The sequence below is a fragment of the Erinaceus europaeus genome, chromosome 23, assembly GCF_950295315.1.
Source record: "Erinaceus europaeus chromosome 23, mEriEur2.1, whole genome shotgun sequence".
Classification (NCBI taxonomy): domain Eukaryota; kingdom Metazoa; phylum Chordata; class Mammalia; order Eulipotyphla; family Erinaceidae; genus Erinaceus; species Erinaceus europaeus.
Genome location: NC_080184.1, coordinates 4,959,113 through 5,031,201, shown reverse-complemented (window position 1 = coordinate 5,031,201; position 72,089 = coordinate 4,959,113). Strand labels below are relative to the sequence as shown.

At 40.9% G+C, this 72,089-nt stretch overlaps 2 protein-coding genes across 2 annotated transcripts in view; both read right to left on the bottom strand.

The window, feature by feature from the left end:
• The window catches only part of LOC103123661 (vomeronasal type-2 receptor 116-like), a 30,634-nt gene extending 4,427 nt beyond the window's left edge, over nucleotides 1-26,207 (bottom strand). Inside the window, exons 1-6 of the mRNA XM_060182437.1 lie at nucleotides 25,990-26,207; nucleotides 20,653-20,944; nucleotides 15,121-15,921; nucleotides 9,549-9,776; nucleotides 3,695-3,815; nucleotides 1-365 (exon numbers count right to left, since the gene is read on the bottom strand). The exon at nucleotides 1-365 is cut by the window's left edge and continues 514 nt beyond it. Of these exons, the coding sequence (XP_060038420.1) occupies nucleotides 1-365; nucleotides 3,695-3,815; nucleotides 9,549-9,776; nucleotides 15,121-15,921; nucleotides 20,653-20,944; nucleotides 25,990-26,207 (2,025 nt within the window). The remainder of the gene's footprint in view (nucleotides 366-3,694; nucleotides 3,816-9,548; nucleotides 9,777-15,120; nucleotides 15,922-20,652; nucleotides 20,945-25,989) is intronic.
• Nucleotides 26,208-31,271: 5,064 nt separating this feature from the next.
• Nucleotides 31,272-65,530, bottom strand: LOC103128129 (vomeronasal type-2 receptor 116-like). The gene is made up of 7 exons (XM_060182436.1): nucleotides 65,313-65,530; nucleotides 59,953-60,244; nucleotides 55,862-56,024; nucleotides 55,218-55,642; nucleotides 49,660-49,887; nucleotides 43,930-44,050; nucleotides 31,272-32,194 (listed from the first exon to the last, which is right to left on the bottom strand). The coding sequence occupies exons 1-7, from the start codon at nucleotides 65,528-65,530 to the stop codon at nucleotides 31,272-31,274; spliced, it is 2,370 nt and encodes a 789-aa protein (XP_060038419.1).
• Between the last annotated feature and the right edge of the window lie 6,559 nt (nucleotides 65,531-72,089).

Here is a 72,089-nt window from a genome sequence, read left to right as displayed (position 1 = left end):
GGTTTTTGCCAACACAGTGGAAAGAGCCACAGTGAACACAAGTCCAAATGTGATTTGCTGGAGGATGCAGGTGACTGGGTGTGGATGTCCAATGAAGAGAAAGGAGCAGAGGAAGCAGAGGAGCAGGGAGATGAGCAGGATGTAGCTGAGAGTCCTGTTATTGGCCTTGACTATGGGGGTGTCTTGGTGCTTCACAAAGACCCACAGAACCCCAGCTGTGAGCATAGAGAAGCACAAAGCTGTGCAGGCCAGAGCCATGCCCAAGGAATCTTCAAAGGACAAGTAGGTCACCAGTTTGGGGAGACAGCGGGTTCTTTCTTGGTTTGAATATTCTTGATCTGAGCACTTGGTGCACTCCTGTACATCTGGAGAAATAATAAAAGTCTCACTGATGTTACAGAGCATTTTTTCTAAACCCTCCTGCACTGCTTGTGGAAATGCAAACTGGTCCAAGCTGTGTTGAGAGCTGTCTGGAGAACTCCCCAAAGGCTAGAAATGGACATACTCTATAATGGGCAATCTCTCTCCTTGGCCTTTGTCTTAAGAAGGCAAACACATGATCCAAAGAGATCTATGTATGTCTATGTTCATAGCAGAACATTTTGCAATAGCCCAAACTTGGAGGCAACCTAGATGTCCAACAGTTGATGTGTGGGTAGGAATGTTATGTATATAAACACAATATTCTACTACTCATCTGTTAAGAGTGATGAAGTCATCTTCTTCACCTGAACTTACATGTATCTTGTAGGAATCCCTTTAAATGAGATAAATCCATAATATAAACATGAATATGGATTTATCTCATGGCCAGGACTAAAGAAAAAAAAATCAGAGAAAACACAACATAAAATTTGGACTGTTGGTGCTTTAGAAAAGAGAGTAGAGAGAATGTTTCAGGGATGGGGGCGGTGGGTAGAGGGTTTCAGATCCTGGTACACAATGGACCTAATTGATGGAGTGTGAGAGTGAGAGTGTTTTGCAGACACCTATCTTTGTGAGTTTAGGAAGTGTACCCATAGTGGCCGGGTGGCGGCGCACCTGGTTGAGCACATGTATTACAATGCACAAGGACCTGGGTTCGAGCCCTCAGTCCCCACCTGCAGGGGTAAAGCTTTAGAAGTGCTGAAGCAGGGCTCCAGGTGTCTCTCTGTCTCTCTCCCTCTATCACCCCCTACCCTCTTGATTTCTGGCTGTCTCTATCCAATAAATAAAGAAATAAAAAAAAAGTGCACCCATGTGTCAACAACTATGGTATAAACCATTAGCTTCTCAATAAAAAATAAAAAAATATATAGATTTAAGAAGTTTTACTTTTGTTATAGTTTTTTTTTCATTGTGTATAGCACTCTCATCTATATCACCTAAATTGTGATTTCCTGTTCCTGACCCAGGAATCACGTTTTCAAATGCCAAAAGTGTGACTGAGTCTATTCAAATACTATCTTCAGCTGCAAAGTGACTGACTGCAAAGTGGAAAGGACTGACTGGACTAAACTGAAGCTATTTTCCTTACATTGATCATTTATAGACCCATTGGCTATAATTGGATATGCACAAATAATACCTGGGGACAGTAAAAGGAGATCCCCAGGGGAAGTACATTGTGACAACAATTATGGCAGATTTAGCTCTAGGGAAAAATGTTTATTGATAAAGAAGGTCAAAACAGGGAAATGGTCAAAATACAGACATGTCTGGAAGTTGTGAGGAGCCTCACAAAGCATTAAGCCAGCTCCCCCTGGTCTACCCTGCATTGCTGATGCTATGGCCTATCTGCATAATCATTGTTTTGCCTGGGAGATTCCCACCCATTCCATTCCTTTGATCTGTCTTCTTTCTAACCTCTGGACCCTAGCAACAGTTGTTGGGGGGAGGGGGTTACAATTTCCAGCCCCTCTCACCTTTCTCCACCCCTTTCCTAGCCATGTATGGTATTGTCAGGCCACTTCCATTTCTGTCTTGGCTCTTCTGTGTCCTGACCTGAAGGAGGGTGGGCATGCAGACTCAGAGGCTGTTGCAGGCCATTGTGGTTGGCACCACGTGGCTTTAGCAGGTGTACTCCCGCCCAACTCTGGGGCATTCACATGAATAAAGATTTGAATTGCCTTGCCACCTCAATCTTGGTTCCTGGGTCATCTCTCTCTCCCACGACGCTAGCCTGACACAGATGGTCATTTCAAGGGAAAATTTAGACTACTCCAGACCCAGGAAACTTTCAAGGGTAGATATAGGCTACCCCAGACCCAGGAAACTTTCAGGAGGGAAGATTAGGATGCTCCAGACCTAGGGAACTTTTTAAAGAATACATACCTATAATAATAATGATGATGATGATGATGATGATGTTTAAGGTTATCCTGATGTTAATGAAAACTACTATACACGATATCTGTATCCTTGATGTTAATGAAAATATCTTACATGATGCCAACTATATCTGGGCAAAAAGTCTTTAAATAATAAACCTCTGCAGACAGAGAGCAGAAGTGCCTCTCTCCTGCACTTGGAACAGCTGATGTGCCTCTCACTTCATTCATTTCACTGACTCCCCCTTTTCTGAAGGGACCCTGAGTAACCTGCTGGGGCTGGCTCCTGGCAAAGCCCTTGGTGTCCACCTGCAGGGGGAAACTTAATGACTGGTGAAATATATATATATATATACATATATATATATATATATATGTATATATATATATATTCCCCTCCCCTCTTAATTTTCTCTCTGAACTAGAAAATGAACAAATATTTAGAAGAACAAACAGTGAGAAACACATGATAAAATGCTCCATGTCTCTGATTGTCAGAGAAATGCAAATAAAGACAACAATGATATACCACTTCACTCCTGTGAGAATGTCATACATCAGAAAAGGTAGCAGCAGCAAATGCTGGAGAGGGTGTGTGGTCAAAGGAACCCTCCTGCACTGCTGGTGGGAATGTCAATTGGTCCAACCTTTGTGGAAAATAGTCTGGAGAACTCTCAGAAGTCTAGAAATGGACCCACCCAATGATCCTGCAATTTCTCTCCTGGGGATATATCCTAAGGAAGCCAACACACCCATCCAAAAAGATCTGTGTACACATATGTTCTTGGCAGCACAATTTGTAATAGCCAAAACCTGGAAGCAACCCAGGTGTCCAACCACAGATGAGTGGCTGAGCAAGTTGTGGTATATATATACAATGGAATGTTACTCAGCTATAAAAAATGGTGACTTCACCGTTTTCAGCCAAACTTGGATGGACCTTGATAAATTCATGTGAATTGAAATCAGTCAGAAACAGAAGGATGAATATGGGATGTGCTCACTCTCAGGCAGAAGTTGAAAAACAAGATCAGAAAATAAAACACAAATAGAACCTGAACTGGAATTGACATGTTGCACCAAAGTAAAAGACTCTGGGGTGGGTGGGTGGGGAGAATACAGATCCATGAAGGATGACAGAGGACCTAGTGGGGGTTGTATTGTTATATGGAAAACTGGGAAATGTTATGCATGTACAAACTATTGTATTTACTGTCAAATGTAAAACATTCCCCAATAAAGAATTTTTTTTAAAAAAAGAACAAACAAATAAAAAAATTAATGGAGAACACTGATGAACTTGAATATAATGGTCAATGTCTAGCTTTCACTTTGAAATGAACTAATAAAGGTTATTGAGTACATAGGATTAGCCATACTCACACCTTTCTGCTGTGAAATCTCTCCCTTTGGACAGAAGACACATCTAAAGCAACAGATATTTGTTTCATTTGCAACTTTCTTGAATCCTGGACCACAGCTCTGGGTACAAACTGATTGTGGAGGCTGAAGTAGGAAAAAAAAAAAGAACTTTTGTCACCATTTTATACATTTCTGAAGCTATAATTTTTTCCCCACCATAGTACGGCAGAGCTTCTTTTTTGTATTGCAGTAAATCCCTAGCACTGCAAAAACGGTATCATCTGTTTTCCATCTACACCATGCCTCGTGAGCTTAATGTGCCTTAATGTGCAGCTTGGCGATACGAGAATCTGGCATGAAGCTCAGCCAGTCTATCTTGGCGTCACTCTCGATCGCACTCTGTCATTTCACAAACATCTCATAAAAACTGCAGCAAAGGTGGGCGCGAGGAATAACATCATTGCAAGACTGGCCAGCTCCTCATGGGGCGCGAGCGCTTCCACACTACGATCATCATCTCTGGCATTATGCTATTCCACTGCAGAATACTGTGCCCCAGGATGGTTCCGTAGCCCCCATGTCCACTTGGTCGATTCCAAATTATATTCCTCCATGAGGATAATTTCTGGAACCATCCGTTCCACCCCAGTTCCATGGCTGCCAATTCTTAGCAACATTGCCCCGCCAGATATTCGTCGGGATGCGGCATCATCTAAGTTCATTTCCCACGTCTACACTCGACCGGGCCTGCCAATATATGCGGATATCTTCGCCCACCCTGTCCAACGCTTGACGTCTCGTCACCCAATCTGGTCCCCTACGCCTACACTGAACTTCTCTGTTCCAGACTCTTGGAAACAGAGTTGGCAGTCAGCTGAGGTAAAGAACAAACACCTCATCACAGACCCCTGCAAGCGTCAACCTGGCTTTGACCTGGCATGTTATGATCGGTCCCTCCTCAATCGCTATCGAACAGGCCATGGCCAGTGAGCCGCTATGTTCCATCGCTGGGGAGCCAGAGACGACCCGAACTGCCCCTGCGGCTTACAGACAGACTATGACCCACATAGTCAACGACTGCCATCTCTCCAGATTCAAAGGAGGTCTCGAAACTTGACATCAGGCTCAACCTGACGCTGTTGACTGGCTACGGAAGAAGGGCAAGTGCTAGAAGAAGAATTGCAGTAAATGTAGTTATTTTGAGTGACATACAGCTCAGGATTGTGAATTATACTCACTTTGCTGCAAACCCCATTTCCAGAACATTTTCATCTTGTAAAAGTGAAATTCCTAGAAGCCAACCTAACGAACGTCAGGGAATATCTCATTGTAGTTTTGATTGGCAGTACTATGCTAATTAATGATACTGAACATATTTTGTAACTAAAATCATTTGCACGTCATTTTTAGAAAGAAAGGGGATGGGTGGTGGTGCACCTGGTTGAGTGCACATGTTATAATGAACAAGGATGCAGTTTCAAGCCCCCAGAAAGCTTTATGAGTGGTGAAGCAGTGTTACAGGTGTCTCTCTGTCTCTCCCTGTCTATCACTTCCTTCCCTCTTGATTTCTGGCCATCTCTATCCAATAAATAAAGATCACTTAAAAAGAATTTTTTAAAAAACGATAACAAAAAAGAAATAACTATTTGAAGTCTGACATATGAAGAAATGTATGATTTTTATTTTTTTTCCACTGAGGGATTTGTCATCTGGTCTTGACAATCAGCTTATTATTTGTATGACTTGCAAATGCTACCTGCCATTCTAGAAGCCACTTATACCCTCCCACCACCACCGTAATTTTCTTTGATGCACACACTTTATTTTCATTTTTATTAGGGGTTTAGTATTGATCTACAAAACTCTAAGATAACAGAGGTATAGTTGTACACTTTCCTTACCATCAGAGTTCTGTATCCTCATTCCCTAAATTGGAAACTTCACTAGTTCTTCCAAAATAGCAAATATGGGTTGAGTATTATTTCTAGAAATATATATATATATATATATATATATATATATATATATATATTCCCCCCATTTTTCTATGATCCTGTCTTCTCTTCCTTTCTAACTCACACCTCCTACCTCTGAGTATACTTTCTTTTTCTGTTTTCTCCCTCTGTTCTCTTTGGGTCCTGATGGAATTGAAGTTCACAGCCTTCTGGTGATCTTCCCCTAACATTTACCCCTCTGGGAATATGGAACAAATTTCTTTATAGGAATACAATAATTTTATTTTAGAATAATTATTTAAATGTGGGCCATAAAATAATTGAAGAAAAAGTAGGTATTCCAATGGTTGTAATACAATTAATGGCATTGAACAGTCTTTGTGGAAGAAGAATAAGAATTCAGATACTGGGGAGTTGGGAGGTAGCGTAGCAGGTTAAGCCTACATAGTGCAAAGCACAAGAACTGGTGTAAGGATCCGGGATTGAGCCGGATAATAATAATCCAAATAGCATGACAAACTTTAAAATATGTATTTATATTTTAAAGTTTGTCACATATTTTAAAAGTTTGTCACATGTTAAAATAACACATAATAAAAAAACACATGTTTGATTTTTTAAAAATTTTATTTATTTATTTTCCCTTTTGTTGCCGTTGTCTTTTTTTATTGTTGTTGTAGTTATTGTTGTTGCTATTGATGTTGTTGTTATTGGATAGGACAGAGAGAAAGGGAGAGAGGAGGGGAAGACAGAGAGGGGAGAGAAAGACAGACACCTGCAGACCTGCTTCACCACCTGTGAAGTGACTCCCCTGCAGGTGGGGAGCCGGGGGCTGGAACCGGGATCCTTACGCCGGTCCTTGCGCTTTGCGCCACCTGCGCTTAACCCTCTGCACTACCGCCCGACTCCCTATTTGTTTGATTTTATATACATATATATTTTAAAGTTTGCTTTATTTTAATTTTCGTATCGCCAGCTCAACATGTTAATATCATTCAGACACCTAGTTATCTGCTGTTATTGGTTTTTCCTCTATTTTATTAGCTGCTTGTGGACACTGAAGACTAAGTCATCCGAACATTTTGACTTGTATGTTGCACTGCAAAGTATCTGAATTCTTTTTTAAATATTTATTTATTTATTTATTCCCTTCTGTTGCCCTAGCTGGTTTTTATTGTTGTCGTCGTTGTTGGATAGGACAGAGAGAAATGGAGAGAGGAAGGGAAGACAGAGAGGGGGAGAGAAAGACGGACACCTGCAGACCTGCTTCACCACCTGGGAAGTGACTCCCCTGCAGGTAGGGAGCCAGGGGCTCAAACCCTGATCCTTACATTGGTCCTTTCACTTTGCGCTACGTATGCTTAACCCGCGATGCTACCGCCAGACTCCCCAGTATCTGAATTCTTATTCTTCTTCCACAAAGACTGTTCAGTCCAGTAAATTATATTGCGACCATCGGAATATCTACTTTTTCTTAGATTATTTTATGGCCCACATGTGAGTATAAAATTTACATTACACACAAGATGTATGTATTCCACCTTATGCATTTGTAACACTAAGTAAAAGTGTGTAATTTAGAAGTCTGGGGAATTCTCAGGAGGCTAAAAGTGGACCTACCTTATGACCCTTCAATTCCTCTCCTGGGGATGTATCCTAAGGAACCAAACACACTCACCCCAAAAGTTAGTTATACACCTATGTTCATAGCAGCATAATTTATAACAACCGAAACCTGGAAGCAATGCATGTGGCCAACAACGATGAGTGGCTGAGAAATCTGTGTGTGTGTGTGTGTTTCCTGCTTTACCCCTTGTGAAGTGACCCTTCTGCAGGTGGTGAGCCAGTGGCTCGAACTGGGATCCTTAAGAAGATCCTTGCGCTTTGCACCATGTGCGCTTAACCCGGTGCGATACCACCCAAACCTAAATCTGTGGTTTTTATACACAATGAAATATTATCCAGCTATTAAAAATGATAAATTGGGAGTTGGGCGGTAGCGCAGTGGGTTAAGCACAATTGAAGCCAAGTGCAAAACTGGTTAAGATCCCGGTTCGAGCCTCCAGTTCCCCACCTGCAGGGAGTAACTTCACCGGCGTTGAAACAGGTCTGCAGACTTCTCTCTGTCTCTTTTCCTCTCTATCCCCCTTTTCTCTCAATTTCTCTCCGTCTCTATCCAATAACAAATTTTAAAAAATTTAAAAAAGAAAAAGATTGGGAGCCAGGCGGTAGTGCAGCGGGTTAAGAGCACAGGGTGCAAAGCACAAGGACTGGCCAAAGGATCAGGTTAGAGCCCCAGGCTCCCCACCTTCAGGGCAGTAGCTTCACAGGCAGTGAAGCAGGTCTGCAGGTGTCTTTCTCTCCCCCTCTCTGTCTTCCCCTCCACTCTCCATTTCTCTCTGTCCTATCCAACAACTATGACTTCAGTGACAACAACAATAATAACTACAACAATATACGACAAGGGCAACTAAAGGGTATAAATAAACAAATAAATAATATATTTTTTTAAAAAGATGAATTCACCTTTTCAACCTCATCTTGGAAGGCAGTTGAAGAAATCATGTTAAGTGAGATAAGCCAGAAAGAGAAGGATGAATATGGAATATGATCTCACTCTTGAACAGTATTTGAGAAGTAAGAACAGAAAGGGAAACAATGTGAGGGGAGGGCCTAGTCTGGGGATGAGAGTGGTTTGTAGACAATTGAGGAATTGGCATTGGACCCTATATTTTCATTCCTGTATGTGGCTACAATCCTTTTTTTTTTTTTTTTGCAGGACTCTATTTATTTTGCAACCTATGCATCTAGGGCTCAGTTGCCCAAGCCTACAATGTAAAGTCAGGGTTAAAAGTTCCAGGTGCTGGCTAGAACATGCTCTGGGTCAAAGCCCAGATGATAGCCTTAACTTCTAGTTGTAATCTTGGCTCAAGACCTGTGTTTTGTTGGTTCAAAGCCCCTGTTACACTTGGTGCTTTCTACATTCAATACCTTTCACACCTTCACACTACACACTTAATATATGTTATGCAGGACACATCTCACTATAGATATTAAACTGATTATCTGAACATGATGAAAGCCTCCGCTAAATACAAACGCTACACCAATTTTTTTTTTTTCCTCCAGGGTTATCGCTGAGGCTCCCTACCTTCACTATGAATCCACTGCTCCTGGAGGCCATTTTACCTCCCATTTTCTGTTGCCCTTGTTGATATTGCTGTAGTTGGATAGGGCAGAGAGATATCGAGAGAGGAAGGGAAGACAGATATCGAGAGAGGAAGGGAAGAGGAAGGGGGAGAGAAAGACAGACACCTGCAGACCTACTTCACTGCTTGTGGGGAGCCCGGGGCTGGAACCTGGGATCCTTACGCGGGTCCTTGGGCTTGGCGCCATGTGCGCTTAACCCGCTGCATCACTGCCTGACCCCTGCTGGGTTCCCTGCTACACCAGTGTCAGTGTTGGCTCCTTTTGCTTTCTTCCAACTAGAGATCACACTTCCCGCAAGCCCCCTTCAGCCAATGAAAGTTGACATTTGACAATACGACAAAGCCAATATGTTACATTGTAAGTGTAATTTTAGTGATGGATCAGAAAGATTTTACACTTAAGCTAATGTGTGATCTTTATCTATTCAGCTATTTATATCTATATTTATTTACTTATTTATTTATTATTAGATAGAGGCAGAGAGACATTTGAGAGGGGAGGGGGTGATAAAGAGGGAGAGAAACAGAGAGACACCTGCAGCCCTGCTTTACCACTGGTGAATTCTTCCCCCTCTTTTAGTGGGGACCAGGGGCTTGAACCTATGTCCTTGCACACTGTACTGTGTGTGATTAACCAGGTGCGCTACTGCCTGGTCCCTCTAGTCAGATATCTATAGAATGTTCATAGCTGCTGATGAAATGTGTTCTCGTACCTCTTCCAATTCAACAGGCCAATTTATGATCTCTTCATGGATGTCCAAGTTTTGATTTTGACCACTGAAGACAAACTCTCCTACTTTAGTCAGAAAGTCATGAGCAGCAGCAGTAACTGGCAAAATGTTGAGGATATCATATTTTTTTGGAATGTTTCTTTTGTCATCCAAGGAGATGTGGTCTCCGATGCTGTTGGTGACTTGGAGCCTTCTCAGAAAAGGGTGAAGCTAGAGAGAAAAAAAGTGCAAGTGATGAGTGTGGTCAGTGACACCATCTCCCCCAGATAATGCCGTTTTCTCACCTGCAGATTAGCTGTTGGGCTGAGGAAAAATTTAGTAAAGTCATGGGTCCCTTGGAATAGACCTAAAATAGACCTACTAACTGTTTCCAAAATGGAGACACCAAATATCATTTGTTGTTAGGTTCCTGATTATTAAACAAGCTGTACGGCTTTTTCTCTTTTTCTTTTTTTATCACAGTGATTTTTCAGCTACCGAGTTGCAGATGCTACCATGACACCAACTTGACTTCCTTAGACAGATGACCTCACCAATGCGTCCTGGAACCCCACCTCTCCTGAGCTCTACCCCACTAGGGAAAGAGAGAGACAGGCTGGGAGTATGAATCCATCTGCCAACGTACATGTCCATTGCTGAAGCAATTACAGAAGCCAGACCTTCCACCTTCTGCACTCCATAAAGATCCTGAGTCCATACTCCCAGAGGGATAAAGAACAGGAAAGCTTTCAAATGAGGGGATGGGATGCGGAACTCTGGTGGTGGGGATTGTACCTCTCTTGTCTTATGGTCTTGTTGATCATTATTAAATTAAAAAAAAAGTTATAGGAGTCTCATACCCATCCACATACCCCCTACCAATTATACAGTTTTAGATTTTCTCCCTTCAACTCTTAGGGTCCCACTGAAAGTTGTTATTATCTGGCTATAAGATAAATCTAGTAACTAATGAATCAAGTCAAAGCACTTCCCAAAGTATTTCTTAGACATGGGCTGTTGTACACTGACCAATAGGCTATTTGTCAACTAGTCTTTATACAATAAATAGTCTAGACAACTAAGATTCAGATATTTTATGATCCATTCAATTAATTCTCAACATGTGTAATTCCAGAAGGCTGCATTCATATGCAAAAAATAATGGGGTCATAGTGTTGGAAGCTGGTGCAGTGCAATGGACCCTCAAGCATGAGGTTTAATCCTTGGCGTCAAATATACCAGAGTGATGTCTGATTTTGTTTCTCTTGTTCCTGCTATCTCTCTCAAAATAAAGACATAAAATATTAGTGATGGGAGTCTGGCTGTAGCACAAGGGGTTAAGAGCACATGGTGCAAAGTGCAAGGACAGACATAAGGATACTGGTTCCAGACTTCGGCTCCTCACCTGCAGAGGAGTGGCTTCATAGGCAGTGAAGCAGGTGTGCAGGTGTCTTACCTTTCTCTCTCCCTCTCTGTCTTCCCCTCCTCTCTCCATTTCTCTCTGTCCTATCCAACAACAACATTAATAATAACTACAACAATAAAACAACAAGGACAACAAAAGGGAATAAATAAATAAATATAAAAATTTAGAAAAAATATTAGTGACAAAAAAGATGTGATAAAATTATTTAAAACCAACATCAAAATATGTAAAGTACTTACCACACTGCCACAAGTTGTAAAAAATTAACCACCAAGTTGCAGACGCTACCATAACACCATCCTGACTTTCCTGGGAAGATAATCTCACCAATGTGTCCTGGAACCTCCCCTCCTCATAGCCCAACCCCACTAGGGAAAGATAAAAACAAGGCTGGGGGTATAAATTGACCTGTCAATATACCATGCCCAGCATAGAAACAATTACAGAAGCCAGAACTCCCACCTTCTGCACCTCATAAATATCTTCGGTCCATACACCCAGATAGATAAAGAATAGGGAAGCAGAAGCAACCAGAGACACAGCTATTTAAGATATTGGGTACTCTAGAGCAAACCCTAACAAAAGGACTTTTCAAAGTTAACTCAATTACCAAATAATGTGATGATAACATTAACTATCCATTGTTTTGAACCCTAAGACAGCAGGAACCTCACATCTCCACTATAGAGCGTATATTTCCCCAAGTCCTGGAACCTTAGGATAGGGCCCACTTTCCCGCATGCCTCTCCCAATCCATATAAAATAATATTGCATCTGCCGGTTGCAACCTAATCAAAACAACAATTGCCATCTCAACATGCTTCAGCTAAGACCGTGTCCAGAGACTTCAGGTGTGGAATGACAACCCTTCAGCTTCATTACTCTGGTGAGATCTTTCCTTTCATAGTATTCTCTAATTCCATCCCAGGTGGATCACTTTCTAACAAAGTCCTAAAACTTAGATATAGACCAGGTTCTGTGAGAGAGAGCATATGTTCACACGTATCCATAAACTAGTGCGAAATATATACCTGAAAGCAGAAGTACAGTAGAGTTTGCAGTGAGTACCCCCCAACACTTCCTCTTCACTATTCCAACCTTTGGGTCCATGATTGCTCAACAATTTGTTTGGCTTTGTATGTTAACTCTCTTTTCTGCCACCAAGTGCCAGATGCCATCAGGATGGCGGCCAGGCTTCCCTGGACTGAAGAACACTCCACCAAATGTGTCCTGGAGCTCAGATTCCCCAGAGACTCACCCTACTAGGGAAAGAGAGAGGCAGACTGGGAGTATGGACCAACCAGTCAACGTCCATGTTCAGTGGGGAAGCAATTAAAGAAGCCAGACCTTCCACCTTCTGTAACCCACAACGACCCTGGGTCCATACAGAGGAATAGAGAATGGGAAAGCTATCAGGGGAGGGGATGGGATATGGATATTGGGTGGTGGGAATTGTGTGGAGTTGTACCCCTCCTACCCTATGCTTTTGTTAATTTATCCTTTCTTAAATAAAAAATAAATAAAAAAAAAGAATAGGGAAGCTTCTAATGGAGGGGATGGGATATGGAACGCTGGTGGTAGGAATTATATGTAATTGTACCCCTGATGGCCTACTATCTTCTTAATCATTATTCAATCACTAATAAAAACTAAAATTAAAAAATAAGTCTAACTTAGGATACAATAGAGTAGAAACTAAGGAGAATACAGATTGGACCCATTCTCTTAGTATTTTATATTTTCATTTATATTTTAGTTTTTCTTTTATCTCTGGCTTATGATAGTGCAGGGGATTGAACCTTGATCCATTTTTAAAATTTATTTATAAAAAGTAAACACTGACAAAAACCATGGAATGAGAGGGGTACAACTCCACACAGTTCCCACCACCACAACTCTGTATCCCATCTCCTCCCCTGATAGCTTTCCTATTCTTTAACCCTCTGGGAGTATGGACCCAAGGTCATTGTGGGATGCAGAAGGTGGAAGGTCTGGCTTTTGTAAATGCTTCCTCGCTGAACATGGGCGTTGACAGGTGGATCCATACTCCCAGCCTGTCTCTCTCTTTCCCTAGTGGTGTGGGCTTCTGGAGAACTGGAGCTCCAGGACATATTGGTGGGGTTGTCTGTCCAGGGAAGTCTGGTTGGCATCGTGCTGGTACTGGTATCTGGAACCTGGTGGTTGAAAAGAGAGTTCACATATAAAGCCAAACAAATTGTTGACTAATCATGAACCTAAAGGCTAAAGTGGTGTGCAGATGAAGAGTTGGGGGGTTGTCTCCTTTTTGTAGATAGCTAGTAGGCATATTTTAGTTACATTCTAAAGGGCCTGTGACTATACTAGTTTTCTTTTTCCTTGAACCTGAAATCTGATATGCCGGTGGATCCAAGTTATTGTCTAGGGAGATGATATCATGGCTGGCAGAAGGACCAGAAAGCTGGATCAGGGAAGAGAGTGGCTCCAAAATATAGAAAACGTGTATAAATATCATTGACTGTAAACCCCATCAATTTGATCTCATCTGGGGCCCATATTCAGCTTAGGAGCCAATGTGATCCATTTTTTAAAAAATATATACTGTGACATGTGCTGGCTAGGTTCCTTCTTTCCTTCTTTCCTTCTCTTTCTTTATTTCTTTTTTTCATGTTCTTTATTATCTTTATTCATTCTTGGAGAAAAACAAGAGAAATTGAGGGGTACAGGAGAGAGGGAGAGAGAGAGGAGAGAGAAAGAGAGAGAGAGATACATCTGCAGCTTCGCCACTCGTGAAGCTTCACTGTTAAACAACTGGATTTTGAACTCATGTCTTTGCTGCAGTCTGGCCATCTCTTATAGCTTTTGTTCAGACTTTTAGAACATTTCTATTACTTTTAAAAATACATACAGTTAAGGGTTAAGGGTAGCAAATAACTGAACTGGTTACTGTGTCTTCTTTGCCAGGCTCTTGACCCAGGATTAAGTCTAGGCCCTGCCACATTGGAGGAAGTTTCAAAGCTGTGGTACCTTTTCCTCTCTATGTTGTTTGAGTGTATCTTTTTATCACTGTCTCTATTTCTATTTGAAAAAAAAAAAACCAACCAAAATCAGTTGGCAATAGGCAAACCCTACAATGGAAATAAAGTAAAATAGATATTAAAAGTATAGACAAATAACACGGTTGGGCATTAGCATAGTGGGTTAAATGCACATGGCACAAAGTGCAAGGATCAGCGTAAAGATCCCTGTTCGAGCCCCAGGCTCCCTACCTGCAACGGGGTTGCTTCACAAGCAGTGAAGCAGGTCTGCAGGTGTCTATCTTTCTCTCCCCCTCTCTGTCTTCCCCTGCTCTCTCCATCTCTCTCTGTCCTATCCAACATCAAAGACAGCAATAACCACAACAATAACAACAATGATAAACTACTAGGGCAACAAAAAGGGAAAAATAGCCTCAAGGAGCATTGGATTCATAATGCAGGCATCAAGTCCCAGCAATAACCCTGAGACCAAAAAAAATGTAGATAAAGATACTTCAATACCATTGATGTTTATGGAAACTGAGTTGAAGCAGAGTTATACATATTAAGAAAAGATTCTTTAATAATGTTGTTTTGATCGGTGTTACTCAGCATTATTTTTCACATCACGCTTAAGACAAGTGACATTCAATCAAACATTGTCATGTAAAGATATAGATATTTTGAAACCTAATTTTTTTTGCTGTAGAGTTTTCTAAGTCGATATTCCTGAATTACACACAAATGGACATGCAATATAAATGAATTCTCCATTCATTTTGACTGATGCTTTTGCTATACTTAATTTATTATGCTAGATTTCAACAGAGAAGCTCCATGTGTCCTGTTTTACTTTTCTTTATTAATGACAATAATGATTAACAAGATTATGAGGTTATAGGGATACGATTCCATCCAGTTCCTACCACGCGAGTTCCATATCTCGTCCTCTTCATTGGAAGCGACCCTTTATCCTTCTGGGAGTATGGACCAAAATTCTTTTTGGGGTGCAGAAGGTGAAAGGATTGGTTTCTGTAAATACATCGTCACTGAACTTGGACATTTGCAGGTCAATCTATATCCCCAACCTGTTTCTATCTTTCCCTAACGTGTCTTGTTTTTCAAAATGGCACAGATGCTACATCTAGATATTTACCTGCCAGGAGAGGAATGTTGGTTGGTTTGCATCACTGGTCAATTCTGTTTCAGTTTTTGCCAGGAGCATCTCATGGAGGGCTTGGGCCACTGCATACACGGCATTGTAGATAATATAGCTGGATTCAGTCATGGTCAACATATTCCCTGGCATAAACTCTAATGAAGAATTTGGTGGACAGTCTTTAAGATTCCCACATAGTGAGCCAGCAAATGAACAATTAAACATGTCAAGCCACAGCTGAATGATATAAAAGTCTTCTGGGTATTTGGAAGGGTTCAATGTCTTCACGAAGTCTTCAAAGCCAGGCACTTCTCTCTTCTTGGGTGAAAATGAGAGACTTCCATGGAAAAGATCTATTATGTTCTTCATCTTATACCAGTCAACATATGACCCTGTAGCTATGACCCACATCATCCCTGAAAGTACACAGGTTCTTGTCCAGATGTGTATCCCTATAAAAATTTCAGCATCTCCATATAATATGGTGACATTTATTTTTGAAGTATCTTGACAGTCTTTTGTCCGTATAAATCTATTTTCATTTCTTATCCAGGAGCTAGATAGCATTATTGTAAAGACTAGACAGATACTTTTCTTCAACATGAGTGTTTTCAACTCCAACATGAATTTCCTACCTCTTATCCCTTCCGAGGCAAAGAATCCCACCCAAGTCCAGTCAAAATGCTGTAATAACCAGACCACGCCAAGGACCAGGACATTGTCTTTAGTAGCCATTTGATAGACTGATGAGAATCGCTCTTTATCATTCAGTAAAGAATCAAACGGCCCATATGTGACCTAAATCAGAAATACAAATGTTCTAATTTTTGCTATGACTGGTAAAGTTTATACTGTCTTTCAGAGAAGAAGGACATGAACAATTTTTTTTTTTTTTTACATAAGAGGAGATGCAAGTGGCAGAAAGTAACTTACTTGAATAATGTGCTGTTAGTCATGTGCAAGACCTGGGTTCAAGACCAACTCCCTTTACTATGAAGTTCTGGTCCTGTGGTTTCTTTGCCTTTCTTTCTTTCTTTCTTCCTTCCTTCCTTCCTTTTTCTTCCTTCTGTCCTTTCTCTCTCTTTCTTTCTTTCTTTCTTCCTTCCTTCCTTCCTTCCTTTCTCTCTTTCATTATTTCTCTTTCTTTCTTTCTTTCTTTCCTTTTCAAATATTTATTCCCTTTTGTTTCCCTTGTTTTATTGTTGTAGTAATTATTGTCGTCATTGTTGGATAGAACAGAGAAATGGAGAGAGGAGGGGAAGACAGAGAGGGGGAGAGAAAGACAAACACCTGCAGTCCTGCTTCACCACTTGTGAAGCGACTCCCGTGCAGGTGGGGTGCCGTGGTCTAGAACCAGGATCCTTAAGCTTGTCCTTTTGCTTTGCGCCATGTGCTCTTAACCCACTGTGCCATTACCCGGTTCCCATTCTATTAATTAATTAACTAATTAATTGACCAATTAATTAATTTTCTAGTCAACTAGATAAGTAATTCGATAATTAATCAATTGATTTTCTTTCTTATTTGACCAGAGCCCTTTTTAAAGTGTAACAATGATGTTGCCTAGGTTTGAACCTGAAACCATGGACCGTCAGGCATAGTTGTATTTTGCATAAGTATTGTGTTTCTTCCCACCCCTGGTTCTGTATTAAAAAAAAAATGTGTGTGTGTGTGTGTGTGTGTGTGTGTGTGTGTGTGTGTGTGTGTGGTGGGGGAGAAGTAAAGTCAAGAAGTTTTATTCTCCAGTTCTTTGTCCTCAAGAACCTTTACCGCTACAGTTTCCATCTGTTACCAATTCATCTGCTTTTCTCTGAAAGACTGCTGAGGGGTGGTTTCACTAGTCAGTGCTACATGATAGCTGTCTGACTCAGGCAAAAATCAGTAAAGTCATGGTCCTCTTGGAATATACCTAAAATAGACCTACTAGCTTTTTCCTAAATGGAGACCCCCCCCATTTCATCTGCTATATACTTGCCTTTAGGTTCCTGACTATTATTACACAATTTGTTCTGCTTTATATCTTAAGGCTTTTTCAGCCACCAAGTTGCAGATGCTCCCATGATGGCAACCTGACTTCCCCAAAACAGAGGACCTCACCAATGTGTCCTGGAACCCCACCTCCCAGAGCCCTGCCCTAAATAGGGAAAGAGAGACAGGATGGGAGTATGGATCGACCTGTCAACACCCATGCTCAGCGGAGAAGCAATTACAGAAGTCAGACCTTCCACCTTCTGCACCCCATAATGATCCTGGTTCCGTACTCTCAGAGGAATAAAGAATAAGCAACCTTTTAAGGGAGGGGATGGAATACATAGCTCTGGTGGTGGGAATTGTACTCCTCTGACCCTATGGTCTTTTATATTAAAAATATGTCAATATTTTTAATTTTATAAATAAATTAATAAAAAATAAAATAATTAAAAAAACTTGTAGAAGAGAGAGTAATCACTAAGACTTTGTGAAAAATGAGGTAATTATGAAGTGGGATGAACTAGGCACAGAACTGAGTTGGTAGGTGTGGTTTGGCATTATGCCCCTGCAATCTTATGATCTTGGCGGGGTAGATAGCATAAAGGTTATGCAAAGAGACTGTCTTGCCTGAAGCTCCAAATTCCCAGGTTCAGTTCCCCATAGCACCATAAGCCAGAGCTGAGCAGTGCTCTGGTTAAAAAGAAAAAGTGATGCTTGTTATTGTAAAATCTTGTAATTCATCACTAAATCACTAATCAAAATACATAGAAAAGTATATTAAATATAAAAATTGCCTATACAGTAAATTTCATCAGTGCAACAGAATTCAACTTCGATCAATATATACTACTTTGCTATTGACAAGAAAATGTATTTCCAATGTACCAATATAGTATTGATGATCTTTACCTACTTTGTGTGCTTCCCTTCTAAAAATATGAATTAGGGGCCGGGTGGCACAGCTGGTTGAGCACACAAGTTACAATGCAAAAGGACCCAGGTTCGAGTCCCCAGTCCCCACCTGCAGGGGGGTAAGCCTTGCAAGTGGTGAAGCAGGGCTGCAGGTGTCTCTCTGTCTCTCTTCCTATCTCCCACTTCCCTCTCGATTTCTGGCTGCCTCTATCCAATAAATAAATAAAGGTACTAAAAAATCTAAAAAAGATATATGACTTAATTCAAAGTTCATGGAACCCTGAAACTTCCATGATAAATGAAATCAACTAGATGGAGAAAGACATATATTTGAACTGGGGAGATCACATGGTATTGATGCAAATGACTTTCACACATAAAGTTCTAAGGTATCAGGTTCAATCCCCAGTATAGCTGGCCAGTCTCTCATTATCTCACTGGAATTAAGTAAACAAATAATAAAAAAGAATTACATATATCATATAATTCCACTTGCACATACCTTGTGTCAATTTATGTAGGTAGAAAATCATGCATCCTCATTAACTTGCTTTTAGAAAAACGTAGCAATAAGCAACCAATGGTATCTCTTCCAGTCCAAAGTATACAGATAAATATACAATATTTTACAATACTTAGCTTGCAGAAGGCACTGAAGAAGGTATGATTTCAGGTATCATATCACTTAGATGGCTATGAAGTTTCATAGAATTGCAATTACAAAAGCCAGACCTTCCACCTTCTGCTCCACATAATGACCCTGGGCCCATATTCCCAGAGGGACAAAGAATAGGAAAGCCATCAGGTAAGGGGATGGGGTATGGAGTTCCGCTGGTGGGAACTCTTATCCTATGGTTTTGTCAGTGTTTTCTTTTTATAAACAAAAAATTAAAAAAAGATCTAAAAGAGTATTCATGCCTTTAGGTTCATGATTAGTCAACAATTTGTTTGGCTTTATATGTGTACTCTTTTTCAGCCACCAGTTTCCAGATGCTACCATGATGCCGACCAAACTTCCTTGGGCAGACCACCCCACCAATGTGTCTTGGAGCCCCGCCTCCCTAGATCTCTACTCCACTAGGGAAAGAGAAAGACAGGCTGGGAGTATGAATCGACCTGCCAACACCCATGTTCAGCAGAGAAGCAATTGTAGAATCCAGACCTTCCTCCTTCTGCATCCCATAATGATCCTCAGTCCATGTGCCCAGAGGGATAAAGAATAGGGAAGCTATCAGGGGAGGGGATGGGATACAAAACTCTAGTAGTGGGAACTGAACCCCTCTTATCCTCTTATTCTTGGTCTTGGCAATATTTCCATTTTATAAATAAAAAATAATTAAAAGAAAAAACAGAGCTGTTCAGTGCTCTTGGGAGAAAAATAAGTAGGAAAAGAATGCCTATGCCATCCTGTAGAGGTGGCATTGTCATCCATCCTGGGAGAGCTCTCTGAAGATTCAATTAATTGGCATGGACAGAATGAGAATAGGAACAATGATTTTGCTGTCTATTGAATCTCAAGCGAGTGGTGGGGATATTCATTCTCTTCCAAAACCGACATTAAAACTGGATCTTTGTATGCCTACCTAAGCTGTTATACTTCCGATTCATTCTGGAAATTTCTTATCTAATGAAGATGGATTTGTTTTGCTGTGGATATCTTCTTTTAGATACATAAACAGGAGTCGACAGACACGCATATGTTCATAAACAGAAAGAAAAATGAATTTTGGGAGCCGGGCGGTAGCACAGCGGGTTAAACGCAAGTGTCGCGAAGCACAGGAACCGCGTTAAGGATCCCGGTTCGAGCCCCCAGCTCCCTGCCTGCAGCGGGTGCCGTTTCACCAGTTGTGAAGCAGGTCTGCAGGTGTCTATCTTTCTCTCCCCCTCTCTGTCTTTCCCTCCTCTCTCCATTTCTCTCTGTCCTATCCAACAACAACAGCATCAATAACTATAACAATAGGGCAACAAAAGGGAATAAGTTAAAAAAAATCTTAAAAAAAAAGAAAAATGAAATTTTCCTTATTATGTACATGGCCTAACCTTTAAGGTATAAATTATGCTCTTATCCTTTTTATCTGCTAATAATATGAGATTGCTTGGGACCAGGCGGTGGTGTACAGGGTTAAAGGCAAGTGCAAGGATCTGTTTGAGCCCCCGTCTCCTCATGTTCCATAGTGTCACTTCACAAGAAGTGAAGCAGGTCTTCAGCTGTCTTTCTCTCTTATCTATTTTCCCTTCTTATCTCAGTTTCTCTTTGTCCTACTGTCCCTCCCAAAAAAATTTTAAAAAAAGACCACAGAAGCAGTGGATTCGTAGTGCAGGCAGCAAGCCCCAGCAATGACCCCAGAGGCAAAAATAAATATATTCATAATATAATCTAAGATTATCTTGTTTGTTGCATTCACACTGCCTGAGATTTAATCCCTGGTATTCCCTAGGACAGAACTGAGCAGTATTCTGTTTTCTCGGCCTTACAAAATTTAGTAAGTATAGAAATGTTTTCATTGTAGAAGTATCCTCAGAGAACTTTGACTAATTCTCGAGGAGATACCCTTATCCATGTTCATCAATTCACTTAGATAAAAAATAAGGGAATCCACAGGGAAATATTAAATCTTCTCTCTGGAAAGGATACACTTTTCTTACCTGTGGGGTTTTGTAGAGTTCCAAAAGTGGTCCAATATCTCTGAAAAATTCTATCCTGGTTCCTATAATAACGGCAACAGATTTTTTCTGTTCCTGGCAATCATAATTAGGGACAGCTCGTTTCCCTCCGGAGAAACAAAACAAGATGTTCTCTAAGGTTTTATGATCAAAATGAAGCGCGTTGTAGAGATTGAAACCGAGCGTCAAATTGGGCAGCAGACGGGGGTCCTTGTTGATCTCTTCAATGGCGAAGAGAAAGGCCAGAGCATAGGGATAATTATTCCAATCCCACCTAAGTAGAGGACACAGTATTAGAGACATCAATCAAGACATTGAATTTGGGGGTAGATTTTAAGCTGTCATTAAGAGTGTACTGCAATCTACTTGTGTTAAATTTTGAGAGCTACAAACCAGGGAAGAGTACAAGTATTCTTGTGTGAATACAACTTAGGATATTTAGTTACACATAGCATTATTTCCTTTTTATGACTTATTCTCAACACTGGTTGTGATCTCACTTTAATATTCCTGTTCCGTTGACTCAATAAATTCAGGATGATTAACATTACAAACTGAGGTAAATATTTAATTACCTTGCTGACCACCGTGATTATTATCTGATAGAATTTCCATAACACCTCTGAGAGGCAGTAGTGAATTGGCAGTTAAATCATGGAGAGTTATTGTAAAGATTCCACAAAATGGGAGCCGGCTGGTAGTGCAGTGGGTTAAGCGCATATGGTGCAAAGCGAAAGGACCAGCATAAGGATCCGGGTTGGCGTCCCTGGCTTCCCACCTGCAGGGTGGTCGCTTCATAAGCGGTGAAGCAGGTCTACAGCTGTCTATCTTTAAAATCTCTTTCTCTCTGTCTTCCCCGTCTCTCTCGATTTCTCTTTGTTCTATCCTACAATAACAACAGCAATAATAACAACAAAAATAACAATAACATAAGGAAACAGAATGGAAAAAAAATAGCCTCCAGGAGCAGTGGATTCGAGTGTAGACACCGAGCCCCAGAGATAACCCCACAAGCAAAAAAAAAAAAAAAAAAAACACAACCCCTGACATATGACAGACTGAGTTAGTGCTTATTATCACTATTACAAATGCTTTATTATAATTCTCCTATATTCTAAGTGTTTTAATCAAAATCGTGTGGTTGGTAACTAAGGAGATTGTTGACATGAAATTGAACATTACATTAACTTAGTAAGATACTTTTCTGCTATTAATCTATAATCCTATTTTTCTTTTCTTTTTTTAATTATTTATTTTCCCTTTTGTTGCCCTTGTTGTTTTTTTATTATTGCTGTAGTTATTGTTGTTGTTGTTATTGATGTCATCATTGTTTCATGGGACAGAGAGAAATGGAGAGAGGAGGGGAAGACAGAGGGGAGGAGAGAAAGACAGACACCTGCAGACCTGCTTCACCACCTCTGAAGCGATGCCCCTGCAGGTGGGGAGCCGGGGGCTCAAACTGGGATCCTTGTGCTGGTCCTTGTGCTACTGCCAGACTCCCTAGATGTATAATCCTAAAAACAATTGTGTATTGGACTCAATGAACTCTCATAGTCACAGAAATTCTGAAGCTTGAGTAATTGAAATTTTCCATTATGCTGTATAATTATTTTCCAAATATTTACATTAGCATTCCTATTGTTTCTACATAATTATTGGTCAGATAAAACATAATATATATGTTTGTTTTGACTTGGTAACACTAGGTATTTTCTGATTCCAAGTGAACTTTTGTAGCTTTTTGAAATAAATTTTTAATTAACTATTGGAAAGAGACAGCCAGAAATCAAGAGGGGAAGGGGAGATAGAGAGGGAGAGAGGCAGAGAGACACTGGGGACACTGCCTGACTGCTTGTAAAGTTTTCCCCCTGCAGGTGGGGGCTGGGCGCTCAAACCCGGGTCCTTGCGCATGGTAACACTCTCCCAAGTGTGCCACCACCAGTCCCACTTTTATAGCTTTTATTCTAATTCTCTTAGAAAAAAGTTTGTGGTATTTTGATAAAGACTGCATAAACTATATTGTTCTGGGTAGAATTTATTTTGTAACTTGAAGGCTTCATCTTAAGGGGCCTAGGCCACATATGCCTCTTGGAATAGACTTGGCATAGACATCTTAGCTTCTTCCAACATGAAGACCCTTAGTTCCTTCTGCTCTGTTCTTTCCTTTAAGTTCCTGACTATTAAACAATTTGTTCCATTTTATACCTTATCAGTTTTCGGCCACCACACTGCAGATGCTACCATGATGCCATCCTGACTACCTTGGGCAGATGACCTCACCAATGTGTCCTGGAACCCCACCTCCCCAGACACCTGCCCCTTTAGAGAAAGAAACAGGCTCTGGGTATGGATTGACCTGCCAATAAACATGCTCAGTGAAGCAATCACAGAAGCCAGAACTTCCACCTTCTGCATGTAGCCAGAGGGAGAAAGAAAAAGGAAGCTTCCGGGAGTCGGGTGGTAGCACAGCAGGTTAAGCGCAGGTGGCGCAAAGCACAAGGACAGGCATAAGAATAAGGATGCTTCCAATGGAGGGTATGAGTGATCAGAATTGTATTGTAGTTGCTTTTACAGGTTTTATATTTATTTTTTATTAGTGATTTGACAATGATTAACAAGATTGTAGGATAAGTTGGGGTACAGTTCCATACAATTTTGATCACCCAGTCTCTCCATTGGAAGCTTTCTTATTCTAACTCGGACACCATCTCCCCAGACAAGACATTTGGTACACCTGCATATTACCCATCAGGCTCAGGCAAAAATTAGTAAAGTCATGATGGGCCCCATGGAATAGACTTAAAACAGACTTCCTAGCTTTTTCCAAAATGGAGACCCCAAATCTTATTGGCTATATTCTTACTTTTAGGTTCCCGATTATTAAGAAATTTGTTCTGCTTTACATCTTAATGGTTTTCAATCACCAAGTTGCAGATGCTATCATGACGCCAATCTGACATCCCAGGGCAGATGACCTCACCCATGTGACCTGGAACCCCACCTCTCCAGACCCCTGCCTCACTAGGGAAAGATAGGGACAGATTAGGAGTATGGATTGACCTGTCAACACCCATGTCCAGTAGAGAAGCAATTACAGAAGTCAAACCTTCCACCTGCTGCACCTCATACTGATCCTGGGTCTGTGCTCTCAAAGGGATAAAGAATAGAAAAGCTGTCAATGTGGAGGATGGAATGTGGAATTCCGGTGGTGGGAAACGTGTGAAAGTGTACCCCTATTATCCTGTAGTCTTGTTGATATTTTTATTTTATAAATAAAAAAATTGAATATCACAACCAGGTGGGATTTTTTTTTCAACATAAGTCAAAAAAAAAAAGAAAAACTAATATACTCCATCATGTAAACAACACAAAAGGTTGAGATGGTGAGGAAGCCCTTCTACACTGCAGGGGGGGGGGGAATGAAAATTCATCCAACAGCTATGGAGAGCAGTCTGAAGAATGTTCAAATGCTACGAATGGACATACCATATTATCTGGAAATTCTTCTCCTGGGAATATAGCCAAAGGAAACAGACACAACCATCCAAAGAAGTCTATATAACCAACGGCCTTAGCAGCACAAATTGTAATAGCTCAAACTTAGAATAAATTCAGGTGTTAAACAACAGATAAGTGGGGAGTCGGGCAGTAGTGCAGCGGGTTAAGTGCACGTGGCGCAAAGCGCAAGTACAGGCCCAAGGATCCCAGTTCAAGCCCCCGGCTCCCCTCTGCAGGGGAGTCGATTCACAGGCGGTGAAGCAGGTCTACCGGTGTCTGTCTTTCTCTCCCCCTCTCTGCCTTCCCCTCCTCTTTCCATTTCTCTCTTTCCTATCCAATAATGATGACATCAACAACAACAATAACTACAATAACAATAAAAACAACAAGGGCGACGGCGACAAAAAGGAAATAAATAAATAAAATATTTAAAAAACCAAAAAGTAAAATAAAATAAACAACAGATAAGTGACTAAAATGGTTGTGTTATGGGCTAGGGAGCTAGCACAATGATTATGGAAAAATGCCTTCATTGTGGAGGTGCCAATGCTTCATATGTGAGCCCTAGTACCACTATAAATCAGATCTGATCAGTACTCTGGTAAAAATAAATAAATACAAATAACCAAAATATATAAAGAGCTTGCCATATTCAGCACCAAGATAATAAATGACCCCATCCAAAAAATGGAGAAAGGATATGAACAGAATATTCACCAAAGAAGAAATCCAAAGGCCAACAAACATAGGAAAAAATGCCCCAGGTCATTGATTGTCAGAGAAATAAAGACAACCATGAGATACCACTTCACTCCTGTGAGAATGTCATACATCAGAAGAGGTAGCAGCAACAAATGCTGGAGACGCTGTGGGGACAAAGGAACCCTCCTGTAATGCTGGTGAGAATATAAATTTGTCCAGGCTCTGTAGAGAATAGTTTGGAGAACTCTCAGAAGGTTAGAAATGGACCTGCCCTACGACTCTGCAATTCCTTTCCTAAGGAAGCAAATACACCCACACACAAAAAATTTGTGTATACCTATGTTCATAGCAGCACAATTTATGATAGCCAAAACCTGGAAGCAACCCAGGTGTCCAACAACAGATTAGTGGCTGAGAAAGTTGTGGTATCCTATAGCGGAATAGCACTCAGCTATTAAAACGTTGTGGTATATATACCCAAAGTAATACAACTCAGCTATTAAACATGGTGAATTCACCTTCTTCACCTCATTTGGATTGGAGATTGAAGGAATCCTGTTTAGCGAGATAAATCAGAAAGAGAAGGGTGAATATAGGATGATCTCATTCATAGGCAGAAGTAGAAAAACAGTAACAGGAGGGAAAACTCTAAGCAGAACTTGGACTGGAGTTGGTTTATTGCACCAAAGTACAAGACTCTGGGGTGGAAGGGGGTTCAGGTCCTGGAACATGATGGCATAGGAGGACCTGGTGGGGGTTGTATTGTCATGTGGAAAACTGAGAAATGTTATGCACGTACAAACTATTGTATTTTACTACTGACTGTAAAACATTAATCTCCAATAAAGAAATAAAAAAATAAATGTTGACGATAGATACATACACATTAAATTAACATTTATAATAAACCATAGAAAATTATGAAGAGCTTCTGTATAGAAATGATAATTTGTTATAGTACCCTAAATCTATTCATAAAAGGAAAAAGTAGAAAGTTGACCTTCATAGCTTTGTAGAACTTCTATTTTCAAAGACATCACAAGACTGAACAAGAAGTCACACACTGAGGATGTATAGAGATCGCAAATCATACTTCACACATGCACACAGATCACTTACTCCTCTGGTAACCTTTGTGCTGGCTTGTGCAGAAAAGAGTATTTCTGCATATCTGTTTGTAAATTCAAGTAGTAGAGGGGAATAAATGCGTCCAGTTGCAAGTCCCCATCCCTGGAGACACTAGGCTTCAAGAACAGAGGGCAGCGAGAAATATCCAACTTGCACAAGACGGATACAGTTTGAAGGAAAAGAAAGACGCAAGTCAGGGAGGAAGACATGGCAGAGTTTGTCTCTGGAGGTGCCAGTCTCTGTATCTGTGGTGAACCACAGAGGTAGAGGGAGTGGAGGGACCTACAGCTTACTACTTAAGAAGAGACAGTTCTCCCTGTGTGCGGTGTAGGATAAAGGCCCTAGTGTTCTGCCTTCAGCCAGTAGAACCAGTAGATTATGAGCCAGACTGAAGCCCAGGACATGTTCATGGCTAATAACAGCTCTGTGTAGAATGGAGGCATCTGTATGGGAGTCGTAATGCAGAGACGTCAGCCACTGTAACTGTGATAACTCAGCTTTCAACTATCCACCTTTTTGTAGCCTCAGCAATCCCACTAAGAAACTCTGGGGAATCCTCTCTGCCCTGGGGCTCTGCACCTGCCCCTGTCCATGTTCAGCCTGGTTCAAAACACTTTGGAAAAACATGTTTGGATTCTCTTTCTCTCTTGCCATGTCTGAGCTCATCTGTTTTGGTGTTCAACAAGGCTCTAGGGACCATTCAACCCTGAGGAAAGAGATTCTGTAATCTCATGCATGTCATTGCAATGACCTGGGGAAGGGGGTGGGGGGTGTTTGAGTCAAAACAGCAGTTTGAGGATCTTCAAGTTTAAGAAGTGTGTGTGCCAATAGTTTGTAGTGAGTCAGTATAAAGTTCCTAATGAAATAGTATCTAATTAAACTTAGATGCTCTCCTCAACTACTTCCTATTACAGTTCTCTCACTCCAAAGCTAACCTTAGCAAAACAAGGACTGCAAAATCTGAATAAGGGCAAGAGACTGGCATACTTCATTGATGACTCTTTAGTCACTGTCAGGACACCCCATCAGCTGGGGCCCTAGTCTGGGAGTCCTGAGATTCCCCAAACAGACATGATGGGCCTACACTTCAAATAAATCCCTCTCTCTATTAGGAACAACAAAATAGACCCCTTTGTGAGCCTCCATAGGACCTTGCACTCAACATGGATCAACAATGGTAGAGAATGTTCCCCATCTTCCAAAGGGAGGATGGACAACATACTCTATCTTCCACCTGAGGAAGATTGTCACTTTGCGGCGGTGGGACACGGAGGAGAGAGGGTTGAGGATCTTCAAGGTTAGAAAGTGTGTGTGTTTGCATCAAAATTCATCCATGATATTCTTTGGTCTGCTGCTGTACAGAAGTCACTCATGATGCACAGGCACTGAACAGCTAGGCACCAGTGTCGTGAATTCACATCACTCACCTAGTAAAAAAAAATGTTATGAATGAAAAGCCAGAAGAATATCATGACAGGAAAACAGACAGCAACATCCCATACCCTGCAAGTGGACACACTGGTTCTGTCTTATTTTTAAGCCTATTCATATTGAGCTCAAGTCTTTGATGATCTAGCCATAGATATCCATTTATATATCTCCATTTACGTTCTCAACAATGGAATTTTTCTTCCTTTATTGGGGGATTAATGTTTCACAGTTGCCAGGAAATACAATAGTTTGTACAATGCAACCCACACTAGGTCCTCTGTCATCCTTTTCCAGGACCTGTACTCTCCCCCCCTTATCCACTCCAGAGTCTTCTTCTTTGGCTCAATACTTTAGGAATTTTGACACCTACAAATATTTCTATAGTACTACAGAATAAAATTGTAGTACTTGATTTGGTACAGGTTTATCCTATATACAAGTTATTATTTTATATTGTAGTATAACACATTATATATAATTATATGATATATAATATTATACCATATAATACATAATTGTAATGCATCATTATATATAACACATTTTTACATATCTTACTTTAGTATTAACAAAATGGCAATATGGTGTCAAATAAATAGAATCATTTTCTTTTTAAAATTTTTAAATTTTATTTTTCATATTTTTATATTACAGAATTACATGTCGACAGGGGTTTTGAATCTACACCATTCCCACCACCAGAGTTCTGAATCTTCACTCTCCCCACTGCAATCCACCACAGTTCCCCTAAATTTGTAGACATGGGCCAACCATCTTCTCTACAACTATCTGTCCACATTTATACATAGTTGTCCCTTTTTTTCCTGATTCAATCCTCTCTTTCCCTCCTAGCAACTCATGAGATCATAACTACCTCCATATGTCCCTCTCCGTTTCCTCTCTCTCTCTGGTTGCTGATGGAGCTGGAGTGAAGCGTCCTCTTATCTTCATCCTATCACTTCTCTCCCAATGGGAGTCTGGATCAAGGTTCTTTATAAGGAGCAGAAGGTAGGAGTTCTGGCTTCTGTAGCTGCCTCTCTGCTGAGCATGGGCATTGACAAGTCGATCCATAACCCCTAGTGTTTCTTTTTATTATTATTTTTTAATTAAAAAAATTTTTTAAAACAAGGAAACATTAACAAACCCATAGGATAAGAGGGGCACAACTCCATACAATTCCCACCACCAGAACTCCATATCCCATCCCCTCCCCTGATAGCTTTCCTATTCTTTATCCCCCTGGGAGTATGGACCCAAGGTTATTGTGAGATGCAGAAGGTGGAAGGTCTGGCTTCTGTAATGTCTTCCCCACTGAACATGGGCATTGACTGGTTGATCCATACTCCCAGCCTGCCTCTCTCTTACCCTCGTAGGGTGGTTCTCGGGGGAAGTAGAGCTCCAGGACACATTGGTGGGGTTGTCTGTCCAGGGTAGTCTGGTCGGCATCATGCTAGCATCTGGAACCTGGGTCTGAAAAGAGAGTAAATTTACAAAGCCAAAAAATTGTTGAACAGTCATGGACCTAAAGGCTGGAGTAGTGCAGATGAAGTATTGTGGGTGGTGTCCTCCATTTTGTAGGTAGCTAGTAGTCACATTTTAGTTATATTTCCCTTGGAAATATAACTGCAGCTATACTGGGTTTTTTTATTTTTTGCCTGATCCTGAAATCTGATATGCAGGTGGATCCAAGTTATTGTCTGGGGAGGTGTTGGTCATGACTGGAAAAGGGACAGAAAGCTGGATCAGGGAAGAGAGTAGCTCCCTATTATGGGAATGGGCTATTCTATATTGTTGATTGTAAACCCCATCGATTTGATTTGGTCTGGGGCCCATAGCTAGCTTGGGAGCCTATGTGACCTGTGCATCCCTGTAGATCTGAGCTCACATTCTGTGGTCATGAGTAGGAACATTCCAAGCTGCCCCAATTTCAGGACCCATCTTTCTCAGGTGTAGCATAGCGTATGTTGTCCATCCTCCCTTTGGAGGATGAACATTCTCTACTGTTGTTGATCCACGTTGAGGGCAAGGTCCTATGTGGGGTACGCCAAGGGGTCTATTTTGTTGTTCCTGATAGAGGTGATCTGTAACAATGGAGAGAGGGATTTATTTGAGGTCTAGGCCCTTCATGTCTGTTTGGGGAATCTCAGGGATTCCCGAATAGGGCCCCAGTTGATGGGGTGTCCTGATAGTAACTAAAGAATCATCATTAAAGTATGCCATTCTCTTGCCCTTATTCAGCTTTTGCAGTCCTTGCTTTGCTAAGATTAACTTTGGAGTGAGTGAGAGAACTGTAATAGGAAGTAGTTGAGGTTTTATGCTAATCCACAACCTACAACATACAGTGTGGATTTATTGATAGCCTTGTGAACAGAAGATTGTATCTAGAAAAAATAACTTGTAGAAGGATTAAATCTACTTCCCCTCTGACATGTCACATTAATAGAGATTTATGAGACTATAAGCCAGTAGAGTTATAATTTCCCACCATTCCTACTACCAAAAGTCTGTGTCCACTTCCCACCCACCCCCAGGTAACCACTGTAGTTTCCATAGTCTAAATATAGATTGTAATACATTTCTTTCTTTCAAGTACATGTGTTCAGTTCTCTTAATTCCGCATGTGAGTGAAACCATCCTATGGAAATATTAAATATACACAAAAATACCCCACCAAAATATATATTGAGAAAAACAGAATAAGAGATGTCAAAGACCAGCTACACCATCCATGGAGTTTCCTCAGTGCTACTAATGGTTCCCTCATCAAGCCAGTGATTAAAATGGGGGACCCATAAATGGTAACCTGGGAACTTTATACATTGGGGCACCTCACAGAATCATCAGTCCAGATCTATTATTTTATATTTATTTATCTATTCTCCTTTTTGTTGTCCTTGTTGTTTTATTGTTGTAGTTATTATTAATGTCATGGTTGCCGGATAGGACAGAGAGAAATGGAGAGAGGAGGGGAAGACAGAGAGAAGGAGAGAAAGACACCTGCAGGCCTGCTTTACCGCATGTGAAGCGACTCCCCTGCAGGTGGGGAGCCGGGGGTCAGATCTATTTTAAAGTTAACACGAACACAGAAAGTTCTAAAGGGATGAGAAGGAAATTTAAAAAGCAAGCAACAGTAGCATTTTGTCAAATATTTAAGTCTACAATACTGATCAGTTGAAAAAGAAAACAGGCAATTATTTTTAAATCAACCACTTCAGAGGATGGTAACTTTGACATAGTAATTGTGTTTATGATATTTTATGACTGACAGAGTAATTTACAGAATGGTTCAGTTTTAAAATGAGGTGAACATGATCGGCAAAAAAAAAAAAAAAAAACAGTGGGTAGTGGGATGATTGGTGGATTCAGTTCCTGGGTCTTCTGTTGCCAGCACAACATGGAATCATAAGTACAACATGGAATCATAAGTTATTGGGCTGCGGTGAATTCATGACACAGGCTATAGTTTGAGAAGCATCATGTATGGGTCTTCAGACACACAGTGGTGCCCATGAGCAATAAAGAGGTGGTTGGCAGTAGGCAAACTGGAGCTAAGAAAGGCAGGAAGTCAATTGGGATATAGAAACAGGTGTCAAGGGGCTGTGCAGAGTCGGGAAAGGCAAGAGGCTATGGTCAGTGTCATGTATTTGATCTATTCTGCTATCAAGTTAGCATGTGCTGCATAGAGTCAGGGATTGCACATTTTGTCTACTCTAATGTTTACTCGACAAAAGGGATATTATCATGAATGGAATTTCAGTTACATGATAGTAGTGAAATAGAAAACGAGGTGGATTCATTTGTTCAGAATTCAGAAACAGTGATAGATGCAGGTAGGATTAAGCTTAAGAATGTGGATTTCTCCTGTTGTGTATTTTACTCCTTAGGTGATTCAAAGAGTTCTTCTCAGGTCTCATCAGAATAATGTAACATTTGGGAGCAAAGATGCACACTAGGAGACCAGCACTGGAAGCCAAGATGGAGAAGATCTCCAAGGCCACCATGAGCTTGCCCTGGGCACCGTGGTAGACAGGCAGAAAGGTGACCCAGACGCTGCAGAACACCAGCATGCTGAAGGTCAAGAACTTGGCTTCATTGAAGGTGTCAGGCAGGTTGCGGACAAGGTAGGACAAGGAGAAGCTGACCAGGGCCAAGGAGCCCAGGTAGCCCAGCACACAGTAGAAGGCAGAGACTGAGCCCTTGTCACACACGATGAGCAGGTGCCTGGGCTCAGAGCGTGTATCTACATCAATGAAGGGGGGAGACAGTCCCAGCCACATGCCACAGATAACCACTTGGACAAGAGTGCAGCTGGGAATGACATAGTTAGAAGCCCCTGATGCCAACAGCCACCTCATGGTTCTTCCCGGCTTCATGGATTTGAATGCCAACAGCACAACCATGGTTTTTGCCAACACAGTGGAAAGAGCCACAGTGAACACAAGTCCAAATGTGATTTGCTGGAGGATGCAGGTGACTAGGTGTGGACGTCCAATGAAGAGAAAGGAGCAGAGGAAGCAGAGGAGCAGGGAGATGAGCAGGATGTAGCTGAGAGTCCTGTTATTGGCCTTGACTATGGGGGTGTCTTGGTGCTTCACAAAGACACACAGAACCCCAGCTGTGAGCACAGAGAAGCACAAAGCTGTGCAGGCCAGAGCCATGCCCAAGGAATCTTCAAAGGACAAGTAGGTCACCAGTTTGGGGAGACAGCGGGTTCTTTCTTGGTTTGAATATTCTTGATCTGAGCACTTGGTGCACTCCTGTACATCTGGAAAAATAATAAGTCTCACTGATGTTACAGAGCATTTTTTCTAAACCCTCCTGCACTGCTTGTGGAAATGCAAACTGGTCCAAGCTGTGTTGAGAGCTGTCTGGAGAACTCCCCAAAGGCTAGAAATGGACATACTCTATAATGGGCAATCTCTCTCCTTGGCCATTGTCTTAAGAAGGCAAACACATGATCCAAAGAGATCTATGCATGTCTATGTTCATAGCAGAACATTTTGCAATAGCCCAAACTTGGAGGCAACCTAGATGTCCAACAGTTGATGTGTGGGTAGGAATGTTATGTATATAAACACAATATTCTACTACTCATCTGTTAAGAGTGATGAAGTCATCTTCTTCACCTGAACTTGCATGTATCTTGTAGGAATCCCTTTAAATGAGATAAATCCATAATATAAACATGAATATGGATTTATCTCATGGCCAGGACTAAAGAAAAAAAAATCAGAGAAAACACAACATAAAATTTGGACTGTTGGTGCTTTAGACCATAGCAAAGAACTCTGGGAAAAGAGAGTAGAGAGAATGTTTCAGGGATGGGGCGGTGGGTAGAGGGTTTCAGATCCTGGTACACAATGGACCTAATTGATGGAGTGTGAGAGTGAGAGTGTTTTGCAGACACCTATCTTTGTGAGTTTAGGAAGTGTACCCATAGTGGCCGGGTGGCGGCGCACCTGGTTGAGCACATGTATTATTACAATGCGCAACTACCTGGTTCGCACCCTCAGTCCCCACCTGCAGGGGTAAAGCTTTAGGAGTGGTGAAACAGGGCTCCAGGTGTCTCTCTGTCTCTCCCTCTATCACCCCGTTCCCTCTTGATTTCTGCTTGTCTCTATCCAATAAATAAAGAAATAAAAATAAGTGTACCCATGTGTCAACAACTATGGTATAAACCATTAGCTTCTCAATAAAAAATATATAGATTGCAGAAGTTTAACTTTTGTTATAATTTTTTTCATTGTGTATAGCACTCTCATCTGTATCAACTAAATTGTGATTTCCTGTTCCTGACCCAGGAATCATATTTTCAAATGGCAAAAGTGAGACTGAGTCTATTCAAATACAATCTTCAGCCACTAGTGAAGGCCAGCCCTATGGCTAGGTGATTCAATAATCATACGGATCCTGTGTAATTGCTTCTTCTGTATTTCTCCTCTCCACTAACTAGCAGTGAACCATAGTAAACTTTACAAAACTGCACTTTTAATAACTATCTAGAATAACAAGGGATGTAGATTTCACGGTTCACACAGATGGAAATAGATAAAGAAGCATTTTCATGTTCTTCAATATGTGAGAACAATGTTTTCCCAGAAAAAAAAACAACTATCAGTAACTCTTCTTGAATGTTCTGACTGGGATATATAGTCTTGTCTCTAAATAATTCAATTAATACGTACAATTGAGTTCGTGTACATCATTACTTTGCCTGTATCTGAGGGTCAGGGTCTGTTCCCCCTAATTCCCATTGGCTCTGAGTCAGAGGGAATGAATGCTGGAACAGTCACAGACATGTTAGCAGGAAGTGAATGGTGATACCATCTAGAAGACCTACTTTATATTGTAAGTTAAAGTGACATTTTTCATCTTTATTCTTGCATATTTTAGCTAGAGACATCCTATATAGGAGCCAGGTGGTGGTGTACGTGCTTGAGCCCATGTGTTACAGTGAGCAAGGACCCAAGTTCGAACCTCCTCTCCCCACTTGCAGGGGGAAAGCTTCAGGAGTGGTGAAGCAGGGCTGCAGGTGTCTCTCTGTCTCCTTCCCTCCCTATTACACTCTCCTCTCTCAATCTCTAGCTGTCTCTATCCACTAAATAAATAAAGATAAAAAAATCCAAAACCTTAGATTTTAAAAAAGAGAGAAATCATATATATTTTCCTTTAGTGAATACATTAAACCTTCATTACACCTAAATATTTGTTCATCAGACCATATATTCAGTTGTTCAGTCAGTAAACAGGCCTTTATTAAGAAGTTTCAATGAACCAGGTATTTTGCTGTTACTATTTTTTATTTTTTATTTTGCCTCCAGGGTTATTCCTGGGGCTCAGTGCCTGCACTATGAATCCACTGCTCCTGGAGGCTACTTTTTTCCCTTTTTGTTGCCCTTGTTTTTTTTTTTTTGTTGTTGATATTATTGTTGTTGCTATTGATGTCGTTGTTGGATAGGATACAGAGAAATCGAGAGAGGAAGGGAAGACAGAGGCGGAGAGAAAGATAGACACCTGCAGACCTTCTTCACCATTTGTGAAGTGACGCCCCTGCAGGTGGGGAGCCAGGGCTAGAACTGGGATCCTTACACAGGTCCTTGCGTTTCACACCACATGCGCTTAACCTGCTGCACTACCGCCCGACTCCCTGCTACTATTTAAAAAATTTTTTTTAATCATCTGTATTTATTTATTGGAAAGAGATATCCAGAAATCGAGAGGGAAGGGGGAAAGGAGATAGAGAGGAATAAAGAGACAGAGAGACACCTGCAACCCTGCTTTACCCCTTGCAAAGCTTTCCCCCTGCAGGTGGGGACCAGGGCCTCAAACCTAGATTTTTGTGCACTATAACATGTGCACTTAACCAGGTGTACCAACACCCATTTTATTATTCTTTAACATTTATTTTTTATTGCCAACAAGATTTTCACTGGGGCTTAGTGCCAGCACACCCCTGGAGCTCGATGTTTTCCTCATTTTATTTATTTATTTTTATTATTGGGAGATTAATGTTTTACAGTCGACAGTAAGTACAAGAGTTTGCACATGTGTAACATTTCCCAGCCTTCCACACAATAATACAGCCCCCACTTGCCCCTTTTTGTTTTGATGAAAGTGAAATGAGGGGGAGATAGAGCCATCTGAATCACTGCTTCTGTATATATATAATATTTATGTATATACACACATACATGTATATTAATATTCTGGATATACATTCATATTTTGGTATATATTCATATTTTGGATATATATATATATATATATATGTCAACCTCAATAGCAACATGATTACAGTAGGAGAATTTAACACTCCACTCTCTCAAATAGATAAATCAGCCAGAAAATGAGTAAAGAAGCATGATCTCAGGAAACAGACAGTGGCATACCTGGTTAAGTCCACATAGTACTAACCTCAAGGATCCGGGTTAAACAGACACACACACACACACACACACACACACACACACACACACACACACACACACACACCTACCTCTTGCCTCCTGCTCCCCACCTGAGGGGGGGTGTCACTTCACAAGCAGTGAAATGTCTATCTTTCTCTCTCTCTTCCTCTCTTTTTTCCCCTCCTCTCTCAATTTCTCTTCGTCCTATCCAATAAAATGGGAGAAATGGCTGCCCAGAGCAGTGGATTTGTAGTGTAGGCACAAGGCCCCAGCAATCTCCCTGGAGGGGAGAAAGAGAGAGAGAGAGACAGAGAGAAAGAGAGAGAGAGAGAGAAACAGAGAAAGAGAAACAGAGAGAGATACAGACACACACACACACACACAGAAACAAGATCTCTAAGTACACAGAGTTACAATTGATGTCTACAAAAGCCTTCACACTAAGAAAACAAAATACAAGTTATACTCAAATCCACATGGAACATTTTCAAAGATAAATAGATCAATGAATTTGAGATTATTAAATTATTCTGAGCATCTTAGCAGACCACAGTGGAATTAAACTAAATTATCAGTTACAAAAAAGAAAGCCAGAAAGGCTTCAAAATATAGAGACTCAGCAAATGTTTCCAAACAACTTCTGAATGAAAGAAGAAATCAGAGTGGAAATAAAAAATTGGAGGCAGGTGCTATCATACTATATAAGAGCAGGGCAGTAAAGAAATGTGTGGTAATACAGAATGATACAAAGCTCAAATAAACAATATCCAGCTAATACCCGGGTGATTAAAAAAATAAAAGAACAGAAGAAGCTCAAAGGAGGGAAGTGATAAAAAATATATGACATATTATACATCCAGACTTTTCCAACAATCCAGTAAATAAACAGTGTTGAAAACAATAAAACTATCAGTGAGAAGATTTCCAGGCCAGTGGTGGAGGAAATAGACAGGTGAGGTCAAGGGAGAGCCAAGGAGGAGAGACACAGGTCACACACAGAGGCTGGAATAGCTACAGAAAGACAGTGCACATGCCAGGTCCCGGGTCAAGCTGTCTAAGACCAGGGCAAACAGAAGCAATGGTTAGTGTCACTTTATAAGATATAGCTATATGTAAGTAGCATTAAAGAACATAAATTATGGTGAGGTCTTGTATGATACAGCAAATCCTAACAGTGGGATTTTTTTTCAAAGTTAACCCAATTGTCAAAGAATGTGGCTATAGCAATAACTATCTATTGCCTTCTTAAACTCTAAGACAGCAGGAACCTTACCCGTTCTCTACAAAACCCATATTTCTCCCAGTCCTGGAAACTCTAGGGTGGGGCTCGATTTCTTGCAAGCTTCCCTCAACTCATACCAATTGTTACTGCATCTGCTGATTGCAACCTATTCAATGCAACCAGCATCACCTCCACGTTTCACTTCAGATTGTGTCCAGAGACTTCAGGCGTGGAATGTCAACCCTCCAGCTTCATTACTCTGATGAGACCTTTCCTAACTCATAGGACTCCTTAGTTCCATTTCTGGTGGTATACTTCCTAACAAAGTCTCAGAAACTAGATACAGACCAGAGCCCATGAGATAGGACATATATACATATGTATCCATAAGTTAGGGCAAAATATGTACCTTAAAGCAAAAGTGCACACTAGTTTGTAGTGAGTCGATAAATGTGGCAAGCAAGTAGAAAGACTTAAAAAAAAAGGACACCATAAATACCTAATCAAATAATTTCTACTTCGAACTAGACACCCTCCTCACTTACTTCCTATTTCACTTCCCTCATCATTCCAAAGCTAACCTTGTCAGATAAAGTAAGGACTACAAAAAAATGGATAAGGGCAAGAGACTGGCATACTTTAATGATGACACTATAGTCACTGTTAGGCCACCCCATTACCTGGGGCCCTAGTCAGGGAGTCTTGGGATTCCCACACAGGCACAATGGGCCTAGACCTCTAACAGATCCTTCTTGCCACTGTCACTGGTCATCTCCATCAGGAACAACATAATGGACCCCTTTGTGGGACCCTATAGGACCTTGCCCTCAATGTGTATCAGTAATGGTAGGGAATGGTCCATTGTCTGAAGGGAGGGTGGACAACATGCTCTACCTTCTACCAGAGGAAGATGGGTCCTGAAATTAGTGCTGGACCACAGAATGTGACCACAGCTGTGACCACAGAATGTGAGCCCAGTCCTACAGGGATGCAGAGGTTACAAAGGCTCCTATGCTGAACATGGACCCCAAATCAAATCGATGGGGCTTACAGTTAACATTATTTGTACACTTTCCCTATATTTGGGAGCTACTCTCTCTGCCCAGATCCAGCTTTCTAGTCCTTTCTAGTCCAAATATGACACCATCTCCCCAGACAATCCCTTGGGTCCACCTGCATATTAGATGTCAGGTACAGGCAAAAACTAGTAAATCCATGGGCCCCTTGGATAACCTACTATTAGCTTTTTCCAAAACTAATGGAGACTCCCAAAGATTCATTTTCAATATTCTTGCATATAGGTTTATGATTAGTCAACAACTTGTTCTGCTTTATATCTTAACTCTTCAGTCACCAGGTTCCAGATGCTACCATGATGCCAACCTGACTTCCCTGGGCAGACGACTCCACCAGTGTGTCCTGGAGCCCCATTTCCCCAAAGCCCTGCCCCACTAGGAGTATGGATCAACCTGCTAACATCCATTTTCAGAAGGGAAGTAATTACAGAAGCCAGACCTTCCACCTTCTGCACCCCATGATGACCCTGGACCCATACTCCCAGAGCAATAAAGAATAGGAAAGCTATCAGGGGAAGGGATGGGATATGGAGTTCTGGTGGTAGGAATTGTCTGGAGTTGTACCCCTCTTATCCTATGGTTTTTGTCAGTGTTTCCTTTTAATAAATACAACTTTTAAATATATATATATATATATATCATTTTTATACCAAAAATAATAACTCAGTGGGGGAAGTGTGCTGCATGACCCAGGCTTGAGCCCAGTTCCCATTGCATTGATGGATATTTTGGAACTATTTCTCTCTCTCTCTCCTTCCCTCTCTACTTTTCTCACTCTATGCCTTGTCTGTCCTTATTTAACAAGTGTATCTGCTGCTCACCCAGAAATTTCTATTATACAGCTATCCAAAGAACACAAAATCACTTAGCCAGAAAGAATGAAAACTAGTCATATTCGCAGCAGTTTGTGATAGTCAAAGATTGGAAACAACACAAGTGCCCAAACAATAGATACTCGAGTGGTAAAGGTGTAAAAGGTAAAAGTGTAAGGAATTATAACACACTCTACTATGCTAAAAAATGGATGGAAGTAGAAGGAATCAAAGTGGATGAAATAAGCAAGAAGGAGGTGAACAAATATCAGATGAATTCACTCACAGATGGGATCTAAGGAATAAAAAAAAAAAAGGAGATGGGGTGGTGACGCACCTGGTTTGAGTGCAGATGTTACAATGCACGAGGACACAGGTTCAAGCCCTCAGTCCCCACCTGCAGGGGGAAAGCTTTGCAAGTGGTGAAGCAGGGCTGCAGGTTTCTCTCTGTCTCTCTCCCTCTCCCTTCCCTCTTGATTTTTGACTGTCTTTATTGAACAAAGATAATAAAAACAAAATTTTATTTATTATTGGATAGAAACATAAACTGAGAGGGGAGGGTAAGATAGGGAGAGAGACAGAGAGACCTCTACAACTGTACTTTACCACTCGTGAAGCTTCCCCCCTGCAGTTGGGAACCAGGGGCTTCAAATAGGGTCTATGTGCATTATAGTGCGTGTTTAACCTGGTGCACCACAGCCTGGTACCCTGAACTTATTTTTTGTTTTTTACTCTAGTCACTGGGGCTTGGTGCTGGCAAGAACCCACTGATTATTTAAAAAAATTATTATTATTATTATTATTATTATTGTCTCCAGGTTTATCTCCTGGCACTCAGTGCCTGCAGTACAAATTCATTGCTCCTTTTTCCATTGCTGATGTTGTTGTTACTATTGTTGTTGTTCTTGTTGTTGTTTTTTTCTGGATAGGACTGAGAGGGGAAGACAGACAAGGGGAGAGAGAGATAAACACCTGCAGACCTGCTTCACTGCTTCTGGTGGCCTTTTTTTTTTCCAATGGGACAGAGAGACATTGAGAGGGGAGGGTAGAGAGAGAGAGAGAACAACACCTACAGATCTGCTTCACCACCTGTGAAGCAATACCCCTGCCTCTGCCCTACCCCTGTCCAGTTGGGGAGCTGGGGGTTTGAACCCGGATCCTTCAGCAGGTCCTTTAGATTCATACTATGTGCACTTAGCCCGGTGAACCACTTTCAATCCCCTAATTTTACTAGCTCTCCTGTGGGATCTAATTATTATCATTGTTAATATGAGGACCTCATGCCTGTGTTCACTGTACTATTTAAATTTACCACAATCCCCTCTGTGTGTCATACTGGACATATGAGTGCCAGGCTGGGCTAGCTTCACGTGCAAGAGAGAGAGACGACCAGGGACTCATGGCTGAGTGGTACGCAGTTCAGTCTTTATTCATGTGGAACGCAGCACAATCTAAACTATCTCTAATCACAGTCCTGTCCCTATATATCCTGAGGCGGAAGTGTCAGGTCGAAAGAGGATGTATGTAGGATAGGGGGTGGGGAGAAGGAAAAAGGGTGCAAAATAGTGAGGATTAAGCCAATGCCCTGGAGGCAGGGCGGTGCTTAGTTAACAGTGTTATGCAAATAGACAGCAGTGTTAAACCAGCAGGGCAGTGCTTAGTTAAGCAGGATTAGAGACAGAGGCTTTAAGCAGGGGGGAGCTGGCTTACTGCCCAACATATGAGCAACTCAGTACCTATCAACAGTGTGGGTGAGGAGGGTGTAGCATGTCAGGAGGGCTCCATTTCTAAGAGAGAAAACAAACAAGGACTATGGGAAGCACACTTCGGGTTTTGCAGAATATAAAATTTGTCCTCGGGAGTTGGGCGGTAGTGCAGCGGGTTAAAGCGCAGGTGGCGCAAAGCACAAGGACCGGCATAAGGATCCCGGTTCAAGCCCCCGGCTCCCCACCTGCAGGGGAGTCTCTTCACAGGCGGTGAAGCAGGTCTGCAGGTGTCTATCTTTCTCTCCCCCTCTCTGTCTTCCCCTCCTCTCTCCATTTCTCTCTATCCTATCCAACAATGACAACAACAATAGTAACTACAACAATAAAACAACAAGGGCAAAAAAAAGAGAATAAATAAATAAAATAAATATAAAAAATTAAAAAATAAAAATAAAATAAAATAAAATTTGTCCTCTTTGACTAATTCAGCTAACTGGAAAATATGCTCTTGACTTCATAAATGAATAACAAGGGGGCGGGGCAGAAGTGTACATAGTGCAAAGCACAAGGACCAGCGAAAGGATCCTGGTTCGACCCCCAGCTTCCCACCTGGAGGGGGGGAATCGTTTCACAAGCAGTGAAGCAGGTCCGCAGGTGTCTTTCTCTCCCCCTCTCTGTCTTCCCTCCCTCTCTGTCCTCCCCTCCTCTCTCGAGTTCTCTTTGTCCTATCCAACAATAAATGATAGCAGCAATAACAACAACAACAACAGCAATACCGTGGAAGAAAAATTGGCTGCCAGGAGCAGTGGATTCTTAGTGCACGCACCAAGCCTCACTGATAACCCTGGAGAGTAAATAAATAAAAAAAATAAATGAGCAACATGCATATACTACTTGTTTGACAGAGGAAAACATCACTCACTGGGAACTCATGTTGTGGGTGAACTTCTGTCTAAATGTGGAACCTCACAAAATTCAGCTATGTTAAAACATCACAAGAAATTTTCGATCTTATGATATACATTATAGAGAAGAGTATATACTCAGGCATAAGTGGAAAGAAAACTTTGTAAAAGAGCACATTCAGGCGAGCCCTTTTTACTACTAAAACAGCAAAATTAAGGCAGAAGTTAAGATGGCCAGTTAATGAGTACAAGAATTAATGGAATTAGAAAGTGACGCTGTTACAATGTTACCTGTTACAATGCAATAGCGCCTGGGTTAAGCCCTGGTGGGAGCAAAGTCAGGCCTGTTGTAAGGCACATCCCCAGCAAGCTAGGGCTAACTGCAAACAGGGGAATCCTAAGACTAAACTGAAGCTATTTTTCCTTACATTGATCATTGGAAGACTTACTGGCTATTGAAAATACACAAATGTTACCTGAGGACAATGGTGGAGGGAAGTCAGGCCTGCTGTAAGGCACAGTCCTGGCAGGGCAGGCTAGGGCTAACTGCAAAGCAGAAAGTCCTGGACTAAACTGAAGCTATTTCATTTACATTGATCATTTAAAGACCTACTGGCTATTGAAAATACGCAAATATTACTTGAGGACAATGGTGGAGGGAAGTCAGGCCTGCTGTAAGGCACAGCCCCAGCAGAATAGGACTGACTGCAAAGTGGAAAGGACTGACTGGACTAAACTGAAACTATTTTCCTTACATTGGTCATTTATAGACCCATTGGCTATAATTGGATATGCACAAATAATACCTGGGGACAGTAAAAGGAGATCCCCAGGGGAAGTACATTGTGACAACAATTATGGCAGATTTAGCTCTAGGGAAAAATGTTTATTGATAAAGAAGGTCAAAACAGGGAAACGGTCAAAATACAGACATGTCTGGAAGTTGTGAGGAGCCTCACAATGAAGCCAGCTCCCCCTGCTCTACCCTGCATTGCTGATGCTATGGCCTATCTGCATAATCATTGTTTTGCCTGGGAGATTCCCACCCATTCCATTCCTTTGACCTGTCTTCTTTCTAACCTCTGGACCCTAGCAACAGTTGTTGGGGGGAGGGGGTTACAATTTCCAGCCCCTCCCACCTTTCTCCACCCCTTTCCTAGCCATGTATGGTATTGTCAGGCCACTTCCATTTCTGTCTTGGCTCTTCTGTGTCCTGACCTGAAGGAGGGTGGGCATGCAGACTCAGAGGCTGTTGCAGGCCATTGTGGTTGGCACCACGTGGCTTTAGCAGGTGTACTCCCGCCCAACTCTGGGGCATTCACATGAATAAAGATTTGAATTGCCTTGCCACCTCAATCTTGGTTCCTGGGTCATCTCTCTCTCCCACGACGCTAGCCTGACACAGATGGTCATTTCAAGGGAAAATTTAGACTACTCCAGACCCAGGAAACTTTCAGGAGGGAAGATTAGGATAATCCAGACCTAGGGAACTTTTTAAAGAATACATACCTATAATAATAATAATAATAATGATGATGATGATGATGATGTTGTTTAAGGTTATCCTGATGTTAATGAAAACTACTATACACGATATCATCTGTATCCTTGATGTTAATGAAAATATCTTACATGATGCCAACTATATCTGGGCAAAAAGTCTTTAAATAATAAACCTCTACAGACAGAGAGCAGAAGTGCCTCTCTCCTGCACTTGGAACAGCTGATGTGCTTCTCACTTTATTCATCTCACTGACTCCCCCTTTTCTGAAGGGACCCTGAGTAACCTGCTGCGGCTGGCTCCTGGCAAAGCCCTTGGTGTCCACCTGCAGGGGGAAACTTAATGACTGGTGAAATATATATATATATATATTCATTCCCCTCCCCTCTTAATTTTCTCTTTGAACTAGAAAATGAACAAATATTTAGAAGAACAAACAGCGAGAAACACATGATAAAATGCTCCATTTCTCTGATTGTCAGAGAAATGCAAATAAAGACAACAATGAGATACCACTTCACTCCTGTGAGAATGTCATACATCAGAAAAGGTAACAGCAGCAAATACTGGAGAGGGTGTGGGGTCAAAGGAACCCTCCTGCACTGCTGGTGGGAATGTCAATTGGTCCAACCTCTGTGGAGAACAGTCTGGAGAACTCTCAGAAGGCTAGAAATGGACCTACCCTATGATCCTGCAATTTCTCTCCTGGGGATATATCCTAAGGAACCCAACACACCCATCCAAAAAGTTCTGTGTACATATATTTTCTTGGCAGCACAATTTGTAATAGCCCAAACCTGGAAGCAACCCAGGTGTCCAGCAACAGATGAGTGGCTGAGCAAGTTGTGGTATATATATACAATGGACTGTTACTCAGCTATAAAAAATGGTGACTTCACCGTTTTCAGCCAATCTTGGATGGACCTTGACATATTCATGTGAAGTGAAATCAGTCAGAAACAGAAGGATGAATATGGGATGAACTCACTCTCAGGCAGAAGTTGAAAAACAAGATCAGAGAAGAAAACACAAGTAGAACCCGAACTGGAATTGACATATTGCACCAAAGTAAAAGACTCTGGGGTGGGTGGGTGGGGAAAATACAGATCCATGAAGGATGACAGAGGACCTAGTGGGGGTTGTATTGTTATATGGAAAACTGGGAAATGTTATGCATGTACAAACTATTGTATTTACTGTCAAATGTAAAACATTAATTCCCCAATAAATTTTTTTAAAAAAAGAACAAAGAAATAAAAAAAAATTAAGGGAGAACACTGATGAACTTGAATATAATGGTCAATGTCTAGCTTTCAATTTGAAATGAACTAATAAAGGTCATTGAGTTCATAGGATTAGCCATACTCACACCTTTCTGCTGTGAAATCTCTAGCTTTGGACAGAAGACACATTTAAAGCAACAGATATCTGTTTCATTTGCAACTTTCTTGAATCCTGGACCACAGCTCTGGGTACAAACTGATTGTGGAGGCTGAAGTAGGAAAAAAGAAAGAACTTTTGTCACCATTTTATGCATTTCTGAAGCTATAATTTTTTCCCCACCATAGTACGAAAGAGCTTCTTTTTTGTATTGCAGTAAATGTAGTTATTTTGAGTGACATACAGCTCAGGATTGTGAATTATACTCACTTTGCTGCAAACCCCATTTCCAGAACATTTTCATCTTGTAAAAGTGAAATTCCTAGAAGCGATCCTAACGAACGTCAGGGAATATCTCATTGTAGTTTTGATTGACAGTACTATGCTAATTAATGATACTGAACATATTTTGTAACTAAAATCATTTGCACATCATTTTTAGAAAGAAAGGGGATGGGTGGTGGTGCACCTGGTTGAGTGCACATGTTATAATGAACAAGGACACAGGTTCGAGCCCCCAGAAAGCTTTATGTGTGGTGAAGCAGTGTTACATGTATCTCTCCCTGTCTATCACTTCCTTCCCTCTTGATTTCTCGCCATCTCTATGCAATAAATAAAGATCACTTAAAAATAATTTTTTAAAAAACAATAACAAAAAAGAAATAACTATTTGAAGTCTGACATAAGAAGAAATGTATGATTTTTATTTTTTTTCCACTGAGGGATTTGTCATCTGTTCTTGACAATCAGCTTATTATTTGTATGATTTGCAAATGCTACCTGCCATTCTAGAAGCCACTTATACCCTCCCACCACACCATAATTTTATTTGATACACTCACTTTGTTTATTTTCATTTTTATTAGGGGTTTAGTATTGATCTACAAAACTCTAAGATAACAGAGGTATAGTTGTACACTTTCCTTACCATCAGAGTTCTGTATCCCCATTCCCTGAATTGGAAACTTCATTAGTTCTTCCAAAATAGCAAATATGGGTTGAGTATTATTTCTAGAATTATATATATATTTTTCCCCCCCATTTTTCTATGATCCTGTCTTCTCTTCCTTTCTAACTCACATCTCCTATCTCTGAGTATACTTTCTTTTTCTGTTTTCTCCTCTGTTCTCTTTGGGTCCTGATGGAATGGAAGTTCACAGCCTTCTGGAGATCTTCCCCTAACATTTACCCCTCTGGGAATATGGAACAAATTTCTTTATAGGAATACAATAATTTTATTTTAAAATAATTATTTAAATGTGGGCCATAAATTAATCGAAGAAAAAGTAGGTATTCCAATGGTTTTAATACAATTAACGGCATTGAACAGTCTTTGTGGAAGAAGAATAAGAATTCAGATACTGGGGAGTTGGGAGGTAGCGTAGCAGGTTAAGCCTACATAGCGCAAAGCACAAGAACTGGTGTAAGGATCCGGGATTGATCCGGATAATAATAATACAAATAGCATGACAAACTTTAAAATATGTATTTATATTTTAAAGTTTGTCACATATTTTAAAAGTTTGTCACATGTTAAAAGAACACATATTTGTTTGATTTTATATACATATATATTTTAAAGTTTGTCACGCTATTTATATTATTTTAAAGTTTGTCATGCTATTTGTATTATTATTATTTTTTAAAATATTTATTTTATTTATTCCCTTTTGTTGCCCTTGTTGTTTTATTGCTGTAGTTATCATTGTTGTTGTTGTTGGATAGGATAGAGAGAAATGGAGAGAGGAGGGGAAGACAGAGAGGAGGTGAGAAAGACAGACACCTGCAGACCTGCTTCACTGCCTGTGAAGTGACGCCCCTGCAGGTGGGGAGCCGGGGTTTGAACCGGGATCCTTATGCCAGTCCTTGTGCTTTGCGCCACCTGCGCTTAACCCAATGCGCTACAGCCCGACTCCCCGTTTTTGTTCTTGTCTTTATTTTCAGTACTATAATACACAATTTAGTTTACTATGATGGTGTATTTCCTGTATGATTTATTGTAGGACTTTAAAATTAGAAATGCTCTTTAATGGATGGAGACAGAAAGAACTCCAGAAAATAAAGAAAGTATACAGAAAGAAAGAAGAAAGAGAGACACTTGCAGCATTGATTCACCACTCATGAGGTTTTCCCCATACAGGTGGTTCCTGGGGGATTGAACCTGGGTCCTTGCATATCGTTACAACAGTGCCCAACTGGGGCTGCCACCACCCAGCCCCGTTCTTGTAAGGCTTCTATGACTTTATTTTTTTCATTTGGTTTTGATAAATTTTGCTAACCCAATTTTAAGTCTGTTTTGTATATAATGGTAACATGTTACAGGAAGTAGATTATATATAATTTTTATGAGTCTAAAGCCATTCTTACATATTACACTCTTTTACTAATAAGATAACTCTTGCTTTATTTTAATTTTCGTATCGCCAGCTCAACATGTTAATATCATTCAGACACCTAGTTATCTGCTGTTATTGGTTTTTCCTCTATTTTATTAGCTGCTTGTGGACACTGAAGACTAAGTCATCCGAACATTTTGACTTGTATGTTGCATTGCAAAGTATCTGAATTCTTTTTTAAATATTTATTTATTTATTTATTCCCTTCTGTTGCCCTAGTTGGTTTTTTTTATTTGATTTTTAAAAAATTTTTTATTTAAGAAAGGATTAATGAACAAAAACATAAGGTAGGAGGGGTACAACTCCACACAATTCCCACCACCCAATCTCCATAACCTACCCCCTCCCATGATAGCTTTCCCATTCTCTATCCCTCTGGGAGCATGGACCCAGGGTAATTGAGGGTTGCAGAAGGTAGAAGGTCTGGCTTCTGTAATTGCTTCCCCGCTGAACATGGGCGTTGACTGGTCGGTCCATACTCCCAGTCTGCCTCTCTCTTTCCCTAGTAAGGTGTGTCTCTGGGGAAGCTGAGCTCCAGGACTCATTGGTGGGGTCTTCAATCCAGGGAAGCCTGGCCAGCATCCTGGTGGCCTAGTTGGTTTTTATTGTTGTAGTTTTTATTGTTGTCGTCGTTGTTGGATAGGACAGAGAGAAATGGAGAGAGGATGGGAATACATAGAGGGGGAGAGAAAGACAGACACCAGCAGACCTGCTTCACCACCCGGGAAGTGACTCCCCTGCAGGTGGGGAGCCAGGGGCTCAAACCCTGATCCTCACACTGGTCCTTTCGCTTTGCGCTATGTATGCTTAACTCGCTATGCTACCGCCAGACTCCCCAGTATCTGAATTCTTATTCTTCTTCCACAAAGACTGTTCAGTCCAGTAAATTATATTGCAACCATCGGAATACCTACTTTTTCTTAGATTATTTTATGGCCCACATGTGAGTATCAAATTTACATTACACACAAGATGTATGTATTCCACCTTATGCATTTGTAACACTAAGTAAAAGTGTGTAATTTAGTGGTCTGGAGAATTCTCAGGAGGCTAAAAGTGGACCTACCTTATGACCCTTCAATTCCTCTCCTGGGGATGTATCCTAAGGAACCAAACACACTCACCCCAAAAGTTAGTTATACACCTATGTTCATAGCAGTATAATTTATAACAACCAAAACCTGGAAGCAATGCATGTGGCCAACAATGATGAGTGGCTGAGAAATCTGTGCGTGTGTGTGTTTCCTGCTTTACCCCTTGTGAAGTGACCCTTCTGCAGGTGGTGAGCCAGTGGCTCGAACTGGGATCCTTAAGAAAATCCTTGCGCTTTGCACCATGTGCGCTTAACCCGGTGCGATTCCACCCGACCCTAAATCTGTGGTTTTTATACACAAGGAAATGTTATCCAGCTATTAAAAATGATGAATTGGGAGACGGGCGTTAGCGCAGTGGGTTAAGCACATGTGAAGCCAAGTGCAAAACTTGTTAAGATCCCGATTCGAGCCCCCAGCTCCCCACCTGCAGGGAGTCACTTCACCGGCGTTGAAACAGGTCTGCAGACTTATCTCTGTCTCTTTTCCTCTCTATCCCCCTTTTCTCTCAATTTCTCTCCGTCTCTATCCAATAAGAAATTTAAAAAATTTAAAAAAGAAAAAGATTGGGAGCCAGGCGGTAGTGCAGCGCGTTAAGCGCACTTGGTGCAAAGCACAAGGTCTGGCCAAAGGATCAGCTTAGAGCCCCAGGCTCCCCACCTTCAGGGCAGTAGCTTCACAGGCAGTGAAGCAGGTCTGCAGGTGTCTTTCTCTCCCCCTCTCTGTCTTCCCCTCCTCTCTCCATTTGTCTCTGTCCTATCCAACAACTATGACTTCAGTGACAACAACAATAATAACTACAACAGTATACAACAAGGGCAACTAAAGGGTATAAATAAACAAATAATATTTTTTTAAAAAAAGATGAATTCACATTTTCAACCTCATCTTGGAAGGCAGTTGAAGAAATCATGTTAAGTGAGATAAGCCAGAAAGAGAAGGATGAATATGGAATATGATCTCACTCTTGAACAGTATTTGAGATGTAAGAACAGAAAGGGAAACAATGTGAGGGGAGGGCCTAGTCTGGGGATGAGAGTGGTTTGTAGACAATTGAGGAATTGGCATTGGACCCTATATTTTCATTCCTGTATGTGGCTACAATCCTTTTTTTTTTTTTTTTGCAGGACTCTATTTATTTTGCAACCTATGCATCTAGGGCTCAGTTGCCCAAGCCTACAATGTAAAGTCAGGGTTAAAAGTTCCAGGTGCTGGCTAGAACATGCTCTGGGTCAAAGCCCAGATGATAGCCTTAACTTCTAGTTGTAATCTTGGCTCAAGACCTGTGTTTTGTTGGTTCAAAGCCCCTGTTACACTTGGTGCTTTCTACATTCAATACCTTTCACACCGTCACACTACACACTTAATATATGTTATACAGGACACATCTCACTATAGATATTAAACTAATTATCTGAACCAACATGATGAAAGCCTCCGCTAAATACAAACGCTACACCAAATTTTTTTTTCCTCCAGGGTTATCGCTGAGGCTCCCTACCTTCACTATGAATCCACTGCTCCTGGAGCCCATTTTACCTCCCATTTTTCGTTGCCCTCGTTGATATTGCTGTAGTTGGATAGGGCAGAGAGATATCGAGAGAGGAAGGGAAGACAGAGAGGGGGAGAGAAAGACAGATACCTGCAGACCTGCTTCACTGCTTGTGGGGAGCCCGGGGCTGGAACCTGGGATCCTTACGCGGGTCCTTGGGCTTGGCGCCATGTGCGCTTAACCCGCTGCATCACTGCCTGACCCCTGCTGGGTTCCCTGTGTAGGCTCCTTTTGCTTTCTTCCAACTAGAGATCACACTTCCCGCAAGCCCCCTTCAGCCAATGAAAGTTGACATTTGACAATACGACAAAGCCAATATGTTACATTGTAAGTGTAATTTTAGTGATGGATCAGAAAGATTTTACACTTAAGCTAATGTGTGATCTTTATCTATTCAGCCATTTATATCTATATTTATTTACTTTTTTATTTATTATTGGATAGAAGCAGAGAGACATTTGAGAGGGGAGGGGGTGATAATGAGGGAGAGAAACAGAGAGACACCTGCAGCCCTGCTTTAACACTGGTGAATTTTTCCCCCTCTTTTAGTGGGGACCAGGGGCTTGAACCTATGTCCTTGCACACTGTACTGTGTGTGATTAACCAGGTGCGCTACTGCCTGGTCCCTCTAGTCAGATATCTATGGAATGTTCATAGCTGCTGATGAAATGTGTTCTCGTACCTCTTCCAATTCAACAGGCCAATTTATGATCTCTTCATGGATATCCAAGTTTTGATTTTGACCACTGAAGACAAACTCTCCTACTTTAGCCAGAAAGTCATGAGCAGCAGCAGTAACTGGCAAAATGTTGAGGATATCATACTTTTTTGGAATGTTTCTTTTGTCATCCAAGGAGACGTGGTCTCCTATGCTGTTGATGAGTTGGAGCCTTCTCAGAAAAGGGTGAAGCTAGAGAGAAAAAAAGTGCAAGTGATGAGTGTGGTCAGTGACACCATCTCCCCCAGATAATGCCGTTTTCTCACCTGCAGATTAGCTGTTGGGCTGAGGAAAAATTTAGTAAAGTCATGGGTCCCTTGGAATAAACCTAAAATAGACCTACTAACTGTTTCCAAAATGGAGACACCAAATATCATTTGTTGTTAGGTTCCTGATTATTAAACAAGCTGTACGGCTTTTTCTTTTTTTCTTTTTTTATCACAGTGATTTTTCAGCTACCGAGTTGCAGATGCTACCATGACACCAACCTGACTTCCTTAGACAGATGACCTCACCAATGCGTCCTGGAACCCCACCTCTCCTGAGCTCTGCCCCACTAGGGAAAGAGAGAGACAGGCTGGGAGTATGGATCGACCTGCCAACGTACATGTCCATTGCTGAAGCAATTACAGAAGCCAGACCTTCCACCTTCTGCACTCCATAAAGATCCTGAGTCCATACTCCCAGAGGGATAAAGAACAGGAAAGCTTTCAAATGAGGGGATGGGATGCGGACCTCTGGTGGTGGGAATTGTACCTCTCTTGTCTTAAGGTCTTGTTGATCATTATTAAATTAAAAAAAGTTATAGGAGTCTCATACCCATCCACATACCCCCTACCAATTATACAGTTTTAGATTTTCTCCCTTCAACTCTTAGGGTCCCACTAAAAGTTGTTATTATCTGGCTATAAGATAAATCTAGTAACTAATGAATCAAGTCAAAGCACTTCCCAAAGTATTTCTTAGACATGGGCTGTTGTACACTGACCAATAAAATCAGGGTAGGCTATTTGTCAACTAGTCTTTATACAATAAATGGTCTAGACAACTAAGATTCAGATATTTTATAATCCATTCAATTAATTCTCAACATGTGTAATTCCAGAAGGCTGAACTCATATGCAAAAAAAATGGGGTCATAGTGTTGGAAACTGGTGCAGTGCATTGGACCCTCAGCATGAGGTTTAATCCTTGGCATCAAATATACCAGAGTGATGTCTGATTTTGTTTCTCTTGTTCCTGCAATCTCTCTCAAAATAAAGACATAAAATATTAGTGATGGGAGTTGGGCACAGTGCGGTTAAGAGCACGTGGCGCAAAGTGCAAGGACCGACATAAGGATCCTGGTTCCAGACTTAGGCTCCTCACCTGCAGAGGAGTCGCTTCACAGGCAGTGAAGCAGGTCTGCAGGTGTCTTACCTTTCTCTCTCCCTCTCTGTCTTCCCCTCCTCTCTCCATTTCTCTCTGTCCTATCCAACAACAACATTAATAATAACTACAACAATAAAACAACAAGGACAACAAAAGGGAATAAATAAATATAAAAAATTTATTAAAAAATATTAGTGACAAAAAAGATGTGATAAAATTATTTAAAACCATCATCAAAATATGTAAAGTACTTACCAAACTGCCACAAATTGTAAAAAATTAACCACCAAGTTGCAGACGCTACCATGACACCATCCTGACTTTCCTGGGAAGATAATCTCACCAATGTGTCCTGGAACCTCACCTCCTCATAGCCCAACCCCACTAGGGAAAGATAAAAACAAGGCTGGGAGAATAAATTGACCTGTCAATATACCATGCCCAGCAGAGAAACAATTACAGAACCTCATAAATATCTTCGGTCCATACACCCAGATAGATAAAGAATAGGGAAGCAGAAGCAACCAGAGGCACAGCTGTTTAAGATACTGGGTACTCTAGAGCAAACCCTAACAAAAGGACTTCCAAGTTAACCCAAATACCAAATAATGTGATGACAACATTAACTATCCATTGTTTTGAACCCTAAAACAGCAGGAACCTCACATCTCCACTATAGAGCGTGTATTCCCCCAAGTCCTGGAACCTTAGGATAGGGCCCACTTTCCTGCATGCCTCTCCCAATCCATATACAATAATATTGCATCTGCCAATTGCAACCTAATCAATGCAACAATTGTCACCTCAACATGCTTCAGCTAAGACTGTGTCCAGAGACTTCAGGTGTGGAATGACAACCCTTCAGCTTCATTACTCCGGTGAGATCTTTCCTTTCATAGTATTCTCTAATTCCATCCCAGGTGGATCACTTTCTAACAAAGTCCCAAAACCTAGATATAGACCAGGTTCTGTGAGAGAGAGCATATGTTCACATGTATCCACAAACTAGTGCAAAATATATACCTGAATGCAGAAGTACAGTAGAGTTTGCAGTGAGTACCCCCCAACACTTCCTCTTCACTATTCCAAGCTTTGGGTTCATGATTGCTCAACAATTTGTTTGGCTTTGTATGTTAACTCTATTTTCAGCCACCAGGTTCCAGATGCCATGAGGATGCCGGCCAGGCTTCCCTGGACTGAAGAAGACCCCACCAATGTGTTCTGGAGTTCATATTTCCCAGAGACCCACCCTACTAGGGATAGAGAGAGGCAGACTGGGAGTATGGACCAACCAGTCAACGCCCATGTTCAATGGGGAAGCAATTACAGAAGCCAGACCTTCTACCTTCTGCAACCTACAACGACCCTGGGTCTATGCTCCCAGAGGGATAGAGAATGGGAAAGCTATCAGGGGAGGGGAAGGGATATGGATATTGGGTGGTGGGAATTGTGTGGAGTTGTACCCCTCCTACCCTATGCTTTTGTTAATTTATCCTTTCTTAAATAAAAAAATAAATAAAAAAGAATAGGGAAGCTTCTAATGGAGAGGATGGGATATGGAACTCTGGTGGTAGGAATTATATGTAATTGTACCCCTGATGGCCTACTATCTTCTTAATCATTATTCAATCACTAATAAAAACTAAAATAAAAAATAAGTCTAACGTAGGATACAATAGAGTCGAAACTAAGGAGAATACAGATTGGACCCATTCTCTTAGTATTTTATTTTTTTATTTATATTTTAGGTTTTTTTTTTTAGCTCTGGCTTATGATAGTGCAGGGGATTGAATCTTGATCCATTTTTAAAATTTATTTATAAAAAGTAAACACTGACAAAAACCATGGAATAAGAGGGGTACAACTCCACACAGTTCCCACCACCAGAATTCCGTATCCTATCCCCTCCTCTGATAGCTTTCCTATTCTTTAACTCTCTGGGAGTATGGACCCAAGGTCGTTGTGGGATGCAGAAGGTGGAAGGTCTGGCTTCTGTAAATGCTTCCTCGCTGAACATGGGCGTTGACAGGTGGATCCATACTCCCAGCCTGCCTCTCTCTTTCCCTAGTGGAGTGGGCTTCTGGAGAACTGGAGCTCCAGGACATATTGGTGGGGTTGTCTGTCCAGGGAAGTCTGGTTGGCATCGTGCTGGTACTGGTATCTGGAACCTGGTGGTTGAAAAGAGAGTTCACATATAAAGCCAAACAAATTGTTGACTAATCATGAACCTAAAGGCTAAAGTGGTGTGCAGATGAAGAGTTGGGGGGTTGTCTCCTTTTTGTAGATAGCTAGTAGGCATATTTTAGTTACATTCTAAAGGGCCTGTGACTATACTAGTTTTCTTTTTCCTTGAACCTGAAATCTGATATGCCGGTGGATCCAAGTTATTGTCTAGGGAGATGATATCATGGCTGGCAGAAGGACCAGAAAGCTGGATCAGGGAAGAGAGTGGCTCCAAAATATAGAAAACGTGTATAAATATCATTGACTGTAAACCCCATCAATTTGATCTCATCTGGGGCCCATATTCAGCTTAGGAGCCAATGTGATCCATTTTTTAAAAAATATATACTGTGACATGTGCTGGTTAGGTTCCTTCTTTCCTTCTTCTCTTTCTTTATTTCTTTTTTTCATGTTCTTTATTATCTTTATTCATTCTTGGAGAAAAACAAAGAGAAATTGAGGGTTACAGGAGAGAGGGAGAGAGAGAGGAGAGAGAGAGAGAGAAAGAGAGAGAGAGATACATCTGTAGCAATGCTTCACCACTCGTGAAGCTTCACTGTTAAACAACTGGATTTTGAACTCATGTCTTTGCTGCAGTCTGGCCATCTCTTATAGCTTTTGTTCAGACTTTTAGAACATTTCTATTACTTTTAAAAATACATACAGTTAAGGGTTAAGGGTAGCAAATAACTGAACTGGTTACTGTGTCTTCTTTGCCAGGCACTTGACCCAGGATTAAGTCTAGGCCCTGCCACATTGGAGGAAGTTTCAAAGCTGTGGTACCTTTTCCTCTCTATGTTGTTTGAGTGTATCTTTTTTATCACTGTCTCTATTTCTATTTGAAAAAAAAAACCAACCAAAATCAGTTGGCATCAGGCAAACCCTACAATGGAAATAAAGTAAAATAGATATTATAAGTATAGACAAATAACACGGTTGGGCATTAGCATAGTGGGTTAAATGCACATGGCACAAAGTGCAAGGATCAGCGTAAAGATCCCTGTTCGAGCCCCAGGCTCCCTACCTGCAACGGGGTTGCTTCACAAACAGTGAAGCAGGTCTGCAGGTGTCTATCTTTCTCTCCCCCTCTCTGTCTTCCCCTGCTCTCTCCATCTCTCTCTGTCCTATCCAACAACGAAGACAGAAATAACCACAACAATAACAACAATGATAAACTACTAGGGCAACAAAAAGGGAAAAATAGCCTCAAGGAGCATTGGATTCATAATGCAGGCATCAAGTCCCAGCAATAACCCTGAGACCAAAAAAAATGTAGATAAAGATACTTCAATACCATTGATGTTTATGGAAACTGAGTTGAAGCAGAGTTATACATATTAAGAAAAGATTCTTTAATAATGTTGTTTTGATCGGTGTTACTCAGCATTATTTTTCACATCACGCTTAAGACAAGTGACATTCAATCAAACATTGTCATGTAAAGATATAGATATTTTGAAACCTAATTTTTTTTGCTGTAGTTTTCTAAGTCGATATTCCTGAATTACACACAAATGGACATGCAATATAAATGAATTCTCCATTCATTTTGACTGATGCTTTTGCTATACTTAATTTATTATGCTAGATTTCAACAGAGAAGCTCCATGTGTCCTGTTTTACTTTTCTTTATTAATGACTTAATAATGATTAACAAGATTATGAGGTTATAGGGATACGATTCCATCCAGTTCCTACCACGCGAGTTCCATATCTCGTCCTCTTCATTGGAAGCGACCCTTTATCCTTCTGGGAGTATGGACCAAAATTCTTTTTGGGGTGCAGAAGGTGAAAGGATTGGTTTCTGTAAATACATCGTCACTGAACTTGGACATTTGCAGGTCAATCTATATCCCCAACCTGTTTCTATCTTTCCCTAACGTGTCTTGTTTTTCAAAATGGCACAGATGCTACATCTAGATATTTACCTGCCAGGAGAGGAATGTTGGTTGGTTTGCATCACTGGTCAATTCTGTTTCAGTTTTTGCCAGGAGCATCTCATGGAGGGCTTGGGCCACTGCATACACGGCATTGTAGATAATATAGCTGGATTCAGTCATGGTCAACAGGTCCATATTCCCTGGCATAAACTCTAATGAAGAATTTGGTGGACAGTCTTTAAGATTCCCACATAGTGAGCCAGCAAATGAACAATTAAACATGTCAAGCCACAGCTGAATGATATAAAAGTCTTCTGGGTATTTGGAAGGGTTCAATGTCTTCACGAAGTCTTCAAAGCCAGGCACTTCTCTCTTCTTGGGTGAAAATGAGAGACTTCCATGGAAAAGATCTATTATGTTCTTCATCTTATACCAGTCAACATATGACCCTGTAGCTATGACCCACATCATCCCTGAAAGTACACAGGTTCTTGTCCAGATGTGTATCCCTATAAAAATTTCAGCATCTCCATATAATATGGTGACATTTATTTTTGAAGTATCTTGACAGTCTTTTGTCCATATAAATCTATTTTCATTTCTTATCCAGGAGCTAGATAGCATTATTGTAAAGACTAGACAGATACTTTTCTTCAACATGAGTGTTTTCAACTCCAACATGAATTTCCTACCTCTTATCCCTTCCGAGGCAAAGAATCCCACCCAAGTCCAGTCAAAATGCTGTAATAACCAGACCACGCCAAGGACCAGGACATTGTCTTTAGTAGCCATTTGATAGACTGATGAGAATCGCTCTTTATCATTCAGTAAAGAATCAAACGGCCCATATGTGACCTAAATCAGAAATACAAATGTTCTAATTTTTGCTATGGCTGGTAAAGTTTATACTGTCTTTCAGAGAAGAAGGACATGAACAATTTTTTTTTTTTTTACATAAGAGGAGATGCAAGTGGCAGAAAGTAACTTACTTGAATAATGTGCTGTTAGTCATGTGCAAGACCTGGGTTCAAGACCAACTCCCTTTACTATGAAGTTCTGGTCCTGTGGTTTCTTTGCCTTTCTTTCTTCCTTCCTTCCTTCCTTCCTTTTTCTTCCTTCTGTCCTTTCTCTTTCTTTCTTTCTTTCTTTCTTCCTTCCTTCCTTCCTTCCTTCCTCCCTTCCTTCCTTCCTTCCTTTCTCTCTTTCATTATTTCTCTTTCTTTCTTTCTTTCTTTCTTTCTTTCCTTTTCAAATATTTATTTAATCTCTTTTGTTTCCCTTGTTGTTTTATTGTTGTAGTAATTATTGTCATCATTGTTGGATAGAACAGAGAAATGGAGAGAGGAGGGGAAGACAGAGAGGGGGAGAGAAAGACCTGCAGTCCTGCTTCACCACTTGTGAAGCGACTCCCGTGCAGGTGGGGAGCCGTGGTCTAGAACCGGGATCCTTAAGCTTGTCCTTTTGCTTTGTGCCATGTGCTCTTAACCCGCTGTGCCATTACCCGGTTCCCATTCTATTAATTAATTAACTAATTAATTGACCAATTAATTAATTTTCTAGTCAACTAGATAAGTAATTCGATAATTAATCAATTGATTTTCTTTCTTATTTCACCAGAGCTCTTTTTAAAGTGTAGCAATGATGTTGCCTAGGTTTGAACCTGAAACCATGGACCGTCAGGCATAATTGTATTTTGCATAAGTATTGTGTTTCTTCCCACCCCTGGTTCTGTATTTTTTTTTTAAATATGTGTGTGTGTATGTGTGTGTGTGTGTGTGTGATGGGGGAGAAGTAAAGTCAAGAAGTTTTATTCTCCAGTTCTTTGTCCTCAAGAACCTTTACCGCTACAATTTCCATCTGTTACCAATTCATCTGCTTTTCTCTGAAAGACTGCTGAGGGGTGGTTTCACTAGTCAGTGCTACATGATAGCTGTCTGACTCAGGCAAAAATCAGTAAAGTCATGGGCCTCTTGGAATATACCTAAAATAGACATACTAGCTTTTTCCTAAATGGAGACCCCCCCATTTCATCTGCTATACACTTGCCTTTAGATTCCTGACTATTATTACACAATTTGTTCTGCTTTATATCTTAAGCTTTTTCAGCCACCAAGTTGCAGATGCTACCATGATGCCAACCTGACTTCCCCAAAACAGAGGACCTCACCAATGTGTCCTGGAACCCCACCTCTCCAGAGCCGTGCCCTAAATAGGGAAAGAGAGACAGGATGGGAGTATGGATCGACCTGTCAACACCCATGCTCAGGGGAAAAGCAATTACAGAAGTCAGACCTTCCACCTTCTGCACCCCATAATGATCCTGGTTCCGTACTCTCAGAGGAATAAAGAATAAGCAACCTTTTAAGGGAGGGGATGGAATACATAGCTCTGGTGGTGGGAATTGTGTGGAATTGTACTCCTCTGACCCTATGGTCTTTTATATTAAAGATAGGTCAATATTTTTAATTTTATAAATAAATAAAATTAAATAAAATAATTAAAAACTTGGAGAAGAGAAAGTAATCACTGAGACTTTGTGAAAAATGTGGTAATTATGAAGTGGGATGAACTAGGCACAGAACTGAGTTGGTAGGTGTGGTTTGGCATTATGCCCCTGCAATCTTATGATCTTGGCGGGGTAGATAGCATAAAGGTTATGCAAAGAGACTGTCTTGCCTGAAGCTCCAAATTCCCAGGTTCAGTTCCCCACAGCACCATAAGCCAGAGCTGAGCAGTGCTCTGGTTAAAAAGAAAGTGATGCTTATCGTAAAAGCTTGTAATTCATCACTAAATCACTAATCAAAATACATAGAAAAGTATATTAAATATAAAAATTGCCTATACAATAAATTTCATCAGTGCATCAGAATTCAACATCGATCAATATATACTACTTTGCTATTGACAAGAAAATGTATTTTCAATGTACCAATATAGTATTGATGATCTTTACCTACTTTGTGTGCTTCCCTTCTATAAATAAGAATTAGGGGCCAGGTGGCACAGCTGGTTGAGCACACAAGTTACAATGCACAAGGACCCAGGTTCGAGTCCCCAGTCCCCACCTGCAGGGGGAAAGCCCTGCACATGGTGAAGCAGGGCTGCAGGTGTCTCTCTGTCTCTCTTTCTCTCTATCTCCCACTTCTGTCTCGATTTCTGGCTGCCTCTATCCAATAAATAAATAAAGGTACTAAAAAATCTAAAAAAGATATATGACGTAATTCAAATTTCATGGAACCCTGAAACTTCCATGATAAATGAAATCAACTAGATGAAGAAAGACATATATTTGAACTGGGGAGATCACATGGTATTGATGCAAATGACTTTCACACATAAAGTTCTAAGGTATCAGGTTCAATCCCCAGTATAGCTGGCCAGTCTCTCATTATCTCACTGGGATTAAGTAAACAAATAATAAAAAAGAATTACATATATCATATAATTCCACTTACACATACCTTGTGTCAATTTATGTAGGTAGAAAATCATGCATCCTCATTAACTTGCTTTTAGAAAAACGTAGCAATAAGCAACCAATGGTATCTCTTCCAGTCCAAAGTATACAGATAAATATACAATACTTACAATACAATTTTACAATACTTAGCTTGCAGAAGGCACTGAAGAAGGTATGATTTCAGGTATCATATCACTTAGATGGCTATGAAGTTTCATAGAATTGCAATTACAAAAGCCAGACCTTCCACCTTCTGCTCCATATAATGACCCTGGGTCCATACTCCCAGAGGGACAAAGAATAAGAAAGCCATCAGGTGAGGGGATGGGGTATGGAGTTCTGCTGGTGGGAACTGTGTGGAGTTGTACCTCTCTTATCCTATGGTTTTGTCAGTGTTTTCTTTTTATAAATAAAAAATTAAAAAAAGATCTAAAATGAATTGCTCTCTGTGCTTTAAGAAGGAAAAGAATATTCATGCCTTTAGGTTCATGATTAGTCAACAATTTGTTTGGCTTTATATGTGTACTCTTTTTCAGCCACCAGTTTCCAGATGCTACCATGATGCCGACCAAACTTCCTTGGGCAGACCACCCCACCAATGTGTCTTGGAGCCCCGCCTCCCTAGATCTCTACTCCACTAGGGAAAGAGAAAGACAGGCTGGGAGTATGAATCGACCTGCCAACACCCATGTTCAGCAGAGAAGCAATTGTAGAATCCAGACCTTCCTCCTTCTGCATCCCATAATGATCCTCAGTCCATGTGCCCAGAGGGATAAAGAATAGGGAAGCTATCAGGGGAGGGGATGGGATACAAAACTCTAGTAGTGGGAACTGAACCCCTCTTATCATCTTATTCTTGGTCTTGGCAATGTTTCCATTTTATAAATAAAAAATAATTAAAAGAAAAAACAGAGCTGTTCAGTGCTCTTGGGAGAAAAATATGTAGGAAAAGAATGCCTATGCCATCCTGTAGAGGTGGCATTGTCATCCATCCTGGGAGAGCTCTCTGAAGATTCAATTAATTGGCATGGGCAGAATGAGAAAAGGAACATTTTTTTTTGCTGTCTATTGAATCTCAAGCGATTGGTGGGGATTTAATCCCTGGTATTCCCTAGGACAGAATTGAGCAGTATTCTGTTTTCTCTGCCTTACAAAATTTAGTAAGTATAGAAATGTTTTCATTGTAGAAGTATCCTCAGAGAACTTTGACTAATTCTAGAGGAGATACCCTTATCCATGTTCACCAATTCACTTAGATAAAAAATAAGGGAATCCACAGGGAAATATTAAATCTTCTCTCTGGAAATGATACATTTGTCTTACCTGTGGGGTTTTGTAGAGTTCCAAAAGTGGTCTAATATCTCTGAAAAATTCTATCCTGGTTCCTATAATAACGGCAACAGATTTTTTCTGTTCCTGGCAATCATAATTAGGGACAGCTCGTTTCCCTCCGGAGAAACAAAACAAGATGTTCTCTAAGGTTTTATGATCAAAATGAAGCGCATTGTAGATATTGAAACCAAGTGTCAAATTGGGGAGCAGATGGGTGTCCTTGTTGATCTCTTCAATGGCGAAGAGAAAGGCCAGAGCATAGGGATAATTATTCCAATCCCACCTAAGTAGAGGACACAGTATTAGAGACATCAATCAAGACATTAAATTTGGGGGTAGATTTTAAGCTGTCATTAAGAGTGTACTGCAATCTACTTGTGTTAAATTTTGAGAGCTACAAACCAGGGAAGAGTACAAGTATTCTTGTGTGAATACAACTTAGGATATTTAGTTACACATAGCATTATTTCCTTTTTATGACTTATTCTCAACACTGGTTGTGATTTCACTTTAATATTCCTGTTCCATTGTCTCAATAAATTCAGGATGATTAACATTACAAACTGAGGTAAATATTTAATTACCTTGCTGGACACCGTGATTATTATCTGATAGAATTTCCATAACAGCTCTGAGAGGCAGTTAAGTCATGGAGAGTTATTGTAAAGATTCCACAAAACGGGAGCCGGCTGTAGTGCAGTGGGTTAAGCTCATATGGTACAAAGTGAAAGGACCAGCATAAGGATCCGGGTTGGCGTCCCTGGCTCCCCACCTGCAGGGTGGTCACTTCATAAGCGGTGAAGCAGGTCTACAGCTGTCTATCTTTAAAATCTCTTTCTGTCTTTCCCGTCTCTCTCGATTTCTCTTTGTTCTATCCTACAATAACAACAACAGCAATAATAACAACAAAAATAACAATAACATAAAGAAACAGAATGGAAAAAAAAATAGCCTCCAGGAGCAGTGGATTCGAGTGTAGACACCGAGCCCCAGAGATAACCCCACAAGCAAAATAAAATAAATAAATAAAAAAAATAACAGAACCCCTGACATATGGCAGACTGAGTTAGTGCTTATTATCACTATTACAAATGCTTTATTATAATTCTCCTATATTCTAAGTGTTTTAATCAAAATCGTGTGGTTGGTAACTAAGGAGATTGTTGACATGAAATTGAACATTACATTAACTTAGTAAGATACTTTTCTGCTATTAATCTATAATCCTTTTTTCTTTTCTTTTTTTAATTATTTATTTATTTTCCCTTTTGTTGCCCTTGTTGGTTTTTTATTATTGCCGTAGTTATTATTGTTGTTGTTATTGATGTCATCATTGTTTCATGGGACAGAGAGAAATGGAGAGAGGAGGGGAAGACATAGGGGAGGAGAGAAAGACAGACACCTGCAGACCTGCTTCACCGCCTGTGAAGCGATGCCCCTGCATTTGGGGAGCCGGGGGCTCAAACCGGGATCCTTGTGCCGGTCCTTGTGCTACTGCCAGACTCCCTAGATGTATAATCTTAAAAACAATTGTGTATTGGACTCAATGAACTCTCATAGTCACAGAAATTCTGAAGCTTGAGTAATTGACATTTTCCATTATGCTGTATAATTATTTTCCAAATATTTACATTAGCATTCCTATTGTTTCTACATAATTATTGGTCAGATAAAACATAATATATATGTTTGTTTTGACTTGGTAACACTAGGTATTTTCTGATTCCAAGTGAACTTTTGTAGCTTTTTGAAATAAATTTTTAATTAACTATTGGAAAGAGACAGCCAGAAATCAAGAGGGGAAGGGGAGATAGAGAGGGAGAGAGGCAGAGAGACACTGGGGACACTGCCTGACTGCTTGTAAAGTTTTCCCCCTGCAGGTGGGGGCTGGGCGCTCAAACCCGGGTCCTTGTGCATGGTAACACTCTCCCAAGTGTGCCACCACCAGTCACACTTTTATAGCTTTTATTCTAATTCTCTTAGAAAAAAGTTTGTGGTATTTTGATAAAGACTGCATAAACTATATTGTTCTGGGTAGAATTTATTTTGTAACTTGAAGGCTTCATCTTAAGGGGCCTAGGCCACATATGCCTCTTGGAATAGACTTGGCATAGACATCTTAGCTTCTTCCCACATGAAGACCCTTAGTTCCTTCTGCTCTGTTCTTTCCTTTATTTTTCCTTTATTTTCCTTTATTTTTCCTTTTCTTTATTAAACAATTTGTTCCATTTTATACCTTATCAGTTTTTGGCCACCACACTGCAGATGCTACCATGATGCCATCCTGACTTCCTTGGGCAGATGACCTCACCAATGTGTCCTGGAACCCCACCTCCCCAGACACCTGCCCCTTTAGAGAAAGAAACAGGCTCTGGGTATGGATTGACCTGCCAATAAACATGCTCTGTGAAGCAATTACAGAAGCCAGAACTTCCACCTTCTGCATGTAGCCAGAGAGAGAAAGAAAAAGGAAGCTTCCGGGAGTCGGGTGGTAGCACAGCAGGTTAAGCGCAGGTGGCGCAAAGCACAAGGACAGGCATAAGAATAAGGATGCTTCCAATGGAGGTTATGAGTGATCAGAATTGTATTGTAGTTGCTTTTACAGGTTTTATATTTATTTTTTATTAGTGATTTGACAATGATTAACAAGATTGTAGGATAAGTTGGGGTACAGTTCCATACAATTTTGATCACCCAGTCTCTCCATTGGAAGCTTTCTTATTCTGTTTCCAACTCGGACACCATCTCCCCAGACAAGACATTTGGTACACCTGCATATTAACTGTCAGGCTCAGGCAAAAATTAGAAAGTCATGACGGGCGCCATGGAATAGACCTAAAATAGACTTCCTAGCTTTTTCCAAAATGGAGACCCCAAATCTTATTGACTATATTCTTACTTTTAGGTTCCTGATTATTAAGAAATTTGTTCTGCTTTACATCTTAATGGTTTTCAATCACCAAGTTGCAGATGCTATCATGACGCCAATCTGACATCCCAGGGCAGATGACCTCACCCATGTGACCTGGAACCCCACCTCTCCAGACCCCTGCCCCAGTAGGGAAAGATAGGGACAGATTAGGAGTATGGATTGACCTGTCAACACCCATGTCCAGTAGAGAAGCAATTACAGAAGTCAAACCTTCCACCTGCTGCTCCTCATACTGATCCTGGGTCTGTGCTCTCAAAGGGATAAAGAATAGAAAAGCTGTCAATGTGGAGGATGGAATGTGGAATTCCGGTGGTGGGAAATGTGTGAAAGTGTACCCCTATTATCCTGTAGTCTTGTTGATATTTTTATTTTATAAATAAAAAAAATTGAATATCACAACCAGGTGGGATTTTTTTTTTTCAACATAAGTCAAAAAAAAAAGAAAAACTAATATACTCCACCATGTAAACAACACAAAAGGTTGAGATGGTGAGGAAGCCCTTCTACACTGCAGGGGGGGGAATGAAAATTCATCCAACAGCTATGGAGAGCAGTATGAAGAATGTTCAAATGCTACGAATGGACATACCATATTATCTGGAAATTCTTCTCCTGGGAATATAGCCAAAGGAAACAGACACAACCATCCAAAGAAGTCTATATAACCAACGGCTGTAGCAGCACAAATTGTAATAGCTCAAACTTAGAATAAATTCAGGTGTTAAACAACAGATAAGTGGGGAGTCGGGCAGCAGTGCAGCGGGTTAAGTGCACGTGACACAAAGCGCAAGTACCGGCCCAAGGATCCCGGTTCAAACCCCCGGCTCCCCTCTGCAGGGGAGTCGATTCACAGGTGGTGAAGCAGGTCTACCGGTGTCTGTCTTTCTCTCCCCCTCTCTGCCTTCCCCTCCTCTTTCCATTTCTCTCTTTCCTATCCAATAATGATGACATCAACAACAACAATAACTACAATAACAATGAAAACAACAAGGGCGGCGGCGACAAAAAGGAAATAAATAAAAAAAATATTAAAAAAACCAAAAAGTAAAATAAGATAAACAACAGATAAGTGACTAAAATAGCTGTGTTATGGGCTAGGGAGCTAGCACAATGATTATGGAAAAATGCCTTCATTGTGGAGGTGCCAATGCTTCATATGTGAGCCCTAGTACCACTATAAATCAGATCTGATCAGTACTCTGGTAAAAATAAATAAATACAAATAACCAAAATATATAAAGAGCTTGCCATATCCAGCACCAAGAAAATAAATGACCCCATCCAAAAAATGGAGAAAGGATATGAACAGAATATTCACCAAAGAAGAAATCCAAGGCCAACAAACATATGAAAAAATGCCCCAGGTCATTGATTGTCAGAGAAATAAAGACAACCATGAGATACCACTTCACTCCTGTGAGAATGTCATACATCAGAATAGGTAGCAGCAACAAATGCTGGAGACGCTGTGGGGACAAAGGAACCCTCCTGTAATGCTGGTGAGAATATAAATTTGTCCGGGCTCTGTAGAGAATAGTCTGGAGAACTCTCAGAAGGTTAGAAATGGAGCTGCCCTACGACCCTGCAATTCCTTTCCTAAGGAAGCAAATACACCCACACACAAAAAATTTGTGTATACCTATGTTCATAGCAGCACAATTTATGATAGCCAAAACCTGGAAGCAACCCAGGTGTCCAACAACAGATTAGTGGTTGAGAAAGTTGTGGTATCCTATAGCGGAATAGCACTCAGCTATTAAAACGTTGTGGTATATATACCCAAAGGAATACAACTCAGCTATTAAACATGGTGAATTCACCTTCTTCACCTCATTTGGATTGGAGATTGAAGGAATCCTGTTTAGCGAGATAAATCAGAAAGAGAAGGGTGAATATAGGATGATATCATTCATAGGTAGAAGTAGAAAAACAATAACAGGAGGGAAAACTCTAAGCAGAACTTGGACTGGAGTTGGTTTATTGCACCAAAGTACAAGACTCTGGGGTGGAAGGGGGTTCAGGTCCTGGAACATGATGGCATAGGAGGACCTGGTGGGGGTTGTATTGTCATGTAGAAAACTGAGAGATGTTATGCACGTACAAACTATTGTATTTTACTACTGACTGTAAAACATTAATCTCCAATAAAGAAATAAAAAAATATATGTTGACGATAGATACGTACACATTAAATTAACATTTATAATAAACCATAGAAAATTATGAAGAGCTTCTGTATAGAAATGATCATTTGTTATAGTACCCTAAATCTATTCATAAAAGGAAAAAGTAGAAAGTTGACCTTCATAGCTATGTAGAACTTCTATTTTCAAAGACATCACAAGACTGAACAAGAAGTCACACACTGAGTATGTAGAGATCGCAAATCATACTTCACACATGCACACAGATCACTTACTCGTCAGGTAACCTTTGTGCTGGCATGTGCAGAAAAGAGAATTTCTGCATATCTGTTTGTAAATTCAAGTAGTAGAGGGGAATAAATGCGTCCAGTTGCAAGTCCCCATCCCTGGAGACACTAGGCTTCAAGAACAGAGGGCAGCGAGAAATATCCAACTTGCACAAGACGGATACAGTTTGAAGGAAAAGAAAGACGCAAGTCAGGGAGGAAGACATGGCAGAGTTTGTCTCTGGAGGTGCCAGTCTCTGTATCTGTGGTGAACCACAGAGGTAGAGGGAGTGGAGGGACCTACAGCTTACTATTTAAGAAGAGACAGAGTTCTCCCTGTGTGCGGTGTAGGATAAAGCCCCTAGTGTTCTGCCTTCAGCCAGTAGAACCAGTAGATTATGAGCCAGACTGAAGCCCAGGACATGTTCACGGCTAACAACAGCTCTGTGTAGAATGGAGGCATCTGTATGGGAGTCGTAATGCAGAGACGTCAGCCACTGTAACTGTGATAACTCAGCTTTCAACTATCCACCTTTTTGTAGCCTCAGCAATCCCACTAAGAAACTCTGGGGAATCCTCTCTGCCCTGGGGCTCTGCACCTGCCCCTGTCCATGTTCAGCCTGGTTCAAAACACTTTGGAAAAACATGTTTGGATTCTCTTTCTCTCTTGCCATGTCTGAGCTCATTTGTTTTGGTGTCCAACAAGGCTCTAGGGACCATTCAGCCCTGAGGAAAGAGATTCTGTAATCTCATGCATGTCATTGCAATGACCTGGGGAAGGTGGTGGAGGGTTGTTTGAGTCAAAACAGCAGTTTGAGGATCTTCAAGTTTAGGAAGTGTGTGTGCCAATAGTCTGTAGTGAGTCAGTATAAAGTTCCTAATGAAATAGTATCTAATTAAACTTAGATGCTCTCCTCAACTACTTCCTATTACAGTTCTCTCACTCCAAAGCTAACCTTAGCAAAACAAGGACTGCAAAAGCTGAATAAGGGCAAGAGACTGGCATACTTCATTGATGACTCTTTAGTCACTGTCAGGACACCCCATCAGCTGGGGCCCTAGTCTGGGAGTCCTGAGATTCCCCAAACAGACATGATGGTTGTACACTTCAAATAAATTCCTCTCTCTATTGTTACTGGTCATCTCTAACAGGAACAACAAAATAGACCCCTTTGTTAACCCCCATAGGACCTTGCACTCAACATGGATCAACAATGGTAGAGAATGTTCCCCATCTTCCAAAGGGAGGATGGACAAGATACTCTATCTTCCACCTGAGGAAGATTGTCACTTTGCGGCACGGAGTGGGACACGGAGGAGAGAGGGTTGAGGATCTTCAAGGTTAGAAAGTGTGTGTGTTTGCATCAAAATTCATCCATGATATTCTTTGTTCTGCTGCTGTACAGAAGTCACTCATGATGCACAGGCACTGAACAGCTAGGCACCAGTGTCATGAATTCACATCACTCACCTAGTAAAAAAAAATGTTATGAATGAAAAGCCAGAAGAATATCATGACAGGAAAACAGACAGCAACATCCCATACCCTGCAAGTGGGCACACTGGTTCTGTCTTATTTTTAAGCCTATTCATATTGAGCTCAAGTCTTTGATGATCTAGCCATAGATATCCATTTATATATCTCCATTTACGTTCTCAACAATGGAATTTTTCTTCCTTTATTGGGGGATTAATGTTTCACAGTTGCCAGGAAATACAATAGTTTGTACAATACAACCCACATTAGGTCCTCTGTCATCCTTTTCCATCCTTTCTCCCCCCCTTATCCACCCCAGAGTCTTTTTCTTTGGCTCAATACTTTAGGAATTTGACACCTAAAAATATTTCTATACTACTACAGAATAAAATTGTAGTACTTGATTTGGTATGGGTTTATCCTATATACAAGTTATTATTTTATATTGTAGTATAACACATTATATATAATTATATGATATATAATATTATATCATATAATACATAATGGTAATGCATCATTATATATAATATATTTTTACATATTTTACTTTAGTATTAACAAAATGACAATATGGTGTCAAATAAAAAGAACCATTTTCTTTTTAAAATTCTTAAATTTTATTTTTCATATTTTTATATTACAGAATTACATGTCGACAGGGGTTTTGAATCCACACCATTCCCACCACCAGAGTTCTGAATCTTCACTCTCCCCACTGCAATCCACCACAGTTCCCCTAAATTTGTAGACATGGGCCAACCATCTTCTCTACAACTATCTGTCCACATTTATACATAGTTGTCCCTTTTTTTCCTGATTCAATCCTCTCTTTCCCTCCTAGCAACTTATGAGATCATAACTACCTCCATATGTCCCTCTCCGTTTCCTCTCTCTCTCTGGTTGCTGATGGAGCTGGAGTGAAGCGTCCTCTTATCTTCATCCTATCACTTCTCTCCCAATGGGAGTCTGGATCAAGGTTCTTTATAGGGAGCAGAAGGCAGGAGTTCTGGCTTCTGTAGCTGCTTCTCTGCTGAGCATGGGCATTGACAAGTCGATCCATACCCCCTAGTGTTTCTTTTTAATATTATTCTTTAATTAAAAAAAATTTTTTAAACAAGGAGACATTAACAAAATCATAGGATAAGAGGGGCACAACTCCATACAATTCCCACCACCAGAACTCCATATCCTATCCCCTCCCCTGATAGCTTTCCTATTCTTTATCCCCCTGGGAGTATGGACCCAAGGTCATTGTGGGATGCAGAAGGTGGAAGGTCTGGCTTCTGTTATGTCTTCCCCACTGAACATGGGCATTGACTGGTTGATCCATACTCCCAGCCTGCCTCTCTCTTGTCCTCGTAGGGTGGTTCTCGGGGGAAGTAGAGCTCCAGGACACATTGGTGGGGTTGTCTGTCCAGGGAAGTCTGGTTGGCATCATGCTAGCATTGGAACCTGGTGGCTGAAAAGAGAGTAAACATGTAAAGTCAAAAAATTGTTGAGCAGTCATGGACCTAAAGGCTGGAATAGTGCAGATGAAGTGTTGGGGGTGGGGTCCTCCATTTTGTAGGTAGCTAGTAGGCATATTTTAGTTATATTTCAAAAGGCCTGTAGCTATACTGGTTTTTTAATTTTTTGCCTGATCCTGAAATCTGATAAGCAGGTGGATCCAAGTTATTGTCTGGGGAGGTGATGGTCATGACTGGAAAAGGGACAGAAAGCTGGATCAGGGAAGAGAGTAGCTCCCTATTATGGGAAAGGGCTATTTTAGATTGTTGACTGTAAACCCCATCGATTTGATTTGGTCTAGGGCCCATAGTTAGCTTGGGAGCCTATGTGACCTGTGCATCCCTGTAGATCTGAGCTCACATTCTGTGGTCATGAGTAGGAACATTCCAAGCTGCCCCAATTTCAGGACCCATCTTTCTCAGGTGTAGCATAGCGTATGTTGTCCATCCTCCCTTTGGAGGATGAACATTCTCTACTGTTGTTGATCCACGTTGAGGGCAAGGTCCTATGTGGGGTACGCCAAGGGGTCTATTTTGTTGTTCCTGATAGAGGTGATCTGTAATAATGGAGAGAGGGATTTATTTGAGGTCTAGGCCCTTCATGTCTGTTTGGGGAATCTCAGGGATTCCCGAATAGGGCCCCAGTTGATGGGGTGTCCTGATAGTAACTAAAGAATCATCATTAAAGTATGCCAGTCTCTTGCCCTTATTCAGCTTTTGCAGTGTCCTGATAGTAACTAAAGAATCATCATTAAAGTATGCCAGTCTCTTGCCCTTATTCAGCTTCTGCAGTGTCCTGATAGTAACTAAAGAATCATCATTAAAGTATGCCAGTCTCTTGCCCTTATTCAGCTTTTGCAGTCCTTGCTTTGCTAAGATTAACTTTGGAGTGAGTGAGAGAACTGTAATAGGAAGTAGTTGAGGTTTTATGCTAATCCACAACCTACAACATACAGTGTGGATTTATTGATAGCCTTGTGAACAGAAGATTGTATCTAGAAAAAATAACTTGTAAAAGGATTAAATCTACTTCCCCTCTGACATGTCACATTAATAGAGATTTATGAGACTATAAGCCAGTAGGGTTATAATTTCCCAGCATTCCTACTACCAAAAGTCTGTGTCCACTTCCCACCCACCCCCAGGTAACCACTGTAGTTTCCATAGTCTAAATAAAGATTGTAATAAATTTCTTTCTTTCAAGTACGTGTGTTCAGTTCTCTTAATTCCACATGTGAGTGAAACCATCCTATGGAAATATTAAATATACACAAAAATACCCCACCAAAATATATATTGAGAAAAACAGAATAAGAGATGTCAAAGACCAGCTACACCATCCATGGAGTTTCCTCAGTGCTACTAATGGTTCCCTCATCAAGCCAGTGATTAAAATGGGGGACCCATAAATGGTAACCTGGGAACTTTATACATTGGGGCACCTCACAGAATCATCTGTCCAGATCTATTATTTTATATTTATTTATCTATTCTCCTTTTTGTTGTCCTTGTTGTTTTATTGTTGTAGTTATTATTAATGTCATGGTTGCCGGATAGGACAGAGAGAAATGGAGAGAGGAGGGGAAGACAGAGAGGAGAGAAAGATAGACACCTGCAGGCCTGCTTTACCGCATGTGAAGCGACTCCCCTGCAGGTGGGGAGCCGGGGGTCAGATCTATTTTAAAGTTAACATGAACGCAGAAAGTTCTAAAGGGATGAGAAGGAAATTTAAAAAGCAAGCAACAGTAGCATTTTGTCAAATATATAAGTCTACAATACTGATCAGTTGATAAAGAAAACAGGCAATTATTTTTAAATCAACCACTTCAGAGGATGGTAACTTTGACATAGTAATTGTGTTTATGACTGACAGAGTAATTCACAGAATTGTTCAGTTTTAAAAGGAGGTGAACATGATCGGCAAAAAAAAAAAAAAAAGCAGTGGGTAGTGGGATGATTGGTGCATTCAGTTCAGGGGTCTTCTGTTGCCAGCACAACATGGAATCATAAGCACAACATGGAATCATAAGTACAACATGGAATCATAAGTTATTGGGCTGCGGTGAATTCATGACACAGGCTATAGTTTGAGAAGCATCATGTATGGGTCTTCAGACACACAGTGGTGCCCATGAGCAATAAAGAGTTGGTTGGCAGTAGGCAAACTGGAGCTAAGAAAGGCAGGAAGTCAATTGGGATATAGAAACAGGTGTCAAGGGGCTGTGCAGAGTCAGGAAAGGCAAGAGGCTATGGTCAGTGTCATGTATTTGATCTATTCTGCTATCAGGGATTGCACATTTTGTCTACTCTAATGTTTACTCGACAAAAGGGATATTATCATGAATGGAATTTCAGTTACATGATAGTAGTGAAATAGAAGACGAGGTGGATTCATTTGTTCAGAATTCAGAAACAGTGATAGATGCAGGTAGGATTAAGCTTAAGAATGTGGATTTCTCCTGGTGTGTATTTTACTCCTTAGGTGATTCAAAGAGTTCTTCTCAGGTCTCATCAGAATAATGTAACATTTGGGAGCAAAGATGCATACTAGGAGACCAGCACTGGAGGCCAAGATGGAGAAGATCTCCAAGGCCACCATGAGCTTGCCCTGGGCACCATGGTAGACAGGCAGAAAGGTGACCCAGACACTGCAGAACACCAGCATGCTGAAGGTCAAGAACTTGGCTTCATTGAAGGCATCAGGCAGGTTGCGGACAAGGTAGGACAAGGAGAAGCTGACCAGGGCCAAGGAGCCCAGGTAGCCCAGCACACAGTAGAAGGCAGAGACTGAGCCCTTGTCACACACGATGAGCAGGTGCCTGGGCTCAGAGCGTGTGTCTACATCAATGAAGGGGGGAGACAGTCCCAGCCACATGCCACAGATAATCGCTTGGACAAGAGTGCAGCTGGGAATGACATAGTTAGAAGCCCCTGATGCCAACAGCCACCTCATGGTTCTTCCTGGCTTCATGGATTTGAATGCCAACAGCACAACCACGGTTTTTGCCAACACAGTGGAAAGAGCCACAGTGAACACAAGTCCAAATGTGATTTGCTGGAGGATGCAGGTGACTGGGTGTGGACGCCCAATGAAGAGAAAGGAGCAGAGGAAGCAGAGGAGCAGGGAGATGAGCAGGATGTAGCTGAGAGTCCTGTTATTGGCCTTGACTATGGGGGTGTCTTGGTGCTTCACAAAGACCCACAGAACCCCAGCTGTGAGCACAGAGAAGCACAAAGCTGTGCAGGCCAGAACCATCCCCAAGGAATCTTCAATGGACAAGTAGGTCACCAACTTGGGGAGGCAATGAGTTCTCTCTTGGTTTGAATATTCTTGCTCTGAACATGGGATACATTCTTGTGCATGTGGAGGAATACGTAAATAATTTTAATCTTCACATCCTTTAATTTTCAACAATTTTAAAATTGATTACCTATTTAACCATTTTATATAATGATTTCTTCCAATGTTAGAATGACAAGTATTTTTTACCCAAGTGGAATGTTGTCACAGGTCAAATTAATTTGACCACATTCAAACCGGAGTTTCAGCCTAAGGTGGGTCTGTGTTCTTATCCTATAATTACATGATTTACATGTGACATAAGTTCTGTGTATTCTCTGTGTTCAATGCTTCTGATTATCGAAAATTGGAAGTGCTGTGGTTTTAAGTGATTGCATGAAGTAATTAGGTCTCGTTTTTATTATTCAGATTTTGACTTAAATAGCAGAAGAATTATTGTGTCATAAATATATGAGAAAAAATTTTGTCTAGAAAATTTATATCACAACTCTTCTTGAATA

Excerpts from the sequence above, each read along its gene's own strand:
- LOC103128129 (XM_060182436.1), bottom strand. The coding sequence starts at position 65,530 with ATGTCTTCCTCCCTGACTTGCGTCTTTCTTTTCCTTCAAACTGTATCC. Across the intron at positions 60,245-65,312 it reads GCACAAAGGTTACCTGACGA|GTGGGATTGGAATAATTATC; the intron begins GTAAGTGATCTG and ends TCCTCTACTTAG. Across the intron at positions 32,195-43,929 it reads AGAGATTTCACAGCAGAAAG|ATGTACAGGAGTGCACCAAG; the intron begins GTGTGAGTATGG and ends TTATTTTTCCAG.